The sequence below is a fragment of the Epinephelus fuscoguttatus genome, linkage group LG17 (genome assembly GCF_011397635.1).
Source record: "Epinephelus fuscoguttatus linkage group LG17, E.fuscoguttatus.final_Chr_v1".
Taxonomy (NCBI): domain Eukaryota; kingdom Metazoa; phylum Chordata; class Actinopteri; order Perciformes; family Serranidae; genus Epinephelus; species Epinephelus fuscoguttatus.
Genome location: NC_064768.1, coordinates 41,008,757 through 41,059,692, shown reverse-complemented (window position 1 = coordinate 41,059,692; position 50,936 = coordinate 41,008,757). Strand labels below are relative to the sequence as shown.

The following is a 50,936-nucleotide window of genomic DNA, read 5'->3' as shown; positions in this document are numbered from 1 at the left end:
CAAAACAATTAGAACAAAACCTACACCCCCCCGGAGAAATCAGGAAATCAAACAACTGAAAAGATACTGCTGAGAGAAGGTGGAGAAAATCAAACCTAACAGTCCACTATGATAAATTACGTCAACATCTCAAAACCTACAATAACGCAGTCAAACAGGCAAGAATTTCCCACTTCAAAAAACTAATCTCTGACAATAAAAACAATCCCAAATTCCTCTTCTCCACAATTGATATTTTAACAAACAGTAATTTTAACAGATCACCCAAGACAACAACCAATGCCCTTTGTGAGGACTTTGCAGACCACCTCAGAAGTAAAATCAATGACATCAGGTCCAGTCTCTTATCGCAACAGATTTTAACTGTCGACACACCTTGATCATTGCTTTTACCTGAGGAAACACTGGAGAGTTTTGCCCTGGTTGATGCGAGGACACTTGGTCGAGTTTTCTCCCAAGTAAAGCCCACAACCTGCATTTTAGATCTGATTCCCACATCACTTTTTAAAACATTTTATGGATTCTTTGAGGAACAGCTACTGTACATGGTGAATTGCTCTCTTCAGACGGGTGTCTTCCCGGCCTCCTTGAAAACAGCGGTGGTGAGGCCCCTTCTGAAGAAGAACAATTTAGACCCCAACATTCTTAATAATTATCGACCTGTATCCAACTTACCGTTTTTAAGCAAAATTTTAGAAAAACTGGTTTTTAACCAAGTAAATGATTTTTTAAATACAAATAACACTTTAGAGAAATATCAGTCTGGTTTTAGGATGAGCCACAGTACCAAGACAGCCCTTTCAAAGATTTTAAACGACATCAGGTGCAATTTAGATAACCATAAACTCACAGTCTTGGTACTACTGGATTTGACCGCCGCCTTCGATACAGTAGACCATCACATTTTATTAAATAGACTGAGGCACCTGGTCGGCCTCTCTGGTACTGTTTTTAACTGGCTCGTCTTTTACCTTACTGATCGACACTTCTTTGTAAGTATGGATACATGTTCCTCAGGAACCCATGAGATAAAGTTTGGGGTCCCCCAGGGGTCAATTTTAGGTCCAATTCTTTTTAATCTATATATGCTTCCCCTTGGGGACGTCATCAGGAGGCACGGCATCAGCTTTTATAGTTATGCTGATGATACGCAACTGTACATTGCCGTGTCTCCTGATGACACAGGGCCAATTGATGCCCTTTTTAACGGCATTTTAGATATAAAGTCATGGATGGCAGCGAATTTCCTGCAGCTCAACCAGGACAAAACAGAGGTTTTAGTCATTGGTCCTGAAGGCCAGAGAGAAAACTTTTACCAAAACTACAGGATTTTAAACCAACACAATCTGTAAAAAATCTGGGTGTGATTTTTGACTCTGAGCTCTGTTTTATTCCACATATTAAAAACATAACAAAGGCAGGTTTCTCCCACCTTAAGAATATAGCCAGAGTCCGCCCGTTTCTCTCTCAGGCTAACACGGAGGTGCTGATGCATGCTTTTATCTCCTGTAGGTTAGATTATTGTAATGCCCTGCTGTCTGGTCTTCCCAAAAAGAGTATCTCAAATCTACAGTTATTACAGAATTCAGCTGCACGAGTGCTGACGAGGACCAGAGGGCGGGAGCACATTACACCAGTTTTAAAATTGCTGCATTGGCTCCCCGTGCGCTTCAGGATCAATTTTAAGGTTCTTTTATTAGTTTTTAAATGTCTTAACGGTCTTCTTATTTATCTGACTTGCTTTTACCATATCAACCCTCGCGGACCCTGAGGTCCTCCGGCACCGGCCTTTTAACCATACCACAAGTTAGGACTAAAACACACGGGGAGGTGGCATTTAATTATTATGGCCCCCGATTGTGGAACAGCCTGCCGGAGAACCTCAGAGCTGCAGAGACTGCTGATGTTTTTAAAAAGAGGCTCAAGACTCATCTTTTTAATCAGGCTTTTAACTGATCTCTTTATTTATCTATTTTAAATTCCTCTTATAACCGATTTATCCATCTTCTTACCCTTCCTCTTTTTACGTTCTTATCTCATTTAACCTTTATCTTTTGTTATTTTAGTTAGCCTATAGGTTTTAGTTTTGATGCATTTTATGTCTCTGTTTTAGATCATTCTTACCTAGCTACTAACTCAATTTTATGAGCAAAATAGCTTTTTGTTGGGTGGGAGGGTTGGGTTTTCTCTTTTCTTTTTGTTTTCTGTTTGGATCTTTGTTGTTTTTAACCTCTGTGTTACTGTTGTATGAAAAGTGCCATATAAATAAAGTTGATTTGATGTTATTTAAACGTAGGACAGTTTGTCTTGCCTGTTCCCTCTGTCCCTCCCCTTTCCCCATACACACAGGAGACAGCAGAGTTTTTTCCCACCCGCATCCTGCTTCTAATTGGCTCTGACCCTGATGGCAACGACTACTAGCCAATCAGAGGCAGAGCAGGGCAAGCTGGTTTTTTCTGGTTAGGAAAACGTCCGAAGATGAGTGCATAAAAAGCAGTAATAAATAATTTGTGAATTCAGGATGATATTTATTTGTGTGTGCAAATTTTAATTATCAGAGGTTTACTGTGTATATAACGTACTTGGTACATCAGTCTATATTTGACATCCCATCTGTTTTCTAATGTTAAATAATGTTAAAAGGTTGTTTAACTCCCTCTTGTGGTCATTGTCCTGAAGCTCAGGGGGGAGAAAAATAAATAAACTGTGTACTGTGGGTACAGTTTTGCAAAACGGCACTCAGTATACTTATCTGTCCACATGGATGTAAATTGACAATCTGTACGCACAGTTTAAAATCCGTCTCCACGGATTGTAAAACCGTGCACACAGTTTATTTACTTTTCCTGGAACCTAGGGGGGCTCCGTAGAAAAAGTTGCTTGTTTTGGGCTTGTTTTCACAGGCCTGGTTGCTTATTTGTCTCGCGACTATCTGGCAAGACAGAACGAGGCTGCACGCCCACATTTTCACAACAAAATAGAACAGGCTACAGTGAGAGTCTCTCTCCATGGGATATTTCAAAATAGCAGCTTTGTGCATTTAGTCCTTCTCAGGCAAGCTCAGGGGTTTAGTGTTGCTGTAGCCCACAGGAAGTGAGGATTAGAATATATGACCTTCACATAATCCGCTCCAAATGAATCTATATTTTTAAAGTCATTACTAAAAGTGTGTGTCATATAAAAACTAAAGTGATGGTCAAAGTTGTCACAGTGAAATTTAAGGTGTGCTGATGGATTCACGTCATCAACTCATGCATTGAGTAACATTACAAGTTAACGTTCCACCTTAAAAGTTGCCGGCAGTTGGCCCAGTGAATGAAGTTATTTTTTTCTCTTTCATTTTATAGTTGTAGTTTACTGATGTATGAACAGAGGTTACATAAAACCAGAGTGAGCGTCCTCTACTGACCAATCAGACTGCAGTGTTCACAGCTCCACCTTTTAGTACCAGATCTGTGTGCTAGGTACCCCAACAGAGGGGGGACCAAACATGGGGACGCTAAGGAACGCTTCTGTTGGGACCATCCACAACTTTCACTGTGGAGACAGAAACAATGTGTACTGAACTAAATCGTGCCGGACCGGACTGCACGGTGGAAATGACAAGAGTCCTTTCAAGTCATGAATTCCAAGTCAAAGTCACGTCGAGTCTTTCATCAGTGTTAAACAAGCAAGTCTCAAGCCCAAAAATCTGTGACTTGAGTCAGACGGGGGTCAAGTACGTGACTCCAGTTCCCCACCTCTGAGTACAGATACTCCCAAAGAATACTTAAGAACTGTAACAAAGTATTTTTACTTCTACTTTTTAAAAAAAACCCAGATCATTCATGCTGCATCCCCCTGACATTTTAAAGCTTTTGTTTTCCAGGTATTGCTCTCCAAACATCTTAAAATGCACATATTTAGATCAGGGAAATAAAACATTTTCAGGGGACCATGTCCCCGAAGCCCCCCCAGAACTCAGGCTCTGTATTCCTGAACCCTGCGTACGGCCCTGTCTATAACTCCAGCTTCCTGGGTGTAGCTGTAAGTCACTGTGATATGGAGAGATCTCCTCAGGTTATCCATTAATCTGAGTCCCAGCACACACACATTTCACACAGCTGGAGAGTTTAACCATTAAATCAGGACACCTTATGTTTTCAGCCGCTCCCTTTTGGCCTGATTTCTTCATAAAACCCATTAAATATATAATCTCCTGTGCTGCACCTGATAGGACATTAAAGGACAGCCCACTGAAGATTAGTAGAGCTGCATCCCTCTGACAGCTCTTTAACTGTGATTAGCTTTTTCCCAGCCGGCTATGGGCAGACCAACAGACTGTGGGGTGAAGGAGAGACCCAAATGGGACAACAAGACTCAGTACCTGCTGACATGTATCGGCTTTGCAGTGGGAGTTGGAAACGTGTGGCGTTTTCCCTACCTGTGCCAAATCTACGGAGGAGGTGAGCTGAGATTATGTGATGCTGTCAGACAACATTAACACCAGCCTGTGTGTTTGTGCTCTACATGTACTCCAGTTTAAACTCATTCAGCCTGAAGTCTTTCTTATCATAGCTTAATGCAGGTGATAAAATGTAGGTATCATTTGTTTTATTAACATGGTTCAAACATTATCTCCGCAGAGTCTGTTGATAATGAAACTCTGTGAGGTTAACATTAAATTCATGTCTCCAGGTGCGTTCCTCATCCCCTACCTGATAGCGCTGGTGTTCGAGGGTCTCCCCCTGCTCTACCTGGAGCTGGCTATAGGACAGAGGCTCCGCCTGGGAAGCATCGGCGTCTGGAACACCATCTCACCGCTGCTGGGTGGAGTCGGTGGGTGGCCAAGAATTATTAGTGACATTTATTATCTGTCATATTCATCAATATCTGTGGTATTGAACATGTTTATCATCTATTTCCTGTGAAGGCATCGCCTCCATGTGGGTGTCACTGCTGGTGAGCATTTTCTACAACACCCTGCTGGCCTGGGTGCTCTGGTACTTCTTTCACTCTTTCCAGAACCCTCTGCCGTGGAGCCAGTGTCCGCTGAATGACAACCTGACAGGTAATAAGAACCACCAGTCGTCCTGTCTGCACCTGAGACATGCATCACAGTGACAGTAATTAAAGACGTGTTGACTAACAGGAGATGAAAATTGAATCAACTCTGGTTTGAGCAATTAGTATGGTTACAGTCAAGCTGTAAGATGCAAGAGGACCTTTAACTCTGAGGCTCTACGTGGCATGTCAGATCAGATTTAATAGGGAAACTGGATTTTTATTGTTTTATGGCTCAAAGAGATCCTCCTGACCTCGGCACCATTCAGCAGACGGTGATTTGAACCCTGCTACAACACCACATTGTACGTGGTATGCCACGACCGTACTGTTTGTACCTGCAGGCAGTGAATCACATCAGCAACAGAGGACAGGAGGACCAAGATAACAGTGTCTGAAAAGGAGTCGATAGAATTAAAACTTATATGTCTCTACGCCTCTCTTACATTTCTTTTAACTCCTATATTATTTCAACAAATTCCCAAATTTATCAACAACAAATATACATGTGCAGAGTTTGCATGTCCTCCCTGTGTCAGCGTGGGTTTCCTCCAGGTGCTCTGACTTGTTCTCCCCGTGTCAGCGTGGGTTTCCTCCAGGTGCTCTGACTTGTTCTCCCTGTGTCAGCGTGGGTTTCCTCCAGGTGCTCTGACTTGTTCTCCCCGTGTCAGCGTGGGTTTCCTCCAGGTGCTCTGACTTGTTCTCCCTGTGTCAGCGTGGGTTTCCTCCAGGTGCTCTGACATGTTCTCCCTGTGTCAGCGTGGGTTTCCTCCAGGTGCTCTGACATGTTCTCCCCGTGTCAGTGTGGGTTTCCTCCAGGTGTTCTGACATATTCTCCCTGTGTCAGCGTGGGTTTCCTCCAGGTGCTCCGACATATTCTCCCCGTGTCAGCGTGGGTTTCCTCCAGGTGCTCTGACATGTTCTCCCTGTGTCAGCGTGGGTTTCCTCCAGGTGCTCTGACATGTTCTGCCCGTGTCAGCGTGGGTTTCCTCCAGGTGCTCTGACATGTTCTCCCCGTGTCAGCGTGGGTTTCCTCCAGGTGCTCTGACATGTTCTCCTCGTGTCAGTGTTGTTTTCTTCCAGTTGCTCTGACATGTTCTCCCTGTGTCAGCGTGGGTTTCCTCCAGGTGCTCTGACATGTTCTCCCCGTGTCAGCGTGGGTTTCCTCCAGGTGCTCTGACATGTTCTCCCCGTGTCAGTGTGGGTTTCCTCCAGGTGCTCCGACATGTTCTCTCTGTGTCAGCATGGGTTTCCTCCAGGTGCTCTGACATGTTCTCCCCGTGTCAGCGTGGGTTTCCTCCAGGTGCTCTGACATGTTCTCCCCGTGTCAGCGTGGGTTTCCTCCAGGTGTTCTGACATATTCTCCCTGTGTCAGCGTGGGTTTCCTCCAGGTGCTCTGACATATTCTCCCCGTGTCAGCGTGGGTTTCCTCCAGGTGCTCCGACATGTTCTCTCTGTGTCAGCATGTTCTCCCTGTGTCAGCGTGGGTTTCCTCCAGGTGCTCTGACATGTTCTCCCTGTGTCAGCGTGGGTTTCCTCCAGGTGCTCCAACATGTTCTCTCTGTGTCAGCGTGGGTTTCCTCCAGGTGCTCTGACATGTTCTCCCTGTGTCAGCGTGGGTTTCCTCCAGGTGCTCCAACATGTTCTCTCTGTGTCAGTGTGGGTTTCCTCCAGGTGCTCTGACATGTTCTCCCCGTGTCAGCGTGGGTTTCCTCCAGGTGCTCTGACATGTTCTCCCCGTGTCAGTGTGGGTTTCCTCCAGGTGTTCTGACATATTCTCCCTGTGTCAGCGTGGGTTTCCTCCAGGTGCTCTGACATATTCTCCCCGTGTCAGTGTAGGTTTCCTCCAGGTGCTCTGACATGTTCTCTCCGTGTCAGCGTGGGTTTCCTCCAGGTGCTCTGACATGTTCTCCCCGTGTCAACGTGGGTTTCCTCCAGGTGCTCTGACTTGTTTTCCCCGTGTCAGCGTGGGTTTCCTCCAGGTGCTCTGACATGTTCTCCCTGTGTCAGCGTGGGTTTCCTCCAGGTGCTCTGACATGTTCTCCCAGTGTCAGAGTGGGTTTCCTCCAGGTGCTCTGACATGTTCTCCCTGTGTCAGCGTGGGTTTCCTCCAGGTGCTCTGACATGTTCTCCCTGTGTCAGCGTGGGTTTCCTCCAGGTGCTCAGACATATTCTCCCCGTGTCAGCGTGGGTTTCCTCCAGGTGCTCTGACATGTTCTCACTGTGTCAGCATGTTCTCCCTGTGTCAGCGTGGGTTTCCTCCAGGTGCTCCGACATATTCTCCCTGTGTCAGCGTGGGTTTCCTCCAGGTGCTCTGACATATTCTCCCCGTGTCAGCGTGGGTTTCCTCCAGGTGCTCTGACATGTTCTCTCTGTGTCAGCATGTTCTCCCTGTGTCAGCGTGGGTTTCCTCCAGGTGCTCTGACATGTTCTCCCAGTGTCAGCGTGGGTTTCCTCCAGGTGCGCCGACATGTTCTCTCTGTGTCAGCATGTTCTCCCTGTGTCAGCGTGGGTTTCCTCCAGGTGCTCTGACATGTTCTCCCTGTGTCAACGTGGGTTTCCTCCAGGTGCTCTGACATGTTCTCCCTGTGTCAGCGTGGGTTTCCTCCAGGTGCTCCGACATGTTCTCCCCGTGTCAGCGTGGGTTTCCTCCAGGTGCTCTGACATGTGCTTCCTGTGTCAGCGTGGGTTTCCTCCAGGTGTTCTGACATGTTCTCCCTGTGTCAGTGTGGGTTTCCTCCAGGTGCTCTGACATGTTCTCCCTGTGTCAGCGTGGGTTTCCTCCAGGTGTTCCGACATGTTCTCCCCGTGTCAGTGTGGGTTTCCTCCAGGTGCTCTGACATGTTCTCCCTGTGTCAGTGTGGGTTTCCTCCAGGTGCGCCGACATGTTCTCTCTGTGTCAGCATGTTCTCCCCGTGTCAGCGTGGGTTTCCTCCAGGTGCTCTGACATGTTCTCCCTGTGTCAGCGTGGGTTTCCTCCAGGTGCTCCGACATGTTCTCCCCGTGTCAGCGTGGGTTTCCTCCAGGTGCTCTGACATGTTCTCCCAGTGTCAGCGTGGGTTTCCTCCAGGTGCTCCGACATGTTCTCCCTGTGTCAGCGTGGGTTTCCTCCAGGTGCTCTGACATGTTCTCTCTGTGTCAGCGTGGGTTTCCTCCAGGTGCTCTGACATGTTCGAAATTCTTAATAAAATCGCAGTGATTCAGTTCAGTGTGCAGTGGTTTGTGTTGAAGATTTTATTAAAATATTTCATTTTAATCCTGTTTTGAACATATTCTGTTCTGTTTAACACTGTATGTAAAATTCTTATGTGTCAAACTTGGTTGAGAAATTCGTTTAATTACAGCAAAGTTGCAAAATGTAAAAGGAATTTTAACTGTCATGCTCTGCGTGACATTTCAGGTGAAAGTAGATTTTTTATTGTTTTATGGCTCAAAGGGATCCTGCTGTGTGACATGAGATAAAAACAGCATGCTTTGCATGGTGACAGATAGAAGAGTGAACGACAGGTAAAGGGCACAAATCGTTTGTTTTCAGTCATCATACAAAGATATTAAATCTATTTCATTTTTAGATGCAACATATTTTCGTTAAGGCATCACAGCCCCCAGTGCTCTGCTGATAGTTTGTATTTTCATTATGAATATGGGTACCAGGTGTGGCATGTCACATGACTGACTCAGGCACTATGGATATTTAAGATGGCGACTTTCTGTCATGTAGGCTATCAAAATTTTGAGCAAGAGTCATAGGCTTGAAACGTCACTCTGCATTATAACCCAAAATTAACACCAGTAAGTTTCGGTCATTGTAGAGTTTTATAGCTCTCATGTTTGTCTCTTGTGTCTGCATACACACAGGTTATAATGACGAGTGTGTGAAGAGCACTCCAGTGAACTACTTCTGGTACCGTGAGACCCTGAACGTCACACCAGACATCGAGATCAGTGGCTCCCTGCAGTGGTGGCTGGTCATCTGTCTGGCCAGCGCCTGGTTAGTGGTCTACATCTGCTTCATCAAAGGCATCGAGTCCATGGGAAAGGTCCGTTTACCTGGAGACATCACTGCTGACAGTGACAGTGAGCTGCAGACAGACAGACAGACAGACAGACAGAGTTAATGATGGCTGTATGGTGTGTTTGCATATTTCAGGCTGTGTATGTGACGTCCACATTTCCCTACCTGGTGCTGACCATCTTTCTGATCCGTGGCCTCACTCTGCCCGGAGCTACTGACGGACTGGTGTACCTCTTCACTCCTGATGTGAGTTTGTTGCTGCTACAGCTGATATGAGATGTTATTTCCTGACACAATGACCCGATGTGTTTCTGCTGGCTGCAGTGGGAGATTCTGAAGAACCCTCAGGTGTGGCTGGACGCTGCCACTCAGATCTTCTTCTCTCTGTCTCTGGCGTTTGGAGGTCTCATAGCTTTCTCCAGCTACAACGCTGAGAAGTAAGTTTTATTTCACCCTTCCTGACCACCAGAGGCAGCATTTTAACACTGAATGTCTTTTAGTCTTGAACTCGAGCAGCTCGAGTATCTATAGCAAAGTCATGTGTGACCTCGGATGACCCCGGCTAAGGTATAACTGCTGGTTTCATCTTCTTGCTTATGCAGGTTACCCACTGTGGTGGCATTAAGCTATCTACGATTATTCAGAGCTCGTCACTTGTAGCCTTGTGATCGCACCATCCAAATTACTCGCCCTCGAAAGGCTGCAACAAGCTGCTCCTCTCCAGGGGAGGAGAGGTAGGTTCACCATTCGGCTCTTCACCCTGGACTGGTGGACACTTTATCCTCAGTCGTCACCAGCATAATAAGAACCAATTCATCCTATAAACATTAATTTATAAGAACAGTTATCAGAGTGCCCTTGCTTGAGCCTCTCAGAGGTTTCATGCCTCACACCGTGCAGGCTGGTAGAGGTGGAAGTTGTGATGGGTACTGATGGCCTCCCTGTGTTGGAGCAGGTGAAACTAGCCTAACCTACTCATCCCAAACATTGATGGTTGATCTGACAAGCAGTCTCCCAGCTCAACACATTCTCACTACGACCTCGTCACATGTTGACGTTTGGTCAAACTGTACACTGCCAATGGCCATCTCAGGATGGGACGCTGTATGTGGACCACATCCACCACCCCGCCCGCCCGCCCCAGTTGGACTTTCACTGCCTTAACTTTTGTTCTTGTCCTGCTGCGTTTCCTCCTGATGCCACTGGGCACTGTTAAACTACAACGGCAACCAGCTGCGTATCATGCCGACACTGAAGGACCGCTTTTGTTTAATTGGTTTCTGATGTCACAAGTCACTGCCCATGCTCTCCAGCATGGATCTGCTAACCACTGAGCCGCCACAGACGAAGTCTCCCCTCCTGTCCGTCCATTTTGGTGTCGGCTCAGAGGATGCTGGTGCACCCAATCCACCTGTAGGTGAATTGATTTTGGAGGAAGATGTTGTCTCAGTAGCAGGCACTCTCTTTAATGTGGAGGAGTCCTCCCATGCCTCCGGGCCTGGCTCCAGTTCCTCAGCTCATAGTTCTTTAGACGGGGCAGACGATGGCGCTGTGGGGTCCGTCATTCGCACAGTAGAGGCTCACCTGCAGCTGGATGTATGGCTGTCAGGATTAAGGCCTGATAGTGTTTTCTGAAGACACAATCCTGACTTATAGCATTTTTCATGGACTTAAGCACTTCCAGCACTTTAATGCATATCATGTAGCATCCTTTTAATTGTCTATGTTGTCTTGTCAATTGTCTGTATGTGCTGTTGTGCTACTCTATGTGCCTTTTAATTGCCGCTCGGGGACAAATAAAGTGTTTTGAATTGAATTGAATCCAGCTGTTTTTCTTTTCTTTTTTTGAGGCCAGCCTATCTTATTTAATCAATCAATATGGGGGCTCCACATATTGACACTGCACTACAAACTGCTCAACTACCAAAATGCACTGTGAAATATCAGACCAATAAAAGCTCCTTCTGGGTAATGTAATGTGAGCACAATGGTGATTAATGTTTTATTCTGAAAAATAAAAAAATAGATTTTTTGTTCTCACCCACTGCCCGCCTGTGTGTAGTTCATTTTTACCCGTGAATTTATGTATATACATATTCAAACCTGTTATACAGCAGCTTTTTGCAGGTTACCAGCAGGTACCCGACCTGGTGCAGGACACTAGACAATGTTCTTTTCTGACAAATCCTGCCCCCTCAGTCGTACCCGTAGATGCCTGACTCGGTGCAGGACAGGCAGAGACAGCATGTCCAACTGTGAAATACTCCTTAAACTCCCTCAGTAAAAAAAGTATGATGTAGCTGATGACTTACAGAGCTGTGTTTCTGCTTCTGTCTTCATCAGAAATAACTGTGAGACGGACGCTCTTATCGTAGGAATAATAAACAGTGCCACGTCTCTTTACGGCTCCATTTCCATCTTCTCCATCCTGGGATTTAAAGCAAACACTGCCTACAACTCCTGTATGGAGGAGTACGTATGCACACATTATTCCATAAAATTCTAAAGCTTTTATTTTCCTTTATGAAACCAGTGAGGCTGATTTTTTATCCCGTCTGCAGAAACATCTTGGCTGTGACCAACCACTTTGAGTTCTCAGACCAGAACATCACAGTGGAGAACTACAATCACTGGATTGAGTATCTAAATCAAACATCTCCAGGTGAGCTGGCCAAATTGGACCTGAGGCCCTGTGACCTGCAGACATTCCTCGACCAGGTATCGTATCTTTGAAAACACTCAATCGCTCACTTATATCCTGAATGTTTTCTGCTCTCACCCTGCCTTTCTCTCCCTGTAGTACAGAACATCATGTGCAGGTCAAACATGTACAGTCAGTTCCTGATTACTCTCTGGCCTCTCTCTCATCTTCCTCCCACAGAGCGCCTCAGGTACCGGCCTGGCTTTCATTGTGTTTAGCGAAGCAGTGATCGAGATGCCAGGCTCGCAGGTATGGGCCATACTGTTCTTCATCATGCTCCTCAGCCTGGGCCTCTCCTCCATGTTTGGCAACCTAGAGGGAGTCCTCAATCCCATTAGGGACCTCAAACTGGTGCCTGAGTGGATCCCTGATGAGCTCGTAACAGGTACCTGCAAATCAGCTGAAGCTTTTCTGAAATCTTTGATGAATAATAGAACAAACTTGAGTTGACCTTGCTTGATTATAGGTTTAATACAACACAAACCTGACGTCAGAGCAGAGACATCATACAGAGTCATATATGTATGTTATATACTATGTATAATCTAGGGCTGTACCCAAATATTCGGATATTCGAATATTCATTTCTATGGGTAGGTATTCGTTATGAAAATTTGGTGTTCGATATTCGTTTGTTTTTTTACATATTTTTTTGGTGCTAAATGTAGTCTTTTTGTTGTTGGTAAATGTAGGTTATCAATAAAAATCAAAACTTTTAAATTGCATTGTTAAAAATGTGAAAATATAGTATCGCCTACCAACGGAGCTTGTGCGCACGGCAGGCTTGAGCGCATCCGTCTGAGGCTGTGGATCAATGCCAAGTTTTACCACTTTATCACTATTCCCTCTAACTTGTAGCTGTTTCTTCGTTATCTTTTGAATTTAATATGAATTATGGAACCGTTTTTGTCAACGTTTTTTCCCCCGTTTTGTACAATAAATTATTGTTTAAAGTTTCAACAAGTTTCTTTTGGAGTGCGTGACACAAGTGTGTTTTGAAAACGACCGCGGACTGTCACCTGCTCAACGCATCAGTACCTTCGGATGCCATGACAGTAACAGCCAATAATGTCAAAATATCATTTACAGACTGATTTAACAGACGATCACTGCTGCCCGACCCGCAGGTCCATTTGCGGGTCCCGCGAGTTACAGGTCGACCCGTGCATCACTACTCAGCTCAGTCTATAAAGGCTGTAAGAGTGTCCCGGAGTCGTTATAAATTCTGCCAAAGGTCCAAATGTTAAAAATGGTATTCAGGACAGCCCTAGTATAATCACGCAACCTTTAAGGAGTTAAAAGAACACTGTGTAACTCTCTGTCCAGACTATTTATCTCTTACAATCTTAACCTCCAGACACTTTCAGCCTCCTCACATAAATCCAGGTGTGACGGACTTTGAGGCCTCTGAAAATATCAGACCATCATATCTTACATTCCTTCATTCCAACATTGTTCTACCAAAGTTCACTCCTTTTTGATCATAAATCACTTTTGTCAAATATTTAGTTCACTGTTCAGAACAGTGTTCTCCTCTTCTATGATTCTTGACACACAGGAAATAATAAAGCCCAGTGTCCCTCTCTGCAGATAATGCCATAATATCATATCATACATTCCTTCATTTCAAATATTTTTCTAATCCCCTCTCTGACAACCTTTTTTTTTCCCTCCCACAGCGGTCATCTGCCTGATCTCCTTCTTCATAGGCCTCATCTTCACCCTGGGGTCGGGGAACTACTGGATGGAGATCTTCAACAGCTACGTGGGCTCAGTACCTCTGCTTATCGTCGCATTGTTTGAGATCATTGGAGTCATTTATGTCCATGGAATGAAAAAGTACTGATTTCTCCTCTTCTGTGATACTCTGCAGTCTCATGAGATTCATATACATGAAACATTTCTTTCTGGTCCCTTTATCCTCTGACAGTTTCAGTGACGATATCTACTTCATGACTGGGAAGAGGCCCAACATCTTCTGGAAGGCGTGCTGGATGGTCATCAGTCCTTTGATGCTCCTGGTGGTGTTGGTTTCCTACGTGGTCGTCCAGGCACAGAAACACCCCACCTATCCTGCATGGAACCCAGACTATGTAAGCAAGTCGAAGGCACTGACACAGAGACATATACATTCTGTAGAACAGAATTATCACCATTACCCTACACTCTACAGTGTTTGAGCATCTTTTAGCTCACCTCAGTTTTGGTTTTAATGCCCACAAATTCACTGTTTGACTTCACTCTCATCGACCTCGTTAGAGTTTTCAGCCTCAGAGGAACATTTGTTTTATAACCACCTGTACACTACCTGCATGGCACCAAACAACATACAAAAGTTAGAGACTGGCTGGTGAACAGTCTGGCTTCTGCTTTAAACACAGCACTGAGACGGCCCTGATTAAAGTCACTAACAACCTTCTGTCATCGTCCGACTCTTGTTTCATCACCATCCTCATCCTTCTTGACCTCAGCACTGCTTTTGACTCCATGAATCATCCCACACTCATCACATGCCTCAAATCCACCATTGGCATCACTGGCACTGCCCTCACCTCTCAGACATCAAGACAGCAATTCATCTCTGTCAACAACTGCAGTTCATCTATAGTTCCTGTCACCCACGGTGTCCTCCAAGGTTCTGTGCTTGGTCCCCTTCTTTTCATCCTCTGCATGCTCCGACTTGGACAGATCCTCCGTCTCCATGACCTCCAGTTTCACTGTTACGCAGAAGATACACAACTCTACCTCTCCTCCAAGACCATGACTGCACTGCTCACGTCACTGTCACCAACTGCCTGACAGATATTAAAACATGGTTGCAAAAAATGTTCTGAAACTCAACTGCAGTGGGTCACAAATCTTTATCATTAGCCCAGACTCCCTTTCGAGGGATTGTAACGCATGCGGCACATCGCCTACACCATTGTGAGCATTTATACTTGTGTGGTGGTGTGTCTGTGTCACTCTGCAGTTACACCTCCAAAACACTAGTTGGTGCTGGAGGTTTCTGTGAAGTGCTGTAAAGTTTAGTTGATTCAAAACACACATTAAACACACATTAAACATGGCTTAATAGAGACAGTTTCAAACACAAATCAGCTTCACTATAACTCACATCATTCACAGACAAACACTTGTCTTTATCTGGACACATTTTCCCCACAAATACAACATGCTAACGTTATTAGCACAAGCCTATGGCATTTTACATTGTATAAATTAGCCTAGCAGCTAGCAGAGATTTCCTCTGCTCATATGAAGCCAGGATAAATCACACACAAGACTTAAAATGCTATTTTAGTGGAGGCTTTATTGTCTTCACAATTTATTGTTTCTTATCTGTGAAATTAAAGTAAATCAAAGCTTTGTTTCCACTGAGGGAAATGGTTTCAGCTTACAGAGACAGACAGGAGGGCTGCGTCACTGTGACACTGTGGAGTTACATTACTGGGGAGGTGCACGTCAGGCTATGGTGTAGGGTACGGCGCCAATTTGACACAGAAGTATAAATTCCGCATTACCCACCCCACTCAGGATTTCACACTCAACACTGATGGCTCTATCATCTGCAAGTCTGCAACCTCGAACTTGTCTTGGACCCCACCCTCTCCCTCCTGTGTCATGTCAGCCACATCACCAAAACAGCCTTCTTTCACCTCCGTAACAAAAGAGGCAGAGCGCCCTGAAAAGAGACGCTGGGCGTGACGCATTTTCTCCAGGCGGCCACATATACCCGCTCCTCACAGAAACCTGAAAAAAGATGACAGTGCTGAGAAAATAAAGAGAATCTGCTGATTTCACAAAATGTCAAAGTATTGTTCAACTTTATTTTTTAAATGAAATCCTTTTACAATATTCTGTACATTATATTTTACACTGGGTTGTCTTTGTCTGCAGGAACTGTTCCCAAAAACTGAAACCAAGTCCCACCCAGACTGGGTGTTTGCCATCATCATCCTCCTCTCTGTAGTACCTGTGATTTCCATCCCTCTGGTGGCTCTCTACAGACTCATCTGCTGTGGAATCAAGAAGTCGTCTGCTCACGCCGACCTAACTCCCTACTACAACGACAGCTTTGAGGCTGAAACACCGCAACACAAGAACCAGAGAGCTTAAAAATGTTTGCAAGAAACAACGTTACTGCACAGAAAAGGACCTCTGACATATAATCAGTCACACTGACTTTACTACTGATTTATGTTGTTTACATTTATCAGCGTTTCACAGAACCTGAAACTGGATTAATTTCACAGAGAAATTCTACTCTTTGGAGATGATCAAACACATCACACTGAAACACACAACCATGTCACAAACCATCACTGCAGAGATCTGAACGATCCTCCAGGTGACGTCAAGTCTTCTTTATGGAAAACTACCACAAAGTATAAATCAAAGTCCAGAGAGACAAACAGCTGTGCGAGGGGGCGGGGTCTGCAACAGTAGCTGGATGATTCAGTTATCCATCTTTACTAATCTGGTGGTTGTTCATTTATAGGGTGTGTTTATGACTGAGCTTTATCACTTAAGTGTTTTATATCAGATGACTAAAGACTGTTTTCTTCTTTCCGAATGCTATATAATGGATGCCATTTTTGGCACACTGACAATCAGATAAATCTGAATCACTGCAGGTAAAGTTTAGCACTGAGTTTTTGTACATGAACATTTGAAAGAAGCAGGACTAAGTGCTCTTGTCTACCTTACAGCTGCTGAGGTTTCATGGTTGAGGTGGGGACTGTAATCTGTACGAGCTCAAAGTCTACATCTGGATGGCCAAGAAGTCCTCGGGGGTCCTGGGTTTAGCGGCCTGTCGGACTCTGGCCAGTCTCAGATCCCCCAGACGCCTCTCCAGACTGCGCTTTCCTGTCAACAGGACGACAGCAGAGGGTTGATTTTTTTAACCATTTTGATAGTGAACAATAAAATTCGTCCACCTGAAGTATTTCAAATCGTAAAATCAAATTAAAGGTGGTAATAAACTGAGTTGTGTGAGATGTCTGGATTCATTGGGTGCACCGAACACAAAGTCCACTTTTAAAGGGGTTGGTCTTTTTGGAAAGTTACAATGATGATTGTTTTCATACTGTTAATTTATGGAGTCTTTTCACCAGAGAACCGAGGCTCTACTTTCCTGCAAGTTAATCATTTCCTGGTACTAAACAAACACACTTGCAGTAATTACAGCACTCATTTGGCAGAGTCTGCAGTCAGTGTCAAAGTGCATGAGCCAGTTTGAACAGGCGGGTTTTGAGATGGGATTTGGGGATGTTATGCTGTCGGAATGTTGAATGTGTGGAGGCAGAGTTCAGAGCCTGGGGCAGTGCAGCTGAAAGCACCCATGGTGCTGAGGCATGAGGTGGGGATGGTCAGGAGACCAGCAGTGGAAGGGACCAGGGAGCGGGAGGGGTGTACTCCTGGAGGAGGTCAGAGAGGTGGGGGCTGGGCTGTGGAGGGCTTTGAAAGTGAGCAGAAGGTTTTTGTAATCAATCCCATACTGAACAGAGACCCAGTGTAGTTGGATGAGAATGGGGGTGATGTGGTCGGATGATTTGGTGCTGTAATGATTCAGGCAGCAGAGTTTTAAATGATTTGAATCCTGTTGATGAGTTTGGTGAGAAGGCCAGAGAGAACTGCATTACAATAGTCAGTGACAAATGTGACAAATGTGTGGACCAAGACTTTAGTGCTGGACTGGGACAGTGATGGACAGAGTCTGGAAATGTTGTGGAGGTGGAAGAAAAAAGGTTTTATGTGTGGTTCAAATGAAAGAGTGCTGCCCAGAATGACACCGAGGCTCTTGACGTGGCTGGATGAAGGTACAGGGAAGTGATCAGTGATGATGTGAGGGACGTGGGTGCTTTGGATTTTGGACAGGGTGTTTTTGGAACTGATGAGCAGGGGCTCTGTTTTGCTGCTGTTGAGTTTAAGAAAGTTCCTGCTCATCCAACTCCTGTTGTGCTCAAGGCAGGTGGTGAGGGAGGTGGGAGGAAGGGACATGTAGACCTGTGTGTCGTCTGCGTAGCGGCGGAAATTAACACCATGGTGACGGAGGTTGTGCTTGGGGGAATGAGGTTCATCTAGTGTACATATTTGCAAATTAGATTAAACCTGATTGTTTACCTAGAAACAGTGCAGGATCTTAAACATTCCATCCTTATTTTATGTTGTAACTTCCTGTGTTTTTAAATGATTTTAAAATCCTCAAATTTTCTGATTGTTTCCAGGTACAGGTGAAAATATCTGAGTTACCATGAGGCAGTTACCGTGCGAGTGTGTGTTTGAATGGAGGTGAGTCGGGACGTGAAACACCCAGAGAGTAAATATCACTTGTTAAAGTCAGAGCGTGTTTAGCATCTGTGTTGTGACATGCCCCCCATGAAAACAGAATATTTAAGCATTTTGCCTTTGATTGGACCGCTAAAAAGTGGGCGGGCTTAGAGTTTAGTGTGTACAGAGCGACAGCAGACTGTTGTCTCCTCACACACCTCCAACAGGAGGAGATGAATGAGTTAACCCTCACTGGTCACATTATTTTGTGAATGAAAACAAAGGTTTTGCCCACTGATATCCAAACACACATATCTTCCTGTCTCTCTCCATATCGCTCTGATCACTACCACAACCCACAGACGGTGAAGTGTGTATTATATGATCGATGTGGTGAACAATTCTCCGAAAGTCTTGTTTGATTGGATGAACTTTTGTGAACACCACTGAATGCAGGATGAGTTTTAAACTGTTTTACAGGAAGACAGAGGACGTGGATCTTTATGTAGAAATACTTTACTCATACTTGTTTTGACATATATTTGGCAGCTAGCAAGATAGAAATGATCAGTAACATGGACACAGGATTAAAACTGGCAAAATTTATTTCTTACTTCATGGGGACTTTAACTTTTATTTGGTGAGTTGTTGTCATGTTTGTAGGATCACGTGCATTGTTCATGATGCACAGCACAGCCCTGTGGTGGAGTCGTGTTTTACCTGCTGTTATTGAAATGATGTCATCATGACATCATCCCTTAAAGGGTCAATATAAACGTTATTAATATATTAATTGGAAGAATATGTGATAACAACAGTGCTTGTCATCGTGTGCTGCCACAGGGTAGTTAGTGTGCATGTGTTTCCTGAAGATACCTACGTTTGTGCAGGTGTGGGAGCAGATCCTTGTAGAGCGGACGATGTTGTGACATCACCAGCAGGAAGGACAGACAGAAGAGCAGCTCCACTGCTTCGTGCTGCACGACGCCGCTCTGAGCCTTACTGCCTAAAATCTGTCCTGCACAGAGGGAAGAGATTAAAAGATGAGAATCAAGTTTGAACTCGATATTGCTCAAATTGTTATTTCCCAGATGTATGAAGGGCAACTGTTGCCTTTGTTGCTGAGCCTGATGAGCTGATTGGCATATTCGGCCATATCTAGAATCATCTGCAGGAAGAACATGGGGTTCTTAGCAACCGTTTGACCAAAGGGCAAACTCTGGACACACACGTGGAACCTAAAAACAAAGAGGAGATAAAAACATGAGACAAAAGAGAACACAAAAGACGCCCTGCCCCCCGTCAGATGTTTACACTGAGTTAACAGACAGGACAATTAGTCCTCAGCTCGGTGCAGTTATTGATTAATAACCCTCACTGAGCTCATCTTAATGGATGTTTAACTTTTACAGACCCATTTATTAAGCTACAGCCACTGAGCACATAAAGGGGGGGGGGGTCAGGAATGTGTAAAGATTTGTTAACTGTTTATGCTTCAGGCGGGTGATGGAAACAAATCATGTGCAGACCAACTGACCTATGGCTAAGCCACGCCCCCTCCACTCACTCGGACAAACTATCAACATTCAGTGAGCGGCGCTATGGCAGGTGTCACAGTACACGGCATTTCACAGGAGGCAACTGATGATTTTTGGGGACATAATGATCAGATGTCATTGAGAAGTAACCAAAAGGGCCTAAACTACGCATTGGAGGGATATATTCATCATTTTATTGTTGAGAAGGTCGATGAAAAGCTTAAATTACAAGCCAACATTTACAGGTCACAGTGTACGCTTGTGAACCGCATCTGGTTGCCGTCACCATCAAAGACAACAAGTTAAAGTGCCACTGAAGTTAAGGTTTTTGGCTCAGAATATGAGAAAAGGATAACGGCCTTTTTACCATCTTTACCAAGAGTGTCTCTCCGTTAGTTTGGTGCTACAGTATTTACACTGAATCATTCAGCATAACGTTTGCCAACCTTTGTTATCTCTGCCATTACAGATAAGTTAATGAAGCTAAGCTCCAGAAGTTAACGTTAGCTTAACTAGAGCCCTTTGGACAACAGCTAACAATGATGTACCATCACCAAAGTACAAAACTAGAACAAAATAGGCTAATGAACTCCCAGCAAACAAGGTGACATGATGAACAACGCAGCTAGGAGCTAACGTTAGGCTAACTTTAGCTAACGTTAGCTAGAGATGTTAAAGATAACTTTATATTTCTTTCCAGCAAAGTGACAATATGTTGCCTCAAACACAATGTTGACTTACCTTAGAACAGATGTAGACATCATTGTTAATCTTATTCACGTTGAGTTGATGTTGTGGTCTAACGTTACCACACAACTTTATCCAAAGGAGACACTTTTCTCGCTTGAGATGTGGTTTAAAGTGTAAAAATACACCTGGTCGCCCAGCCTCTCAGGATACCTTGTGTCAGAGTTGCATGTACCCCATGCACACCGTTTGACCATTTTTAAACTTCAAATCTCAGAAAAAGCTCATAAAACCCAACAAACTGACTTTCTGTAATGCATTTCAATGGACGTCCAGGCAGAGAATGTCCCAGTGTATGGGGATGGCTATACACACTGTGATTGGCTCATTGCGTTTGAGGGCGGGACTTATCCATAGGTCAATTAATTTATTCAATCTGAATACAGGACAATGGAATCTCAGCATATCATGTGACAACAGTAACAAATCTAAGTACATGATTAAGACTGCACTTCAGTCTTGGGCAAAAAGAGGTAAAAGCAACATCACTGTCTTTACCTGCGTGCATGAAGCAGCACCAGCTTGTAGATGTTCTTGTAGACCGCCTCAAGAGAATTAGTCTGAAAAAGTTAAAACTGGTATCAGCATCCTGTGGTCGTATGACTCTGCCCACCAGTCCACCCTGTGGTTGTATGACTCCGCCCACCAGTCCATCCTGTGGTCGTATGACTCCGCCCACCAGTCCACCCTGTGGTCGTATGACTCCGCCCACCAGTCCACTCTGTGGTTGTATGACTCTGCCCACCAGTCCACCCTGTGGTTGTATGACTCCGCCCACCAGCCCATCCTGTGGTCGTATGACTCTGCCCACCAGTCCACCCTGTGGTTGTATGACTCTGCCCACCAGTCCACCCTGTGGTTGTATGACCCCGCCCACCAGCCCATCCTGTGGTTGTATGACTCCGCCCACCAGTCCACCCTGTGGTTGTATGACTCCACCCACCAGTCCACCCAGTGGTTGTATGACCCCGCCCACCAGCCCATCCTGTGGTTGTATGACTCCGCCCACCAGTCCACTCTGTGGTTGTATGACTCCGCCCACCAGTCCACCCAGTGGTTGTATGACCCCGCCCACCAGCCCATCCTGTGGTTGTATGACTCCGCCCACCAGTCCACCCTGTGGTTGTATGACTCCGCCCACCAGTCCACCCTGTGGTTGTATGACCCCGCCCACCAGTCCACCCTGTGGTTGTATGACTCCGCCCACCAGTCCACCCTGTGGCTGTATGACTCCGCCCACCAGTCCACCCTGTGGCTGTATGACTCCGCCCACCAGTCCATCCTGTGGTTGTATGACCCCGCCCACCAGTCCACCCTGTGTTGTATGACCCCGCCCACCAGTCCACCCTGTGGTTGTATGACTCCGCCCACCAGCCCATCCTGTGGTTGTATGACTCCGCCCACCAGTCCACTCTGTGGTTGTATGACTCCGCCCACCAGTCCACCCTGTGGTTGTATGACTCCGCCCACCAGTCCACCCTGTGGTTGTATGACCCCGCCCACCAGCCCATCCTGTGGTTGTATGACTCCGCCCACCAGTCCACTCTGTGGTTGTATGACCCCGCCCACCAGCCCATCCTGTGGTTGTATGACTCCGCCCACCAGTCCACTCTGTGGTTGTATGACTCCGCCCACCAGTCCACTCTGTGGTTGTATGACTCCGCCCACCAGTCCACTCTGTGGTTGTATGACTCCGCCCACCAGTCCACCCTGTGGTTGTATGACCCCGCCCACCAGCCCATCCTGTGGTTGTATGACTCCGCCCACCAGTCCACTCTGTGGTTGTATGACCCCGCCCACCAGCCCATCCTGTGGTTGTATGACTCCGCCCACCAGTCCACTCTGTGGTTGTATGACTCCGCCCACCAGTCCACCCTGTGGCTGTATGACTCTGCCCACCAGTCCACCCTGTGGTTGTATGACTCCGCCCACCAGTCCACCCTGTGGCTGTATGACTCCGCCCACCAGTCCACCCTGTGGCTGTATGACTCCGCCCACCAGTCCACCCTGTGGTTGTATGACTCCGCCCACCAGTCCAGTGTCTCTGACAGTCTCCATCCATGTCAGTGAAAACATGGATGCTTCACACACAGAAGATCTATACAATCAGCACAGTTTCAAGATTAGAGTCACCAATTCAGTATCTGACCAAATGTCTCCCCTTCTGTTCCTGAGATATGACGTTAAAACATGATGATGTCACAGTCAAGCTGACCTTTGACCTTTTGACCTTCATTATTTGAATCTGTTAGACATTTGTGTCAAGTTTGGTCAGAATTAGTGGATGAATTATTCAGTTATGGCCAAAAACATGTTTTGTGAGGTCACACTGACCTTCGACCACAACACTCTAATCAGTTTATTCTTCAGTCTAAGTGGACGTTTGTGCCAAATTTGAAGAAATTCCCTCAAAGTGTTCTTGAGATAGTTTTCACAAGGATGGGTTGGACAGACGTACGTACGTACGATTGTGGACAGACAACCCGAGACATAATGCCTCTGGTCACAGCTATAGCAGCAGCAGCAGCAGCGACCCACCGTCTGACACCGGCACACCGTGAGGACAGAAACAGAGGGCTCTGTGGGGACGGAGCACCTGCTGCAGCAAGCCAACACGCCGTCTGCGGCCATTTTGACTTGACCAGCGAGCTTCACTACAAGCTGATTGGCTGTTGAAACAGGTGACGTGCTTTAAAACCAGCCGCTGGCCATTTGACCAGCTGAGTGTCAGGTGACACCATCAGCCGGCTTGAGTCCAGCTCAGACCGGCCAGTTCACAGCGCTGACACTTTTCTCTGCAACGTTCTAAAATGGTTTCGTCTCGTCGTGAATCTTTGGTCTGAACTGGAGTTTACAAGACAAACTTCTATTTCATTTCATTCCTAACGCAGGAAGCGTTACTCTCCTGACCTTCAGGTCCAAGAACAGGGCGTGGCACTTGAGTCTGAGGATAGCCATCAGTTTCCGCCTCATTTGCTGCCCAGCTGAGTGGAACGACCCCAGTGTGAGGCTGTAGCGCAGAGACAGACCTGCGTAGCTGCCAGAAATGGGGGGAAAAGCAAACATTAAAAGGACTTAACTACAACAACTACAGAGAACTAAATAATGCACATGTGGCTCATCCATGCCTGACTGTCCCCAAGAACATTTATGAGTACAAAGTTCAGCAGAGGGCAGCGGGTCTCACTCAGCTGACAGGAAACCATACAGACAGCCTAAAGCCTCATCACCAACACAGTGAAGCTACTTTAGACAATAATTACACCGTCTAACTGCAGCTGACGAGAGGCCTCACCTGGAATAGTCTTTGTAGGCGTCCAGAGTGTGTGTGTCCAGCAGCAGCCCACACCAGGGGAAGAGGCAGCGGGGGGGCAGCACACGAATCCCAGGACAAGATCCGACACTTCCTAACATCTGAAAGTTGACCGCCACCTTCTGCGGGTTGACCACCAGACCATACTGTGGTACGCCCGCCAGCAGGATCCTACACACACACACACACACACACACATACACACACATACACACACACACACACACACACGTGTAATCATCAACTGTGAGATATAAAATTCAATATGTGATGTTGAACCTGAGTCTAACACCAGACGATGCTGAGGGATTTTTAAAAATATAAATGTTTAACATTTTACTGATAGCGAGTACGAAAGCTCTCACGAGACAGTAGATGTCAACAGACGCACCCTCGGTTGAGGACTGGAGTGATGTAATACATGACTTTTTTGTGATGGAAAAACTTATTGATTATTTTATGATTGGAACAAAAGAAGTTTAATAATTGTCAGACATCCTGGATTAAACATGAATCAATAGCATCTGACTTTAACTGGTCATGAATGATTGAATTAATACACGACTTCCCTCAAAGTTTATGTTGAGCTACTCAACTATTACCTGTACATACACTAACAGGCCACTTTATTAGGTACACCTGTTCAACAGCCAATCAGGTGGCAGCAGCTCATTAACATTTAGTCATGTAGACATGATGAAGACGAGCTGCTGAAGTTCAAACGGAGCATCAGAATGATGAAGAAAGGTGATTTAAGTGACTTTGAACGTGGCATGGTTGTTGGTGCCAGACGGGCTGCTCTGAGTATTTCAGATTCATATTTTTTCCCATTTTATTTTAATTAATTAATTTGTTTATTTCTTTCTGCCCAACATTTTTTCCCAATAACAGTTTACTCAAGCGTCTAAATATCCTTTTTAATTTTATTTGCATTTATTATACCACTAATACCCTCTCTGAATGTTTTATCTTTATCTGATAGCTATATTAATTTATTTAAAAAAGAAAACAACAACAGAAAACTTTGTAATTATGATGTATATTAAATTATATTAAATATTTCAAAAATACTTTTTAGAACACTACTTTTATTGGTGTTTTCAGGTCAATGAGAAAATAAAATTTTCCAATATTTTATATATTGATCGAGTCGCAGTCTTAAAGAAAAGGTGATTTTCTCCCCACAGTGAATTCTGTTAATAACTACAATCCAGTCGTCATTTGGAGGGCGGCTTGTCTGTAGCCACTTGTGTGTGATGGCTTTCTCTGTTTCAAATATGAGTCCATTTTATGTCCTTACATCACTGCACTCTCTGATTACTGCAGCCTCGTCTTAACCTGTTGATGGCCGACAGCTGCCGGGCTGTGAAGCAGAAGTATTCAGTGTGGCCACATCACTTCTGTTTCAGCCTCCTGACACAGACTCCCAGCACGTTTGAGGAGTGATTTTATGATCTTATTGATCAGCTTTCAGGCTCTTTGTGGCCTTCCTCATGCACAGGGTTTATTATCTGTTCCAGGATCTGAGCTACAAACTAGAGAGGACGGAGTGTTTGCAGTCCCTGAAGCTCTGAGACGACCAAAGGAAATAAGCTTCCTGACACCAGAGCTCCAGAGTCGCTGCTTGCGGCTGTATTTATTATGAACTTCATTTAGTCCAACAGATGTTTAAACTAAAAGGAAACACGCTGCTGACAGCCCTCGTGTCACATGAACAGCAGCGTGTGTGAAAACCTGACGTGTGTCGTACCTGAGAAAGCTCTGTGCTTCCTGTAAGTCTGGAGTGATCAGCAGGAAGTCGTCCACCAGTCTCATCAAACATCTACAGGACACACAGGGAGGAAAATAACGGAGAGATGAGTAGAGATGAGCGCCAGTGAAGACAGAGCGCCCCCTGCTGCTGCAGGTGTGATATTACCTTTTCTTTTCAGTGATGTCTTTGAACAGGACGTTCTCCATGTGACCGTAGCAGAGACAGCAGAGCAGGCTAGACACCACCGAACCCTGAGGAATCCCTCGGCACTGACGGTACGTTCTGAAACACACAGCCAGAATCTGACTGTAGCTACAACAGGGCAAAATGAGTGTGTGTGGTCTGTTTAATGTTTGTAACTCTTACTTCTTCCCAAACTGAACAACGCTGCCAGTTAGCATCTGGGTGAAGAACTGCAGCGCCTCTCTGCCGTGAAGATCTGAGGAGAAGTGCTGAAAGAAAGAGACTTTCAGAATAAAAGAAGGAACAAACACTCTCCTCTAAAAAAACATCTGAGGACGTCACTCTCACCTGCTCCACCAGAATGGCGTGATGAACTTTTCCTCTTCTCTGCAGTGACGTCACAAACCCTTTCATGTTGGTGGACCCCATGTTGTCCTCCAGGAAATCTGCCTGTGTTAACGAACATCATCAGAATATACACACACACACACACGAGCATATACAGCATGTGTGTGTATGAAAGTACCTGTCGAACAAAGGACTTCTTCAGGCCCTCGTGGGAGTCGGCCCAGATCTTGGCGTAGTGGCGGATGGTGAAGAGTTCGTCCTGGACAGGTGACAGAGCGTGGCCAATCACCTCAATGAGTTTATCATGAGGCAGACTCTCATAGGCTCCGCTCACATCCACCTTAAACACACACAAAGACACACAAACAGCGTTTAACAAAAGACTGAAAACTCAGTACAATTAACAGACCCGCAGACAAAAACCAACCTTGACGAAGTAAAGAGGTTGCGGTTTGTCCTTCTGAGCTGGAGCTCGAGAGCGCAGCACCCTGTGGATATCTGTCATGCCCCACACTGTGGAGCCCAGCAGGGATGGAGTGGAGCGCACACAGGCCCGCAGCATGTCCAGCAGGTCCCGCACACGCCCTCTGTAGACCTGCAGGGGAAAGAAAATGCCCCTAAAAAAATTCACGTGTTCACAGCATGTAAAAACACACAACTCATGGATTGTAAGGAAGAACTTTAATGTCGTTATCAAAACGTACCCTTGTTTTGGCGTCTGCTCCTACGACTCGTGTGATTGGCCGCATGCCATCAGTCTTGGGAATGAAGCGAAGGCGGGAGATGACGGTGGTCTTGGGGAGGGACGTCACCTGAGCTGGAGTCAACTCCTCCATCTGCCCCTTGGAGAGGTGACCTCTGAACCACAGAAACGCTTTGTGAGCTTGTGTCTCATGGCTGCAGGAGTGTGAACCAGGTGTGTGTGTTCGTACCTGAAGGCCAAGTCCTGCAGTTTTGCCCACACTTCCTGTCTGTAGAACCGGACGGCATTCTTCTGGCCGACGCTCTCAGTGACATAGAAACAGGCTCGAACCAGGCTTACGACGTAACCGTCCAGAAGCCAAGCCAGGAACTGACCCAGGATCTGCGTCCGATATGAGAGCTCACTGGGCGGGAACCTGCCTGAGGACGAGAGAGGTTAGCTTAAAACTGAATTCACACCAGATCAGAGATCAGTCTTCCCGTTTATTTGAATGTGGGTAGTGCATCAAGACCACGGCGGTGAGACGACCAGAAAAAAAAAACGCACCGGCATGTGTTGAAAAACTGAAACAAAATCAAATTTTGGACAAATGCAAACCAGCTACACGCCAATGGCCAATCAAATAACCAGCAATCAGACCAGAAGACGCCCCAGTCAAAAGGAACGATGAGTAGAGAGAGCTGTGGAGAGAGTGCTGGACAGAGCAGTGAGTGACAACACCACCACCAACATTTAAGACGGGCCGAGGGTCTAGGTACCATGTCTGAAGGGTTACTGTTGGTTCCAAAGGTACTGGACTGAAAGGGTTTGGTGGAGACGGGGCTTTATGCGCTCAGCACATGGTAGACGTTTCAGTTCTGCAGCCTCACCACTAGATGTCACTAAATCCTACACACTGGACCTTTAAGCTAACTTAAACAACTTATCAAAGTCAAATAGTTACTGAGATGATGAGAGTAGCTTTCTGTAGTTGGTCTTCTCACTCCACTCCCCCGCAAATAGGCCATTTGGGCCACTTACCTGTTTTACTGATCTTCAGCCAATCACAGTCATTCACCTTCATCTTCCACATCAGCTCAGCCAATGAGAGCCTCTCAAACTTGCCACTGCGCAGGAAGCCTCTGACCCGAGAAAAGAAATGAAGGCGGTTGTGGTCGGAGCCCCACAGCTCCGGAGGGATCACAGCAGTGAGGCACTCCCTGACGAACAGGTAGACCCGGTGAGGTGCACAGTGTCGAGGCAGGAGGGAGCTCAGGTCCTCCTGTTGTGTGTTTCTGTCCTCCACCACTGGGCACATCCTCTGCAGTATCCTGCTGTAGGGACACCTCCTGTGCTGCCGCAGCAGCCGGCTGAACACAGGGACCATGGTAAAAAAGCGCCGCGGGAGTTTCTTTGGTTTCCTCTCCAGCCCGTTTAGATACGCCAGCCCCTCAAAGAAGACTATTCGCACCAGATCTGGTCCCTGCAGCCTTCTGCATCCATCAGGAGTCTTCTTCTTCCTGTTGAGGAGGAAGCCGCGCATGCCTCTTCCTCCATACAGGAACCCCAGTGTGCGGATGAAACACTGTGATGGAGGCAAAGGAGGGAACATCCCTGATCTCCAGCTGGGTCCTCCCTCCAAGGGAAGGGTGGTCGTTTGCATTTCAGCAGGCTGTTTGGAAACAGTGGCACCATTTTCCAAAGTCTTCAGAGTCAGTGACGGTTCCACAGACGTGGGCTGCCCCTCCCCCACTGATTCACTGCACACCTGGACTTCCTGTGTGGGTTCATGCTGTCCGACCCGCCTCCTCTTTCCTGGACAAGTCATAACCTCCTCCTCGTCCTTCTCGTCAGCTTGTCTCTGTCTTTTCTTCACCCTTCTGTTCCTCTTCTCATTCTCAACCTTGTGTTTCCTTCTCACAGTCACTGCGCCTCGATTCCTCCCAGCCTGAGCACCCTTAAGCGTCCTCGCACGAGACTGGAGACAAAACCCAGTGGGGGCAGTAGTCATGGACACCCTGTCATAGACGGGGGCGCCGCACACCTGGAAAACACATGAAGGAGGGACCGCCACAAACACAGAGCAGCTCTCCAACAGGTAGCGTGTGATATCTGTGCCGAGGCGTATGGTGACTTTCTTCCACAGGTCGCTGCCGTGGATGTAGGCGGCGCTTTGAGTGATATCTCCTTGGAACTTGAAGTGGTCTGCGTCCCGCTCCTCCTGAGCCAGCGACAGAAAACTGTAGCCGTGTGCCAGGATGTTTCTTTTTCTTTTTCTCTTCAGACTGTTGAGAACGAAGGCCAGCAGCTCAGGCAGAGTGCAGATCTGTAGAAATATAAAATACATCAGAATGAAAATGAGCTTTTACAGGAAGTGTCTGTCATTTAGGTTTCATCATTAAATCCTGATATGTTCCAAGTGACACAGTGTTGTCGTTAACAGTAAGTTAACTAGTCTGGTGTAAAAACACACCGTCTCCCTCCAGATTCAGCTTCACCAGCTGCCCGATGTGAGAAGAGACAAACGCTGAAATGCTTTCTCACTTCCTCGTGTCATTTAAACCACAACCCAACATCAAATAAAGTTAATGTCTCCAACGTTGCATCTCTGAAAATGAATTTAAATAAAAATGACATGCAGGTTGGAGCTGTGCTGTGTAGAGAGCGCAGGGGAGGAGAGGAGGAGTGCGAGGCTTAAAGAGAGGGGTGGAGGGAAGAGAGGTTGACTTGTTAACTTCTTTATTTTATTAGGGAAATTCTTTATACATAAACTTAAGTTCTCAGGTTCACAGCCCTCTTTCAAGCTTTTTTTGATTGAATTTAACTTAATGTGAAACTGTTTTGATCTTATGAACAACAAAAAGTAAAACATTTTTAGAATACGACAAAAAAAATTATTTCATGAAACCCCTGATGTGAAATGAATTGCTTCTTTTTTTTTTTTTTTAAATTTAGTTTGTCTATTATTTGTTCATCTGCCATTGCAGTGTGTTTCAGCTCTCATGTGTTGCTGTGTTTGTTTAATACCTTTTTGTGCACTGTACTGTTGAATAAAGTTTTTAATAAAAGGCTAACAGTACCTGGTTGCAGCTCGGCACCTGCTGGAGCTCCTTGTCGAAACACACGAACACTCCTCTGACGAAGGACTTGAAGCGGTTGGTGTCTGTGTGCTCGGTGAGCTGAGCTCTGTGTCCCTCTCTGAACACGATGCTGTCCGTGAACTGCTCCAGAGTCTGCACGTGCTGGTACACAGACCGGAGGATGTCCAGGGTCGGGGACAGGTCAGCCGTGGACATAGTGACGGTGTGGACCCGCTGTGTCGTCAGTCAGGACCGCAGGAGACATGGCAACTCCCATAATTATCTCAGAAGAGATTTATTTGGCATTAAAGGGGCCCGCGTCGTCTTTAACCAATCAGAGATCAGTTTAGTGGAAGTGTCCAATCAGAAAGCCTCATACTTAAATGACGACATCACAGTTGACCAATTGCAGACAAGAAAGGACATGTCCCTTTAATGAGCAGAAGTAACTTGATATGTTTGAGCTGACCTAGATAAATATGGTGGACACTCATGGCTGTAAATTAAACCATTGTTTTCTATGATTAATACAAACAAATACACATTTATATGGAGAAGAAGAAGAAGAAGAAGAAGAAGAAGAGAAGGTAGTAGAAGAAGAAGCAGCTCGTGCTGCCCTCTGCTGGTCACCAGGCGCCGCTGCGCTCTGAGGGGGGGGGGGCGGCCCCTCCCGCTCGCTCAGAGCGCGCGAATGCACCCACGTCTCTCACAATCAGCTAGCCGTTAGCTTAGCATCGTTCACCCAGTGCATCCAACAGCACTGAGGTCTGCTGGCACACGAGAGGAAGATCCGGGACAAAGCTGTTCGGCTCCGCATCTCCATTATCCGAAAGTCTCTGTGGACCACCAGCTGCTTAAGATACGAGCAATGGCGGACAAGGAAGGTAACGATAAAGCGGAGGTTTTGATTCCGTATTATCTGACATGTCTTAGCGTTAGCTGTTCGGCTAGCTTGGGTAGCAGCTAGCTGCCGTAGCGCCTGACCTCAAATCATTCATAACAAAAGCCGGGTGCGTGTTCATTGTGTAAACTGTAGTAATATCCCTGTGTGTTTATTGTTATTGTCTTTACGCCATTTTGCGTTTCCTCCTTCATCCCGTACTAACGTGATACAGTGAGCCCGCAGCGCCTCACTATTGTTACAGTAACCTACGTTATGATAATACTAGCAATAATCATGTTAGCCTGGTGAGCTAACGGCGGTGTGTTTCTGATAACACACTCTCATACTGCTACACACTGGAGTCAATTACTTCTAATGCAAAGACAACCTGAAACAGCTGCTGATTAATGCCTCAGTATCAGTTATCATTAACACGGAAACACTCAATAGTTTCTCTGATATTAATCTGCCACCCTCAGTGAAGGCTACAGGAAGCAGGATCAGGGACGTGTTAGGGAAAACTTAGATTTCGAGAATTAAGTGGTAAACCTACATGAATTAAGTCATAATATTACCAGAATAAAGTCATGAATCTACGAGAATGAAGTTGTAATATTACAACACTAATATTGTAAATTTTCTGTAATAAAGTCGTAGTATTAAGAGAATTAAGTTATAGTATTACTAGAATAAAGTCGTAAATCTACGAGAATAAGGCAATAATTTTACGTGAATAATTTCATAATATCACGAGAATAATATTGTAAATATTCTATTAAAAAGTCGTAGTATTAATACAATTGAGTTGTAATATTACCAGAATAAAGTCATAAATTACGAGAATAAAGTTGTAACATTACGAGATAAAGTCGTGATATTGTGAGAATAAAGTCATACATCTACGAGAATAATGTTGAAATATTACGAGATTAAACTCGCAATTTAAGGAGGAAAAGAAGTCAAAGTTTACCAAGTCTGCGACATGGTATAAAAAGCAACTAAGTGTGTTCTTACAGTGTTGGGTGACAGTAATACACATTCAGCATTACCAAAGAAATATAACAAGTTACCAACAAGATTTCAGGTGATGTTATTACATTTACAATGTCACCTACTGTGTTATTACCCGAAAACTGTTCTCAATTTTTCACTGATCCACACCGCTCCACTTCTGCCAGGGCGCCACCAGAGAAAAATCCCCTGAAGGTGGTTGTGTGATGTTACAGAGTACGTCAGCACCTCTGGGTGATGCCACACTGTGCGTTATCGTTTATGAGTTGCGTCCTAAGGCTGCCTGAAAGCAGCGGGGACAGTGTATTTTTTGTCATCCTGGTGATCAACACGTCTGGGTGATGCCATGTTTTCTCTAACATGTCCCTAATCCTTCTCTGTAATTAATGCATCATTGCAAGCGTCACAGAAGTTTCGGTCTCCATTGACCTCCCTCTGCGTTCTGTCTCTCAGCAGGAGCATTTGATGATGCGGTTGAAGAGAGGGTGATAAACGAGGAGTACAAGATCTGGAAGAAGAACACTCCCTTCCTGTACGACCTGGTGATGACCCACGCTCTGGAGTGGCCCAGCCTGACCGCTCAGTGGCTGCCTGACGTCTCCAGGTGCACGCCGTTACACATCTTACCAGCAGTAATTCTCTCACACACCATCATGCACTCTGTCATCTCTGAACGACATTAATGATAATTATTTTCCTCACCAGGCCGGAGGGGAAGGATTACAGCGTGCACCGGCTGGTGTTGGGCACTCACACATCTGATGAGCAGAATCACCTGGTCATCGCCAGCGTTCAGCTGCCCAACGATGACGCCCAGTTTGAAGCCTCACATTATGACAGTGAGAAAGGAGGTGGGTGACCAGCTCAGTCACACGCCAAAGACATGTGAATATTAAGCCAGGCAGACTTTTCACATCCTATATATCTATAGTATATCTATAGTTAGTCCTTGCAGTGGTGGGCAGTATGTCGATTGGTAAATAAAGTTAACCTTGGCGTCTTTTTCTTGGCTGCTCATCATCCACCTGCCGCTGTTTGACAGTCACAAGAATGTCAAAATAAGGGCATAACCTGAAGATGATGATGTGGATCAGTGTTTTCACTTTGTGCCGATGATACTGGATCGTCAGTCTCCCCATTAGACAGAAAATGTTTTGTTGCCTCTGTGATGTGTCTGTTTACTACGAACGCATTTTCTTGCAGAGTTCGGAGGCTTTGGCTCAGTGAGCGGCAAGATCGAGATAGAAATCAAGATCAACCATGAAGGAGAGGTGAATCGTGCCCGCTACATGCCCCAAAACCCCTGCATCATCGCCACCAAGACCCCCACCTCAGAGGTGCTGGTGTTCGACTACACCAAACACCCCTCCAAGCCAGGTACACACGTCACACACAACTCAAGACGATGCTAATGGTTGAAAGTGAAGTAGGCTAATTGATTTTTGTGGAACACATTCTGATTACTGAGTATCTGCTTTTGATGTTCGTGTGAAAGAAATGGACCATGTGTGTTATTTTCATCGTCCACAGATGCTTCTGGAGAGTGTCACCCTGATCTGCGTCTCAGAGGTCACCAGAAGGAAGGCTACGGTCTCTCCTGGAATCCAAATCTGTCCGGCTCTCTCCTCAGTGCGTCAGATGACCATGTAAGAAAATATTTCATTGCTGTATTTAAGTATCTTCTCATATTTAATTTTACTGGGTCACCATTATCATCTTTTCTCATCTCCAGACCATTTGTCTGTGGGACATCAGTGCTGTGCCCAAAGAGGGCAAGATAGTCGAGGCAAAGACGATCTTCACCGGTCACACTGCTGTGGTGGAGGACGTCTCCTGGCACTTGCTTCACGAGTCGCTCTTTGGATCTGTAGCAGATGACCAGAAGCTCATGATGTAAGAAGCTTCATTATAACTCATGTCTAACAACAGTTCACCTGTAATGTTATGTGACCTCACACCTTCATGAATATTTGTCATTCCTCACCTCAGCTGGGACACTCGTTCAAACAACACCTCCAAACCCAGCCACGCAGTGGACGCCCACACAGCAGAGGTCAACTGTTTGTCATTCAACCCTTACAGCGAGTTCATTCTGGCCTCTGGCTCCGCAGACAAGGTAACGACATGTTCCACAACATGTTAATTCTTGTTCATTCACAGCTGTGATATCATGTGCAGGAATACCTAATCTCTCTTCATCTTTGACTTACAGACTGTCGCTCTTTGGGACTTGAGGAACCTGAAATTGAAGCTGCATTCCTTCGAGTCACACAAGGATGAGATTTTCCAGGTAAAATATTTATCACTAAAGCCCCGTCTCCACCAAACCCTTTCAGTCCAGTCCCTTTGGAACCAGCAGTAAGCCTTCAGACATGGTACCTAGACCCTGGGTGTGTTCAGACAGTCCTCTTAAATGTGGGCGGGGTTGTTGTCACTCACTGCTCCGTCCAGCACTCGCTGTATTTCCTCATCAGCGGTGACACAGATGGAAGTCTGCACCTGGTTTATCGTCCACAGAACGAGGCTGCACGCCCACATTTTCACAACAAAATACAACAGGCTGCAGTGAGAGTCTCTCTCCATGGGATATTTCAAAATAGCAGCTTTGTGCATTTAGTCCTTCTCAGGCAAGCTCAGGGGTTTAGTGTTGCTGTAGCCCACAGGAAGTGAGGATTGACCATCCTCTACTGACCAATCAGACTGCAGTATTCACAGCTCCATCTTTTAGCACACTGAGATAAATGTTCCTGACAAAATCTTTGTGATGAAGTTTTAGTATTGACCTAACCTGACTTCTCTGATTGGCTGTTCCAGGTTCAGTGGTCACCTCATAACGAGACCATCCTGGCATCCAGTGGAACAGACCGCCGCCTCAACGTCTGGGACCTCAGGTAAACATTTTAACATCTAACCCCTCAGTGTCCACTGAATATGGCTCCACTGGAGTTGCCAGAAATGATTCCCTGCAGTTCTAGCCAGTGTTGAATGTCCACTGGACAGTGAACGTAATGTCTTCCCCACGTAGACTCGTGGGGTCATATTGTAACATAAGTTTAACGCTTCTGTTCCCTGTTTTTCTTTTCCAGTAAAATCGGAGAGGAGCAGTCACCAGAGGATGCAGAGGACGGTCCGCCCGAGCTTCTGGTGAGTCTCAGTGAATCCTGTTGAACTTGGAAGTTGAGATGATCGAGGGGTGGACATTATATATCGAATATACTGGATATATCGTGGCTTGTTCCACACTTTGGTTCTCACAGACACTCACAAACATGATACCTCACACACACTCCTCCACCATCCAGAACACTTTATCCTGAGCAGGAGAGGTGTGTTTCTCACCTGTAGGGCTCTAGACCGCAAACATTAATATTTAGTCGCATTTTGCGACCATGGAGCACCAGAAGGACTTGTGAACATTAGTAATATATGAGGTGGACAGCTGCTAGTTTGTTTCCAGCTTACAGAGAATAAATCATCATGTTCAACGGCAGTGTGAGCAGACGAAACGTGTCTTTGCAGGGCTCCAAACCACAACTACTTAGTAGCATTTTGTGACCATGGAGCACCAGTGGGGCTTGCAGATACTTTTAATATATGAACTGGAGAGCTATTAGTTTGTTTCCAGCTCACAGTGAATAAATCGTCATGTTTAAAGACGCAGCGGCAACAGTTTAACTTTGTGCTAACGGCTAAGAACAACTGTTGCCTGGAAACTTCAACTTCACAACAAAAACATCAACATTTCAGGCTTGAGATGAGCTGAGTGCTTCAAAATAAAAGCTCCAGTTGTTCCACTTTGATGTATTCAATTATTTTTCATTTAACCTTTATTTCAAAAGGGAGGTCCACTGAGAGTGAGCTCTCTTTTTCAAGGACGCCATGCATGCAATACATAACACACACAATTACAAAATTACAAAGTACATAAACATGAGAGTACAGAATACAAAAAATACAGTCTTTACAACGTAAAAGTGAAAAAACTAAACATAGTAGATACAGACAAGACTAAAAATAACAGGAGCAAGACTGATCTCTATGTAAAGCCTCATCAAGTAGCACCTTGAAGGACTCGATGGAAACCAGATTATCTAATTTAAGTGACTCCTGGAGTCTATTCCATCTGTCAGGGGCATAAAAACTGAAGGCGGTCTTTCCTCTCTCTCTCTCTCTTGCAAGGAGCACCTGTAACATAAATAATTTCCCCTTGGGGATCAAAGTATTTCTGATTCTGATTCCTAGTTCACTTTTCGTACGTGGGATGTGAAGTCTAAGCTGTGTCTGTGAACGTGTTTTATAACCAGGGGTACAAAGTTTTAAAGTAAGGTTAAATATAAGGGAAGCTTTCCACACAAGGCTTTTTAAATGAATAAAAGACAGTGCTGTTCTCTGCGAATTTCGAGAGAGGGCCAGCCCACATTTTCATATAAATGCAGTGATGGGTAAGATACCGATCCCCAGTGATAAAATGTAAGGCACTGTGAAAAACTGCAAGGTTTCAATGTGGAAGCTGAGTAGGGATGCAACGAAATGAAAAATTGTGGCTGAAGCCGAATAATATTAAACACTTGGCTGAATACCAAATATCGTTGTTTAGTTTTTCATTAGTTTTTGCAGATGAACCCCCTCCAAATTAGTGTTGTCACGGTACCAAAATTGGGACCCACTGTACGATACCAGTGAAAATACAATGGTTCTGAGTAGTATCACGATACCACAGCAAAAATGAGGCAGATGTGCCTTTTGTCATTTATAAAAAGATAAATCACTTTTCTATAATACATCAATGATATTTCAATGGAATAAATTACTTACTGACTTATTCATACTTCAAAAACAGCATCAATCAGTGATTAACATAGGGGGGATCAAAATAAAATAAATAAATAAAATAAAAATCAACCAGCCACCCTCCTCCCCTGACAAGTAAAGAACAGTCCCTTCATAAGTAAAGAACAGTCCCTAAAGTGCGGTGAGGTTTGTGGGCCGTTAACGGCTCGTTTCTCCTCTGACACATCACATACCTGTGTTCGGCTGGCTTGGCTGTTCAGGTACTTTTGGGCAGTCATGACACCAAGAAGAGGATATTATTGGAGCCGACTTCTCCTCGTCGGTAAGCCTATGGCCGCTGTATTTGACAGGAATACATTAACGTTACTGTCTGTGTCTGTGACCTCCATTCAACCCACAATCGGTGGGATTCGCCTTTCGTTTCTGCTGCTGGTTGAAATCTGTAGGCTGCTCGCACAGCGTGCTGAATGATTTAAGCCTATTTTGCTCGCTCAAAACTATTTTTAGTCGCAAATGCGAGTGCCGTGACGGGCGGATTGCCACACTGCCGACATTTTATTCGGCCCGTCACGGCACGCTGTTTGATTGCATTATCAAAACACGCTGCTATTATTCGGCCTTGCTTTTAACTTATTCCACCGAATACCGAATGTGTGGGGTTTTTTTTGCAATATTCGGCCGAATATATTTGGTTACCGAATATTCGGTGCATCCCTAAAGCTGAGGCATGCGTGTATATGACATCACCAAAATCAAAAACAGACATTGTACAATGGTCTTCCTGCTGGGTGAGGTGAAACATGACTTATTCCTGTATAAAAAACAATTCTTACTCTTAATTTCTTTGAAAGGTGTTCCACATGGGTTTATTATAACATCATTTCAACCTTATTGTAACAGTACTTTATTTAACTTAATTGTAACTGAAGTTAATTTAATAATTTTGCATTTTAGTAGTCTACAGTACTTTGGAGATTTCAGAATATCGCAAAATAACTTAAATACGTTGCGGTATTATTTTAAAGCTGTATCACTCAGCCCTGACGATGATCCATTATTGATAACACTAGCTCGTTTCAATATAATAAAAATGGTGTCTTCTCTTCTGTCCATTAGTTTATCCATGGAGGCCACACAGCCAAGATCTCCGACTTCTCCTGGAACCCCAACGAGCCCTGGGTCATCTGCTCTGTGTCTGAAGACAACATTATGCAAGTCTGGCAAATGGTAAGACAACTGAGACCACATTTTATTAAAGCGTGTTCGCTTTGGACAGGCAGACACCAGGATGCAGCATTATATTGTCTTATAGGGAAGTATTCCCTATACGATGTTAAAGAGAATGATGAATTTGCAGCACCATGTTGAGGTGACAGACAGAAGGTGACTCTGCTCTGGGGATCACATGCTACTAAAACTATAAAGTGGATCAGAGCAGGTAGCAGGGAAAGGCCGGCATCTCAGCTAACGACTGCAAAGAGAAAATCTCAGTCAAGACGGAGTTTGATATTTCATTTGGAGGGAATCAGTCAGGGCAAAGTGAGGAGACAGTCAAGAGGAATGGTGAGTGTCCTGACCCAGCTGGGTGTTTACTTCCTTCTCTTTAATACTGTTTGTACTGTTGAAGCCTTTTCTGTAACACTGCACTGTCGTAGATGTCAGAAAGTAGCAGTAGTTGTCTTTTCTTGGTAAAATTGGGCTCCCCTCAGTTATGTCTGTTCACTATGTCAGATGATGAATGATGGATTATCGCTTACGACAGTCAGTGTTCACGATCCAAGCTGACACCGTACGCCGGCCCCGTCAGTTATAATGGGAATGTTATCGTGTAGTCTGAACCTGACATTAGTCTTTTTTCTGGTTGTCTTTGAATCATAAAATACTACCCACTCATAAATACATCCTAATCTGTCTGTATGTCGCTGAATGACTGACACACTGATTCTCCTTCCAGGCTGAGAACATCTACAACGATGAAGACCCAGAGGGTTCGACAGACCCCGAGGCCACAGCGTAACTCCTCTGCCCGCTGTGCGTCTCTACCTACAACCTCATCACAAACTGCCAAACTGCCACCTCTGTACTTCCATGCAGCTACTTCCCTTCTCGACTCTACCGGTGGGACACTGTACGCTGTAAATCACTGTAAATACAAGACAGAATAATCAAGTCATCCTTTTTTTTTGTAACAGTGAAGAACTTCGACTGAGTAACTTATTGCCTGAAGACTCTTACTCATGTTTTTGCGCACTGCATATAAAAGATATATTTTTGTAATCAAATTGGCTCTCCCTCGTACACTGAAGTGTTTTAGCAGATGCTCTTTCTTTAATGAATAAATGCGTTTCTAGAACTTAAGATGCTGATCATACTGACAGCCCACAACAAGTTATGATTCACGATAACCTGCTGTTTGAAGCCCAGTTCGGACCAAAGATTGGCATCGAGACGAGTTGAAACGGGCAACTATTGTCAATGCAGCGTTTGACTTGACCAGCTGACTTCACTACAAGCTGATTGGCTGTTGAAACAGGTGACATGCTTAAAAACCAGCCGCCGGCCATTTGACCAGCTCAGTGTCAGGTGACATCATCAGCCGGCTTGAGTCCAGCTCAGACCGGCCAGTTCCCATCACGAATCTTTGATCTGATCTGGTCTTTAGAGATTAAACAGCTCCGTCTGCACACGTTGAAAATGTTGCAGAGGAAACAAACTTTGAGTAAAATGCAGCCCAGCCTTTTGATAAGATGCAGAGCATAGCGAGTTACTTCCTCTGGTTTTAAAACTGTCTCATATTTTCCTGCTTCAGTCTGGTCATCATCTGATCGTTCTGGACACTGATTTTCACACCAGCTGCTTCTAGACAAAATGACCATTTTAAAGAGACTCAGTTTGAAATGTCCATGTGTGGTCCACGTCCTCTCACCCCACATTACTCATTTAAATGTTGTTGTGAAATAGAGTAGTGACTGAGCTTTTTCTATGTTCAATATTTTGTAATTGTACAGTGAGTGCATTCTTAATAAAATGTGTTTCATTGTTCTTTGGGTCCACACGCTGAACATTTCTCAGTATGAATGTGTTACTTACACATTTTATTAAGAGGATCAGCACCTTACTGAGCTTTTAAACAACCCTAAATAATCCTTTTAGTGAAAGAGCGAGTTATGCCTCATGACACCTCATGGGTGCTTTCCCATCAGCCGAACTTACTCTCACTCTATTACTCTGTGTCCCAGTGTTTAGTGCCTCGGCCGTGTTGCCCTTATAAGTACATGAACCCCTCTGCGCTCTTCATGCAGACACATTAACTCATCAGTCGCACTTGGATTACAACGAACACAGTCTTTATTCATAGCAAAAACCTTTCTACAAGCTGCAGTGTAGTTCATCTTCACAGACTTCTAAAAATAACCTTTGTTTTAACACCAGCATGTCTCTTAATGTGTGTAAAGTGCATTCAATGAATCTATGAGTTCATCATGTAGCAGAGTATGATCAGTTTGTAATGAAATCACAGAACTCAGAGTTACAGTCAATCATGTTGTCTCCTCATCATCACACTGCTTATGGTCCTTGATGGCAGCCCTGTAAGACAAACGTCCCGATTAGAGCTGTTCCCGAGAGATATGTTAAAGTGTAACACAGATCAACAACTCTTACCTGTAGAGGAGAAGTTGTTTGGTGAGGCTGTCTTTCAGATCCTCGATTTCTTTGGTTTTTCTTTTCTGAATCTTCAACTCTGTCTTCAGCTCTCTGCTGCTGTCCTCCAGAAAATACACCGTCTCCTGTAAGACATAGCTTTATTGGTTTTTGTATCATGTGACCAGACTTTTACTGGCGCACAGTTAAAGAACAGTTAAGCCCTGTTTCCGCCAAGCAGTCCGGTACAGTTCTGTTCAGGAGCCGACTGCCGGCAACTTTTAAGGTGGAACGTTAACTTGTAATGTTACTCAATGCATGAGTTGATGACGTGAATCCATCAGCACACCTTAAATTTCACTGTGACAACTTTGACCATCACTTTAGTTTTTATATGACACACACTTTTAGTAATGACTTTAAAAATATAGATTCATTTGGAGCGGATTATGTGAAGGTCATATATTCTAATCCTCACTTCCTGTGGGCTACAGCAACACTAAACCCCTGAGCTTGCCTGAGAAGGACTAAATGCACAAAGCTGCTATTTTTAAATATCCCATGGAGAGAGACTCTCACTGCAGCCTGTTGTATTTTGTTGTGAAAATGTGGGCGTGCAGCCTCGTTCTGTGGACGATAAACCAGGTGCAGACTTCCATCTGTGTCACCGCTGATGAGGAAATACAGCGAGTGCTGGACGGAGCAGTGAGTGACAACAACCCCGCCCACATTTAAGAGGACTGTCTGAACACACCGAGGGTCTAGGTACCATGTCTGAAGGCTTACTGCTGGTGGAAACAGGGACAAGGACCTTCTGGCTCTACCTTCATCTTATGTCCCCCTGCCCCATGCCTGCCGTCTTGCTTACCTTGTACTGCCCCACATCCTCTCTCCTCTGTATGTGAATCAATTTGAGTTTCTCCTCCAAACAAGCCCTCTGGAGAATCAGCTTCTGGATCTCCTCCTTCAGGGGCCTCAGCTGGGCCTTCAGCTCCTGGGCTTGCTCTTTAGCTTTTGCCAGCGCGCCGGCTGTTGCCTCCCTTCTCTTCAGCAGTGTCAGCAAAATGGGTTCATACCTGGCCAAGGCAACAGTTTACACTTTAATCACACACAGCATGAGCAAATAAAAACTTGTAAAAACATGATTTTTAGGCCGTGACAGCACCTCTCCTCCAGGGCCTTCAGCCCCCCCTGCAGGTACTGCTGGATGTCCCCACAAGAGTGCCTCCTGTACTCGGTCAGCTCCTCCTGGGTGTTGGACGTCTGACTGGAGCTCTGGGCATGAAGCTGTGCCTGAAGCTCTAAGAGCTGTTGAGTTTGAGCCGCCCTGAGCTGGGAGCCCTCCTCCGTCAGCTGGAGCACCAGCGACTGCAGCTTCTCCTGGAAGAGAGAGAGGTTTTTATGTTGTGGTTTCCTCTGAAATTAGGTAGACAGATTCTTGAGTTGGGTTTCTTACCTCTTCTCTCTTCAGCAGCTCCACCTCACGGCGCTGGGTGTTCAGGGCGGCCTGGTTGTGAGCGCAGTCCCTCGCCATCCCAAACAGCCTCCTCTTCAGCTTCCTCAGCTCCTCATACAGCCCCTGTCTCTCCAGGTTCACCCTCCACAGCGTCCTCTCCTCCTCTGCCCTCTCCTCCCTGAGGCTCTGAATCTCTTTCTTCCTCTCCTCTCTCCTCACCTCCTCCTCCCTCTTCAGCGCATTCATCAGCTCTGCCACCTTGCTTTCAATTTGCTCCTCCGTCTCCTCCTCATTGCTCCCCTCTGCCTCCTCTCTGTTTTTATCCCCTCTTAACTCCAGCACCTCCGTCAGCAGCTCCCTCCTCCTCTTCTCTAACCGCTGTACCTCCTCAATGCACTCCTCCATCTGACACCCCAGGGCGCTGAGTTCGTTTATGCCGGATCCTGAATTAATGGTGTCCATCTCGAGCTCCTGTCTCTCCTCAGCTGGTGATTCAGCGTCATCTACTTCAGTTACGTCTCCCTTCATGCATGTGTCTTCGTTAGTAGATGTATATCCTGTCTTTGTCACCTCACAGTACATTGGATCATTTCCTGTACTGTCTAATGAAGACCTGAGCTGAGGACCAAGAACCACCTGCTCTTGCCATTCCAGTGTTTCCATTGAGCAGCCACCCATGTTGTCACGGCTAAGCACAGAACTCTGCTGGCTTTCATTTGCTGCTGAGCTCTCCATCGCCTCATTTCTGCTTTCCTTGGAAACTTCATCTCCTGCATGCTGACCAGCCCAGGACTCTGATTGCATCATCTGGGTCTCCAACTTCCTTGGCCGTACTTGCTGAATGGGCACCAGTGTTGTCCCCCGGTGAAGCTGAGGATTCTTACTGATGTGTACGTACTCTTGGCTCTCATCTGTCGCCCATCCCTGAGGCTCAAAGTCCATCCCAGTCTCTTCCATGCAGCTCTCCAGCATGGCCAACATCCCCAACAGCTGACCCTCGTACTCCACCATGTTGTCACTCAGTTTGTTTCCTGCTGAGGTCAGCGGCATGTCTCTTTGGCGCGAAGCTTCTGTGGTCGCTCCACACCTGTTGATGATGGTGCCCAAGCCTTGCGACCGACCTTGTGCCGGCTGGTCTTCCGTTCCAGCCCTGTCAATGTGTGTGTCGATGTAGCTTGTGGAAAGATGGGCAGAAACACTTGTCTCTCTATCGCTCTCCATCGTGTCTTCCTTCTTGACGTGGCTGTAAGTTGATTCAGTCAGACTTGTTTCCTTGTAACTGTCTGAGAAGTGAGAGCCAAACTGGATCCCAGTGAGCTCCTCGCAGCTTTTTAGTAACTCATCCATCTCCTGTAAGTATGGCCTGATTAAAGCTGATTGGTTCAGCGCTGTTGCTGTGAAGGCTAACCCAGACTGTGTCGTGTTACACTTGCTTTGCTCCATCAGGGTACTGTCCGGATCTGCGACCTCCTCTTTAATGAAGAGAGGCTCAAACCCAGAAGATAAAACGTTATCGTCGTCCATTGGTTCAGACTGATTCTTGTAGACACTTGTGTTGTGAAAGTCTCTTTCACAGAACTCTCATCCCTGGACAGAAGCACACAGATATGTTAGATAGCTTATTGAGCGTGATAGCTGGAGTGTTGTGGTAACAAATAATACACCTGACTGAATTATGAAAGACTGCAGGATTGATAAGCTCCAACGTTAACGGAGAAATTCAGAAGATATATCTCCCCTACTCCGTTTCTAATTTGCAATAAGATTAGACATTCGTCACTGATGCATTTTTGCCATTCAATCCAGAGGAGAGCTCTCTGTGCGTCGGAGCCTCACAGCCTGCTGTATGTGCGAGGGGCGGGGCCAGCTCTGTGTCACACACACACACACACACACACACACACACACACACACACACACACACAGGCCCTGCTCTCAGTGACAACAGCGGAGAGAGCACAACGCTGTGACGTATGGTTATACTTCACAAGAGCTGATGCAGACGCTCAGAGCAGCCGTTAGGAAATATTGGCGGAGAGACAACATTTTAAAAAGTTGGCGCCTCATCCACACCCGTCAAAGGGGAGGGGTTACTGTACACATCACTATGGAAAATTTTATACTTCCTGCGTATATGATCCAATTATAATTCCACATGTATTTTGTCTCTACTCTGTGTTAAGACCTAATTTTCTTACTCTGAAAATCAGAGGTAGTCACATGTGGCCCAGGGGCTGAAAAATCCCCTCCATTGACTGATTAGAGAGAAGTAAAATCAAACATTGATTGAAGAAATTACTGCAGGGTATTAAATCACAAGATCAAATCAGGAGCGTACATGGGTATTAATTAAATCTTAAGGCAACTATAATCAAATGTTGTTTAAATTGTGTGCAGAACTCGAAGACAGTTCAGGGACCCCAGTGTGCAGAAATATTTAAATACAACATTTTGAACAAATGCAATGTTCCTTTTCCCCCCCTCGCCAAAATGTAGCCTAACTTTGGAGCGCCAGTTGCCCCCCTTTCTGATAAGATATCACAACATGGCTGGTACCAATAGATGCCTTAGGTCCTGTAGTTTAATATGATATCTGTCTTCACTGTAGCTTTAAATCTGAACCCAACACAGCAGGTTTTCTTACTAACTAACTCGCTCACTTCTTCTATCAGCTTTGTCTGTCATACATGTTGCTTCTTCACGTTTTATTTTGGGGGTTTTTTGCCTCTCTTCTCCTTTTATTGTCTTGTTCTTTCTTTACCCTGGATTTCTTTTAGAAGCTCCTGATTTTTGGTGAGGCATTCTGACCTAGCTGCTCAGGCTATAGTCCGCCTCACATGTTTACATCAGCGGCACTTGGGAGTTTGCTCATCGCACACCCGACCCCCTCCGTCAGGTAAACGGCATCATTTCACGGTACTTGTGGGGTGGGAGCATCTAATGGCACGTGGAAATATGTTGTAATCATAAAACTACATGTACATGAGCTGTAACATTAACTTGTACCATCAGTGATTTAAGTCAGTAAGACCCCTTGGCCGTGGGCCGGGGTCATCTGCACCCTTTGACCCTTTTTTCTTATTTTCCTGTTTTTAATTTTCTCTTTTCTACAGATTTCTTGCTGATTTTTTGGGGTCATTTCCTCTTTCATTGCTCATTGCCTTCTTCCCATGTTTAAAAAGAAAAAAAAAAGAACAAAAAAAAAAATACAGCCAGTTCGCTCAGGTTTCAAAAGGTTAATGCGTTAATTTTTTTCCCCTTAACCCTGAACAAAAAGCAGTGTTTGTAAGAGTAGTAGTATTGTTAAAATCTTAATGATGCCCATCCCTAGCCCTGACCTGCATTGGCGACATGTCAGCAGAGTTCATATTTTGGCCAGACGTCTGGTTGAGTTATGCTGATGTCATTAGCACATGCAGACATGTAGAGCGGGGCAATGGGGGCAGTTCAGCAGAGGGTATGGTACCAGCAGCTGTCCTGTGAGGCTTGATGGGCCGCGGACCAACTGTCCTCTTGGCAGTGACCAGAGACACACCTCAAACAACAACCAACACCACTGATACAGACACAAACGTACAGACGTCTTTCGTCTGAAGCTCCAACAAGTGGCATTACACAGATTACATTATGGAGCAGATTATCATAACATGTCACCGTGCCGATGGATGGGCATCTGCACTCTCCCCTGCTGAATAATGTAGTTGTAATTTCACCCTCTGAGGTGTTTGCCAAGACTGCCCAGAGACTCCGCAAGGGTAAATTGATCAAATTGACCTAATACTGTCATCAGTGGAGATTAGTAATGTAGAAAGGCCATGGGAGACAAATGTGTCGTTCAACCGATAGCTGCTGTTTCCCCGCCAAAACTTTGGAGAGCAAATTTCAAGACGCAGCAGTTCCAAGGTCAGATCACAAGTACGGTACATGAGCAGTAAAACTCCAGGGCTGCAGAGTTGTGCCATGCATGGCTGAATAAAGCCCTGGGGAAAACATGACAGTCACCAGCTGTCTCGCTGCAGGACAGGCGTGGGCAAAAGCCAAATTCCTTCAGACCTCCACCACTCAAAGACGGCACTGGCCTATATACGCTCGGCTGTCTGAACACTCACTTTTCGTCTTATATTAAACATAAAATAAGTTTCATGTGAGGCGCGTTTTGCTTTTTTAACTGCTAAATTAGTTCAGCACGTTATTTGAAAGTTGGAGCAGAATGAATGATTGATTTTTTTTATTTTCTTTCACTCAGTTGACAACACAAATATGGAAACATGAAACATAACTGTACTCACTTCTCTATGAAAGCTTGTTTCCTCTGCTCCTCTGCAGTATCCTCAGGATGAATCCATTAGACATGAGTTAAGTTTCATGTGACAAAGCAAAGTGAGCTGCAGAGAGTGAGCAGGAGCAGTGTGTGCAGATGAACTTAGACAGGAGGGGGGTGTAAAGACAGTTGACCCAGCCTCCTTTCTCTCTCTCAGGCAGTGTGCTGCTATGTGTGACCATGACTACCTCAACTCTGTTTAGGTTTATTAATAAACACTGGGTCGGGAGAAAGAGGAGCCTCTGCAGGCTGTTTCCACCCGAGAGACAAAAGGGATTTAGCCAAAATGGACCTCGAAGAATTAAACTAAACACCTGGTCGTCATATGTTCAGTTTGTCTCATGTCATGTTCATTGGAAGATGTTAAGGGACCTGATAACCTCTGCGAAAGGTGACATGTATTTATTATCAGGAAAGTTGCATTTTTATGAATCAAGTTATTTCAGGTTACGCTGAATATGAAACCATGTTAGAAGCTTCAGTTGAATAATTAAATGGAAACTGGTATTTTTTAACCTGGGCCTTTTTTTGCCAAGTTTTTGTGTCTAAGCGACAAATGGAGACAACTTTATTTAAAACTGGTCCAGCGTTGAGAGAGACTGCTGCAGCCACGACGACAAAAGAGGCCAATCCCTATGGGCAATTGACCCTTCGCTAAGTCCCGCCCCCGGGCACAGACTGGCCAATCATAACGTAACATCGAGCCAGCTCAGACCAGGGTCCAACAAAAACACAGCTGTGCTCCATTGACTAATGCAATAATTTCCATCAAACACTTTCAGTATCGTACATTTGGAACCAACAGTAACCCTTCAGACGTGGTACGGAAACGGAAAAAAGCGTACCGAACTGAACCGGACTGCTCGGTGGCAACAGGACTTAATGGTTTTGTGGATTTGGAGCTAAATGTTGTGCCTGGGGCACGTCGTGTATTAATGATACTCGTTACCTGGAGAGGTTGGAAAAAGATATACGTTTCTTCCCTGTTCCAAAACCAAAATCAAACCCCGAAAAGTGTAGGGTTAGCTAGCTAGCTACTGAAGATATAGCCTACTGAATGTATACACATGCTGCTTTTACTTTGTAATGATTATAACAGTGAAACAAAGAGCGACCCTGCTGTACAGGAACCAGTGCAGGGAAGCAGGGAGACTTTGCTGATATTGAACCAGCTGTGTGTCATCACAATGTGTGCAGATGAACGATGTTTGACTGCCCCCAGAGATCCCTGCCCGTCCGGTGGCAGAGGTCCTGGTGCTGGCAGCAGCATGGGGGTGAAGCCAAACACGGTTCATCTGCACACACTGCGATGCCACACAGCTGGTTGAATATCAGCAAAGTTTCCCTTTATATTCATTGTGTTGTGTGTCGATCAGCAGTGATGTGGTGGTTCACTTTTACACTGTGAACTGTAGCCTATAGTTCGGCTTTAGCTTCTAACTATCTTTGTCTGTTTAACCTGTTGTTGCTGCTGAGTCAGTTTGACATCCTGGATATATCCTTCAAACACAGACTGTAGACCCCTCTGTCTGCTGCTCTGTCTGCTTCTCTCTGACATCACTCTTTCATTTCTCCAAAAATATGATCATATTTCTTCAGGGAGTGCAGTTAGTTACAGTGTGGGCTCCATGTTTACTGCGACAGCTTGTCAAACCATCACAAAGTGGCACAAACTGTGCACCATCAGTTGTAGCCCATTAAAAATTCTTGTTTTTGTTGCTGACAGACTCAGATTGTTATTAGAGGTGCCTGATAACTCATGGAAACATTCTTGTGAACGTGATATCTCAAGAACACCTTAAAGCCACAGTGTGTAGGAATTTCTCCCATCTAACGTTGAGATCATATATTGAGTTCAAACAGATGGCGCACTCTAGCGCCTCACTGTTTGAAACACGTATTGCAACAACTGTAGCCGCTGTGGACCAAAAAGCTATGATAACACTGATGAAACCATGTCATCCGATACTACATGGAGTATTCATTCAGGCTGCTACACAGACACACGTGACGCGAGTTGACAAACCCCCTCCTCACCATGCTGGCTGTGTTTACAACGTAGGACTGTTGGGGCAGATGTAAATTGAAACAAACCGATCACGTCTTGTCCTTTGACAACTGACAAGTGGCTCAGCCTCACACACCTCATCCCTCTCCTCGCATTACTGCGCCGCTAACAGCTGTTAGTGGCCAGCGGCACTACTGCCACGTAACAAAGTCCCACTCTTTGAGCATAATGCAGGATCATGCATATGCAGCATCACGGGAGACGGAATCCTCGTCGCCAAGAAAGTGCAAAAGGGAATCAAAAAGGTAGCGTGACCGGCAAATTAAAAAAACAAGGGTAAGCATTGGGGTTTCCCAGGTGGAGAGAGCTGCTGAAGGAGAAAGGTAATACAATCACAGGCCAGCGCTAACAACGGCTAACAGCGACGCAGTGATGCGAGGAGAGGGATGAGGCTGTTAGCGACTGGCCGCTAACAGCCGCTAACAGCCAACAGCGGCGCTGGCCTGTGATTGCATTACCATTCTCCCTCAGCAGCTCTCTCTACCTGGGAAAGGCTACCCCGATGTGGGCCTTCGTTTTTTTAATTCGCCAGTCACACTGCCTTTTCTATTCCCTTTTGCGCTTTCTTGGCGACAAGGATTCCGTCTCCCATGATGCTGCATATGCATGATCCTGCATTATGCTCAAAGAGTGGGAGTTTGTTTCAGATTTGCCAGGGTAGTAGCGAAGCGCCTCTTGCTCCTCTGCTTCGGCTCCTCAGTCACGCAGTGCTGCCTGGCTCTCAACGAAAACGCCGAAGGCAGTGCTGTCTGTCCCTTGCTGGCGGGTGTATTCTCAAGATGGCGAAACGTAATGGAACCCCACAGACGACTTACCCGCACAATGTACAAACAAATCCAAAATTCTCCTTTTACGAGAATAAATCAGATTATTGGTGGAGGTAATAGTACACCAGTGATGACATATTTATGAATGCAGACATCAATTTTTGCCAATAAACAACTGAAAATGTTACACAATGTCCCTTTAAAGCAGAGATGTCAGATGTGTTTTAGTTCATGGGCTGCGTAAAGACCAATTTTTTTCTCAAGTGGGCAAGACCAGTAAAACCATTGCATAATAACTTATAAATAATACCACCTACAAAATCTTCCCTTTCTTTTGTTGTAAAGAAGAACAAGTACATTCTGAAAATATACATTTTACATTTTACAGATGTCTGAAGAAAAATAAGTGCAATTTTAACATGTCCTGTGAAGTGCTGTAAAGTTTAGTTGATTCTAAACACACATTAAACACACATTAAACATGGCTTCATAGAGACAGTTTCAAACACAAATCAGCTTCACTATAACTCGCAGCATTCACAGACAAACACTTGTCTTTATCTGGACACATTTTCCCCACAAATACAACATGCTAACGTTATTAGCACAAGCCTATGGCATTTTACATTGTATAAATTAGCCTAGCAGCTAGCAGAGATTTCCTCTGCTCATATGAAGCCAGGATAAATCACACACAAGTCTTAAAATGCTATTTTAGTGGAGGCTTTATTGTCTTCACAATTTATTGTTTCTTATCTGTGAAATTAAAGTAAATCAAAGCTTTGTTTCCACTGAGGGAAATGGTTTCAGCTTACAGAGACAGACAGGAGGTCTGTGACACTGAGACACTGTGCAGTTACATTACTGGGGAGGTGCACATCAGGCTACAGCGTAGGTTCCATGTACTACGGCATTGATTCACCGCAGAAGTATAAATTCCACCTCAGCCTTCACAAGTCCATCAACATTAGGAGTGCAATGTCATCCAGTGGCCTGGACTGGACCCTCTGGCGGCCAGTAAAAGATACCAACGTGCCCCATTAAAATCACCTCTTACTGCAACAGCAGAACTTGTTGCACACGGACTTGTCTTAGTTTTTACGTCTCTAAAGCTGGATTAACTGGTGCTGTCACAGCTGGGTGCATTTATTATGGCTGATGAGAGGTGTGTGTGTGTGTTGTGTGTGTTTGTGTGTGAGAGTGCACAGGGTTTATGGTGTGAGTGTTTACGATGAAAGAGAACATGGCTCCAAGATTCCACCCGTGCCTCCTCATTATCGCTGAGTCTTTAAATAGCAGCCCTCGCTTTTCTGGACACTTCCCGTGGGAGGGTTGGTTTTCGCCTGAACTTCTGACCCCAACAGTGGAGCACAGGTGGTGTCCTGCAGTCTGAGGAGAGGGCACCGAGGATGGGACAGGACTGTGAGACATGAAATGATGGGACAGATGCAGAAGAAGGAGAGGAGATGATGGAGATGGTGAAAAGTTGAGAAAATCAGGTCCATTAATAGATTTTATAGGACACTTTTATTTTGAAGTTTTACTCCCTAAACAGACTCTCTTTTAGGTAATGACAATTAATCATTAATTTGACGTCCCTGTAATGGGTTATATTTTATGTTTTTGCCTTACTTTACATTTTTAATACCTTTCGTTACACAGTATTTTTGAATATTGTTCAGTATGTGGGAACACATGTAACAGTCAGACACAACTAGATGGCGTCAGAGTTTAATTTTAACTCCCCTCTTCTAAAGGGAAACATAGAAGGAAATGTTGACTGTCTGACTTTGAACAGCCAGATAAGTTAAGACGGTTTCATCCTCTCAGCCCAGTCTGTCCGCAGACTTTTTTTTATAAATACAGAAATTATATGACATATATTATATAAAATTACCTTTATGCTGTGATATATTTTCAATTCAATCATTATTGACGGCTGCTTCCTGCTTTACAAAGTCATACAGAGGCTGAGAGAGAGCAACTGATGCCTCTTTATTCCGTTTGTGCTATAAAATGACCAAAACCACTTAAGATAAATTAACTGCAAACCCCACTTCAGAGTACGTGCATGACCTTTTTTACTAAATATACTTTTATTTGCAGTTAACACCCCGTTAAATAATGACAGCAGCTCCTTTGAGATTCTGATTCAGTGTTTCCGTGACAAGATTTTGTCCCTCGAGCTGAAGATGTAATGTTGATCTAATTCACTGGTGTCAACTGCTGTGACTCTGTGTTTTGGCAAGTCGAGGCTGTGGGAGACAGATGGTGATTTACATGAAGTTATGTCCAGGAATTAACTGTTTCAACACACTGTTCAA

At 45.2% G+C, this 50,936-nt stretch overlaps 4 protein-coding genes across 8 annotated transcripts; 2 read left to right on the top strand and 2 right to left on the bottom strand.

Annotated features, from left to right (window-relative positions):
* Positions 1-4,110: 4,110 nt before the first annotated feature.
* On the top strand, positions 4,111-16,745 carry LOC125904550 (sodium-dependent neutral amino acid transporter B(0)AT3-like). 2 transcript variants are annotated; one of them, XR_007451464.1, is made up of 13 exons: positions 4,111-4,445; positions 4,678-4,818; positions 4,913-5,050; positions 8,902-9,083; positions 9,194-9,304; positions 9,383-9,495; positions 11,402-11,530; positions 11,620-11,776; positions 11,940-12,144; positions 13,439-13,598; positions 13,690-13,852; positions 15,657-16,107; positions 16,469-16,745. XR_007451464.1 is itself a non-coding variant. In XM_049602027.1 (12 exons), the coding sequence occupies exons 1-12, from the start codon at positions 4,304-4,306 to the stop codon at positions 15,873-15,875; spliced, it is 1,860 nt and encodes a 619-aa protein (XP_049457984.1). In that variant the 5' UTR covers positions 4,111-4,303; the 3' UTR covers positions 15,876-16,745. The 2 variants fall into 2 exon arrangements, 1 of the variants encoding a protein (XP_049457984.1); XM_049602027.1 differs by having other exon boundaries at positions 15,657-16,745.
* tert (telomerase reverse transcriptase) lies at positions 16,491-29,985 on the bottom strand. 4 transcript variants are annotated; one of them, XR_007451461.1, is made up of 16 exons: positions 29,674-29,985; positions 27,635-28,919; positions 26,844-27,033; positions 26,616-26,769; positions 26,339-26,506; positions 26,090-26,251; positions 25,912-26,013; positions 25,747-25,832; positions 25,546-25,662; positions 25,378-25,449; positions 23,610-23,798; positions 23,225-23,351; positions 20,813-20,874; positions 19,143-19,267; positions 18,910-19,042; positions 16,491-16,625 (listed from the first exon to the last, which is right to left on the bottom strand). XR_007451461.1 is itself a non-coding variant. In XM_049602014.1 (16 exons), exons 1-16 carry the CDS (start codon positions 29,887-29,889, stop codon positions 16,522-16,524), a joined length of 3,297 nt encoding a protein of 1,098 aa, XP_049457971.1. In that variant the 5' UTR covers positions 29,890-29,985; the 3' UTR covers positions 16,491-16,521. The 4 variants fall into 4 exon arrangements, 1 of the variants encoding a protein (XP_049457971.1); XM_049602014.1 differs by having other exon boundaries at positions 18,910-19,047; XR_007451462.1 differs by lacking the exons at positions 16,491-16,625; positions 20,813-20,874 and having other exon boundaries at positions 18,911-19,047.
* A 362-nt stretch (positions 29,986-30,347) lies between these two features.
* On the top strand, positions 30,348-39,400 carry rbbp4 (retinoblastoma binding protein 4). Its single transcript, XM_049602081.1, has 12 exons — positions 30,348-30,557; positions 32,021-32,171; positions 32,273-32,418; positions 32,771-32,944; positions 33,098-33,213; positions 33,300-33,460; positions 33,557-33,683; positions 33,780-33,857; positions 34,382-34,458; positions 34,654-34,711; positions 37,475-37,585; positions 38,313-39,400. The coding sequence occupies exons 1-12, from the start codon at positions 30,542-30,544 to the stop codon at positions 38,373-38,375; spliced, it is 1,278 nt and encodes a 425-aa protein (XP_049458038.1). The 5' UTR covers positions 30,348-30,541; the 3' UTR covers positions 38,376-39,400.
* Positions 39,401-39,683: 283 nt separating this feature from the next.
* sync (syncoilin, intermediate filament protein) lies at positions 39,684-45,904 on the bottom strand. The gene is made up of 6 exons (XM_049602024.1): positions 45,746-45,904; positions 41,457-43,043; positions 41,166-41,380; positions 40,869-41,076; positions 40,022-40,146; positions 39,684-39,946 (listed from the first exon to the last, which is right to left on the bottom strand). The coding sequence occupies exons 2-6, from the start codon at positions 42,978-42,980 to the stop codon at positions 39,898-39,900; spliced, it is 2,121 nt and encodes a 706-aa protein (XP_049457981.1). The 5' UTR covers positions 42,981-43,043; positions 45,746-45,904; the 3' UTR covers positions 39,684-39,897.
* Between the last annotated feature and the right edge of the window lie 5,032 nt (positions 45,905-50,936).

What these genes read in the sequence shown, in the direction of transcription:
- LOC125904550 (XM_049602027.1), top strand. Translation starts at nt 4,304, where the DNA reads ATGGGCAGACCAACAGACTGTGGGGTGAAGGAGAGACCCAAATGGGAC. An exon ending in GCTGAATGACAACCTGACAG is followed by an intron (nt 5,051 to 8,901) that starts GTAATAAGAACC and finishes GCATACACACAG; the next exon opens with GTTATAATGACGAGTGTGTG. An exon ending in TGCAGACATTCCTCGACCAG is followed by an intron (nt 11,777 to 11,939) that starts GTATCGTATCTT and finishes TTCCTCCCACAG; the next exon opens with AGCGCCTCAGGTACCGGCCT.
- tert (XM_049602014.1), bottom strand. Translation starts at nt 29,889, where the DNA reads ATGTCCACGGCTGACCTGTCCCCGACCCTGGACATCCTCCGGTCTGTG. An exon ending in GTTGTTCAGTTTGGGAAGAA is followed by an intron (nt 25,663 to 25,746) that starts GTAAGAGTTACA and finishes TGTGTGTTTCAG; the next exon opens with AACGTACCGTCAGTGCCGAG. An exon ending in GCTCCCACACCTGCACAAAC is followed by an intron (nt 16,626 to 18,909) that starts GTAGGTATCTTC and finishes TCCTGTTGACAG; the next exon opens with GAAAGCGCAGTCTGGAGAGG.
- rbbp4 (XM_049602081.1), top strand. An exon ending in CAAACACCCCTCCAAGCCAG is followed by an intron (nt 32,945 to 33,097) that starts GTACACACGTCA and finishes CATCGTCCACAG; the next exon opens with ATGCTTCTGGAGAGTGTCAC. An exon ending in GATGACCAGAAGCTCATGAT is followed by an intron (nt 33,461 to 33,556) that starts GTAAGAAGCTTC and finishes TCCTCACCTCAG; the next exon opens with CTGGGACACTCGTTCAAACA.
- sync (XM_049602024.1), bottom strand. Translation starts at nt 42,980, where the DNA reads ATGGACGACGATAACGTTTTATCTTCTGGGTTTGAGCCTCTCTTCATT. An exon ending in AGCTGCTGAAGAGAGAAGAG is followed by an intron (nt 41,381 to 41,456) that starts GTAAGAAACCCA and finishes TCTCTCTTCCAG; the next exon opens with GAGAAGCTGCAGTCGCTGGT. An exon ending in CTGAAGGCCCTGGAGGAGAG is followed by an intron (nt 41,077 to 41,165) that starts GTGCTGTCACGG and finishes TGCCTTGGCCAG; the next exon opens with GTATGAACCCATTTTGCTGA.